Source organism: Salmo salar, chromosome ssa11 (genome assembly GCF_905237065.1).
Source record: "Salmo salar chromosome ssa11, Ssal_v3.1, whole genome shotgun sequence".
NCBI classification, from domain to species: Eukaryota; Metazoa; Chordata; class Actinopteri; order Salmoniformes; family Salmonidae; genus Salmo; species Salmo salar.
The window spans coordinates 100,367,901-100,439,989 of NC_059452.1; the positions used below are offsets into that span (position 1 = coordinate 100,367,901).

Genomic DNA, 72,089 nt, shown 5'->3' on the forward strand with positions numbered 1-72,089 from the left:
TAAATACAAATAATAAAGAGAATCAAACTATTACACTATTACCCTATTGCTAACTAAAAACACAAATAAAACTAAACAAATACACAAATAGATAACACACTTATAAAGAAGATTATTACACTATTGCACTTCAAACAAGAAACACCCAAACTAAATTGCACAACTAATTTCATTAGTACTGTATAAAGTTTGAGGTGCTCTATTTGATAGATTCCCCCGCACACCCTACCTCGGACTTCCAGTGGGGAGACCTGAGGTCATCCTACCCCCACCCACTCCCCATCTCATACTTCTGAGTGGGAGACCTTCTAGCTCACGAACTAGAATCAGGATTCCCACTCCGACAAGTTTAATTGACCGACAAGTTTAATTGACCCACAGTCCCACAAGGAGACATTATATCATCGACGTTACTTGAAAAAAACGATCGTGCATATATCACCATTCGGAATAGTATTTCTATATATAATTATTTTAAAAAATTGCACGGGCTTCCGAGCATGCAAGCTAGAAACAAAAGTGCTGACTGGCATTGACCTTGGTCTTTAGCCCTTTGACCCTAAAATGTCTTAACTCGTCCTAACTCTCCCCAGCCTAAGCTGTCTACCTGTAAACACTCTTCTCAGGTGTATCAACATTATAATTGTCTCTCTGATGACTGCCTACTTGTTCACTCTGTACAGAGTGACATCAGATCCTATGAGAAGATTGATATCACAGTGTTGAACATATTACCAACCCACTAACTGTTGGGTCCTTTAGGGACAATGTAGAGAGATGGATAAACAGTCTTTTGGCAAGATTCAGCAAATTTACATTTAGCAGTAATATTTAATCACCCATGGCTTTGGCCTGTTGCTTACACACGTCTCTCTGTGGATATAGATAGAAAAGTATCTATATCTGTCACGTTCGTCGTAAAGATGGGACCAAGGCGCAGCGTGAATGTGAATACTCATCTTCTTTATTAAGATGAAAAAACAAAACAAACACTTCAACAAAACAACGACGAGAAAATAGTCCTGTGAGACATACAACTACACATGGAACAACTACCCACAAAAACCCATGAAAAAACATCCCAAGTAAATAGGACCTTCAGTTAGAGGCAACGAGGAACAGCTGCCTCCAATTGAAGGTCAACCCAATAAACTAAACATAGAAATAGAAAGACTAGAACAAACATAGAAATATACTAACATAGAACATTAACCAAAAACCCGAAACACATAAAACAAACACCCCCTGCCACGTCCTGACCAAACTACAATAACAAATAACCCCTTTACTGGTCAGGACGTGACAATATCCACAGTAAAACGAGTCCTATATCGACATAACCTAAAAGGCCGCTCAGCAAGGAAGAAGCCACTGCTCCAAAACCTCCATATAAAAGCCAGACTACGGTTTGCAACTGCACATGGGAACAAAGATCGTACTTTTTGGAGAAATGTCCTCTGTTCTGATTAAACAAAAATACAACTGTTTGGCCATAATGACCATCGTTATGTTTGTAGGAAAAAGGGGGAGGCTTGCAAGCCGAAGAACATCATCCCAACCGTGAAGCACGGGGTGGCAGCATCAAGTTGTGGGGGTGCTTTGCTGCAGGAGGGACTGGTGCATGTCAAAAAATAGATGTCATCATGAAGAAGGAAAATTATGTGGATATATTGAAGTAACATCTCAAGACATCAAAGCGTCGGCGAGCAAGGAGGCCTACTAACCTGACTCTGTTACACCAGCTCTGTCAAGAGAAATGGGCCAAAATTCACTGAACTTATTGTGGGAAGCTAGTGGAAGGCTACCCAAAATGTTTGACACAAGTTAAACAATGTAAAGGCAATGCTACCAAATACTAATTGAGTATATGTAAACTTCTGACCTACTGGGAATGTGATGAAAGAAATAAAAGCTAAAGTGTACGTAAACTTGAGACCTCAACTGTATCTAGAGGAAGTCACAGTGATGCCGAAACGTTGGTAAAAACCCATTAAATTGCTCTGAGTTTATACATGGAGTGTGCGACGTTCTTTATTTTGATAGTTTATTCGCCGTTACTCAGCACCTCCACACATACAATTTTTTCTGGGTGTGCGCCAGCTCATGTTTTTTAATAGTATACAATTCAATGAGAAAGTGGTAATACTGCTCCCTGATGAGGTGGGGATTCAGGGAAACCATTAGTCTAATGATTAGACCTCTGGACCTGGGGACTGTAGGTGTTGAGCCCCAGAGAAAGCGTAGCGTAACGTAGCATAGCATAGTATAGTGTCTAATGATTAGACCTCTGGACCTCGGGACTGTCCAACTTTCTGTCCAAAAATGATGCAGAAAAATGTATCCATGCTTTTGTCACTTCTAGGTTAGACTACTGCAATGCTCTACCTTCCGGCTACCCGGATAAAGCACTAAATTAACTTAATTTAGCGCTAAATACGACTGCTAGAATCTTGACTAGAACCATAAATGTCATCATATTACTCCAGTGCTAGCCTCTCTACACTGGCTTCCTGTTAAGGCAAGGGCTGATTTCAAGGTTTTACTGCTAACCTACAAAGCATTACATGGGCTTGCTACTACCTATCTTTCCGATTTGGTCCTGCCGTACATACCTACACGTACGCTACGGTCACAAGACGCAGGCCTCCTTACTGTCTCTAGAATTTCTAAGCAAACAGCTGGAGGCAGGGCTTTCTCCTATAGAGCTCCATTTTTATGGAATGGTCTGCCTAACCATGTGAGAGACGCAGACTCAGTCTCAACCTTTAAATCTTTATTGAAGACTCATCTCTTCAGTAGGTCCTATGATTGAGTGTAGTCTGGCCCAGGAGTGTGAAGGTGAATAGAAAGGCACTGGAGCAACGAACCACCCTTGCTGTCTCTGCTTGGCCGGTTCCCCTCTCTCCCCTGGGATTCTCTGCCTCTAACCCTATTACAGGGGCTGGTCACTGGCTTACTGGTGCTCTTCCGTGCCGTCCCTAGGAGGGGTGCGTCACTTGAGTGGGTTGAGTTAATGACGTGATCTTCCTGTTCGGGTTGGCGCCCCCCCTTGGGTTGTGCCATGGCGGAGATCTTTGTGGGCAATGCTCGGCATTGTCTCAGGATGGTAAGTTGGTGGTTGAAGATATCCCTCTAGTGGTGTGGGGGCTGTGATTTGGCAAAGTGGGTGGGATTATATCCTGCCTGTTTGGCCCTGTCCGGCGCTATCGTCGGGTGAGGCCACAGCGTCTCCCGACCCCTCCTGTCTCGGCCTCTAGTATTTATGCTGCAGTAGTTTATGTGTCGGGGGCTGGGGTCAGTATGTTATATCTGGAGTATTTCTTCTGTCTTATCCGGTGTCCTCTGTGATTTTAAGTATGCTCTCTCCAATTCTTTCTCTCTCTCGCTTTCTTTCTTATTCTCTCTTTCTCTCTTCTTTCTTTCTTTCTCTCGGGGGACCTGAGCCCTAGGACCATGCCTCAGGACTACCTGACCTGATGACTCCTTGCTGTCCCCAGTCCACCTGGCCATGCTGCTGCTCCAATTTCAACTGTTCTGCCTGCGGCTATGGAACCCTGACCTGTGCACCGGACGTTCTACCTGTCCCAGACCTGCTATTTTCAACTCTCTAGAGACAGCAGGAGTGGTAGAGATACTCTGAATGATCGGCTATGAAAAGCCAACTGACATTTACTCCTGAGGTGCTGACCTTTTGCACCCTCGACAACCACTGGGATTATTATTATTTGACCCTGCTGGTCATCTATGAACATTTGAACATCTTGGCCATGTTCTGTTATAATCTCCACCCGGCACTTCCAGAAGAGGACTGGCCACCCCTCATAGCTTGGTGCCTCTCTAGGTTTCTTCCTAGGTTCTGGCCTTTCTAGGGAGTTTTTCCTAGCCACCGTGCTTCTACACCTGCATTGCTTGCTGTTTGGGGTTTTAGGCTGGGTTTCTGTACAGCACTTTGTGACATCAGCTGATGTAAGAAGGGCTTTATATATATATATTTGATTGATTGACTGTAGGTGTTTACACCCCAGAGAAAACATAGCTCCATAGCATAGCGTAGCATAGCATATCTGGGTTTCTGTTCAGCACTTTGAAATATCAGCTGATGTAAGGAGGGCTTTATAAATACATTTGGTATCGTCTAATGATTAAACCTGTGGTCTGTAGGTGTTTACTCCTCAGAGATACAATACCACTCACTTAAGGAGATGTTATATCCTGAGGGGTATTTAGATCCAGGCGTCTAGATCCACAGTACAGCTGGCCTTTTTTCTTAGTGGTAATTCACTAATGGGTTATAGACAGTCATTCCCTGATTAGAGAGGAGAGATGAAAGCCAGCAGTGTTGCAGTCTGTGATCTTATTGGCTGATGACTTCTGGATCTGAGCTTTGACTATAAAGTGTGATGGTTTTGTTAAAGTTTTCTTATGTCAAACTATATAGGTTTCCAAATAATGATATCCAAGACCAAATCTTAGGCCATGATTCAAAACCTATTGGTTGTCTCCTCCCAGTGGATCCTGACCAATTATTTGGGAAACACCTCCCCCTCCTTTTCACCACGTGGGTTGGTCACCTAATGTATAAGTGCTGACAGAGTCACAGTGTCACAGTATACAGCCTAGTGGTTTTACAGTTCTGTCTACTCAGCTAGCTTCAATGGAGGGCTTTGATTGTGCGACTTGTGTCACCACTTGTTAGTGTCTTAGTTTAACTATAGAGTTGTTGTCTTTATATATCATCTTTATGTCTTTCTAGGCTGATGCTTGTGTAGGATGTCTTCAGTGAATTTCACGGGGAAGAATGTGGAGGAGTTTACCATCACAGGCTTCGACCACCTCTCTCACCAGAAGCTCCTGGGCTTCCTCATCTTCATCACCTATTTCCTTGTGCTTCTGGGAAGCGGCACCAACATCTGCATCATCGTGACGGACAGACGGCTGCACACGCCCATGTACCTCCTTATCTGTAACCTGGCCGTGGTGGACATCATGTTCACCACCAGCAGCAGCCCCACCATGATCTCTGTCCTGCTGGCTGAGGTCAAAACCATCTCCTACTACTCCTGCATATCAAGCATGTACATCTACCACCTGGGTGACATCACAGGGTGTCTGGCCCTGTCCCTGATGGCTTTGGACCGAACCATCGCTATCAGCACCCCTCTTAGGTACCACAGCATCCTGACTAACACACGAATATTTGTGTTAATCATAGTTTCCTGGTTCATAGGTATAATGTGCTTAGGAATTGAGCTTGCTTGGACAGACTTTGACAGCCTTCCATACTGCCAGTCAATCATTAGGTACGTCTTTTGTGATTACCCAGCTTTAATCAGGGCTGCCTGTGTCAACCCTGAACCTTACTTCCTGATTCCCACCATTCTGGCTCTATGGCTCCTCGCGGGCCAGTTTCCCTTAATTCTACTGTCATACGTTAAAATCATCTACACACTCCTGAGACTGCCAAACAGTGAGAGCAGAGCGCAGGGGTTTAATACCTGTATTTGTCACATTATTGTGGTGTCCTGTTACTACGCTCCCAAGTTAGTCTCTGTGTTGTTGACGAGGATAGGGCTGAGGCTGAATCTGACAGAGCGTAATGCTTTACTGATTATAGCCACGCTGTTACCTTCTCTGATCAACCCTACAGTCTACTGTCTGAAGACCAAGGAGATTAGAAAGAGATGGGTTCAAATACTGTCTAGAAAAAAAAGAACTGTATCAATAAAATGTCAGAAAGGGTGAGTTATTTATTATTATACATTTTGGGATACACATAATAATATACAGATGTGACTTGAATGACATGTTTTATCAAATCTCAAATGCAAAACGAATGTATAGAGTCAGGTATGAACAGGCATGAACCCCTCACTAACATATATGAAAGTGCACTCTTCTTAAATATCAACTAATTAAAAAAACAAGAAAAAAGGTCAAACAGTTATCGCATGGTTTGATAATTGTGCATGAAATCAATTGCAACAATATTGTCAAATTAATTTTAAGGGATATTAATTATTAAAAGGTAAATTAGGGAGTGCTTACATTTGTCCTGTTTCACACATGTACAAGTGTGTAACTTGTGTTTGGTGAAATAGAAATGTGTTTTAAGCATATCCCACTCCCCCTGGGACAGAGTGGGGTCACGGCATGGGATCATTATGGTCGATCAAACATATCAAATCAGTGTTTAATGGTTGCGTACACAGTTTAGCAGACACTACAGTCTAGCAGACGCTACAGTCTAGCAGATGTTACAGTTTAGCAGACGTTACAGGTTAGCAGATGAACAATGCCTGTCCTTCAGCACATCTACAGCACCCGGTGTCAAAGGAAGGCCAAGAAGATCATCAAGGACCTCGGAGCCACCCGAGTCACAGCCTGTTCACCCTGTTACCATCTAGCAGGCGGAGACAATGCAGGTGTATCAAAGCTGGGACAGAGAGAATGAAAAACATCTCCATTCCATCAGACTGTTAAACAGTCATCACAAGCCTACCGCCGCCCAGTACCCTGCCCTGCACCTTAGACACTGTCACTAGCTGGCCTCCGCCCAGTACCCTGCACCTTAGACACTAACACTAGCAGGCTAACACAGGTCCCCTGCTCTGAACTTTTATCTGTAAATACATTTTAAAAAACAAGAAAATTGTGCTGTCTAGTGTGCTCAATATAAGGAATGTGCAATGATTTATACTTTTACTTTAAATACTTAAGTATATTTAAAACCAAATACTTTTATACTTTTACTCAAATAGTATTTTACTGGGTGACTTTCACTTTTACTTGGGTAATTTTCTATTAAGGTATCTTTACTTTTACTCAACTATAACAGTTGAGTACTTTTTCAACCACTGCATACACCATACAGTCTATGTACACCATTATATATACATACAGTACCAGTCAAAAGTTTGGACACGCCTACTCATTAACAAGGCACACCTGTTAATTGAAATGCATTCCTCATGAAGTTGGTTGAGAGATTGCCAAGACTGTGCAAAGCTGTCATCAAGGCAAAGGGTGGCTACTTTGAAGAATCTAAAAAATGAAATATATTTTGATTTGTTTACAGTTTTGGTAACTACAAGATTTCATATGTGTTATTTCATAGTTTGAAATGTCTTCACTATTAGTCTACAATGTAGAAAATAGTAAAAAATAAAGAAAACCCCTTGAATGAGTAGGTGTGTCAAAACTTTTGACTGGTGCTGTAGCTAGATGTAGCATGTTAATGTTAACTAGCTGGCCTGACGCATCGTTGCCCATGAAAGGAAGTTAGGCTTGCGAGCAAGTTTTTTTTAGCCAGGTATCCCAGAAAAACATAAATTGAAAGTGTGTACTCTATGATAGAGTCATAGACCGTTTAGGCAAAGGCAACATGAAAGAGGTAGATGGTATTGGCTTTTCTCTACAAGCCACATATTTTGCTTAACGTTGATTGGACTAAATCGTTTTTGGTATCTTTTAGTTGTCACTGTATTAGACTAAGGATAGGTGATTAGGTTATGTTGAAGTTGAAGGGTTGCTGGAATAGTGGAGTCAGCTCCTGTTTTCTTTGTGACTTGCGATAACTCTCTGTGGTTCTAAATCATTAGTTGTTTAGTAGTCCAGAAATGTCAGAAACATTACCTTGTTTGACCGTGCTGTAGGTCATGTAACTGTTTGTTACATGCAATATGTTTTGTGGACTTCACTGGACAGATGTTGCTCTGTGATGAAACCAAAGCGTGGTTGAATGTATTATGCCACTGTGTCTTCTTATTGTCTCGGTCTCAGGCCTATACATCAAGTCGCAAGGCATATGAAGCAAACAACGCAATTATCACAACACATAGGTGTCAATATGGCTTTTTTTCTGGATTGGCTTCCCCAGTGATTTTACACACACATCCCTACTGGAGATAACATTTACCTGTGTGTTAAAACAAACTTGCTTGCAACCAAAAACCCACAAGAATTACTCTACTCCTGCCCCCAATTAAATATCGACCTATCAGAAGTAATGGTAAGGCTGATGAATGAAAAAATAATTATTACAGTATAAGATTATAGAAGAACTAGGACTATATTTCATTCCAACATTTCACCTTCGATGGCAAGATAATATAATATGTACTATTTGAAATAACTTTATTAGACTACATTTGATTTAAAAATATATATATAGATTATATACAGTGCATTCGGAAACTATTCAGACCCCTTGACTTTTTCCACATTCTGTTACATCACAGCCTTATTCTAAAATGGATTACATAGTTTTTTTTCCTCCACTCATCAATCTACACACAATAGCCCATAATGACAAAGCAAAAACAGGATTGTACACTTTTTTTGCACATTTATAAAGAATAAAAACTGAAATGTCATATTTGCATAAGTATTCAGACCCTTTACTCAGTACTTTGTTGAAGCACTTTTGGCAGTGATTACAGCCTCGAGTTTCCTTGGGTATGACGCTACAATCTTGGCACACCTATATTTGGGGAGTTTCTCCCATTCTTCTCTGTAGATCCTCTCAAGCTCTGTCATGTTGGATGGGGAGCGTCGCTGCACAGCTATTTTCAAGATGTTCTATCGGGTTCAAGTCCGGCCTCTGGCTGGGCCACTCAAGGACATTCAGAGGCTTGTCCCGAAGCCACTCCTGCGTTGTCTTGGCTGTGTACTTAGGGTCGTTGTCATGTTGGAAGGTGAACCTTCGCCCCAGTCTGAGGTCCTGAGCACTCTGGAGCAGGTTTTCATCAAGGATCTCGCTGTATTTTGCTCCGTTCATCTTTCCTTCGATCCTGACTAGTCTCCCAGTCCCTGCCGCTGAAAAACATCCCAACAACATGATGCTCCCACCATCATGCATCACCATAGGGATGGTGCCAGGTTTCCTCCAGACGTGACGGTTGGCATTCAGGAAAATCTTGGTTTCATCAGACCAGAGAATCTTGTTTGTTCATAGTCAGAGTCCTTTAGGTGCCTTTTGACAAAATCCAAGCGGGCTGTCATGTGCCTTTTACTAAGGAGTGTCTTCCGTCTGGCCACTCTACCATAAAGGCCTGATTAATGGAGTGCTGCAGAGATGGTTGTCCTTCTAGGAGGTTCTCCCATCTCCACAGAGGAACACCAGAGCTCTGTCAGAGTGACCATCGAGTTCTTGGAAACCTCCCTGACCAAGGCCCTTCTCCCCCAATTGCTCAGTTTGGCCGGGTGGCCAGCTCTAGGAAAATTCTTGGTGGTTCCAAACTTCTTCCATTTAAACATGATGGAAGCCATTGTGTTCTTGGGGACCTTCAATGCTGCAGAAATCTGTTGGTACCTTTCCCCAGATCTGTGCCTCTACACAATCCTGTCTCGGTGCTCTACAGACAATTCCTTCGACCTCATGGCTTGGTTTTTGCTGACATGCACTGTCAACTGTGGGACCTTATATTGACAGGTGTGTGACTTTCCAAATCATATCCAATCAATTGAATTTACCATAAGTGGACTCAAGGATGATCAATGGAAACAGGATGCACCTGAGCTCAATTTTGAGTCTGAAATGGTCTGAATACTTATGTAAATAAGGTATTTAAGTTTTTTACTTTTAATACATTTGCAAACATTTCTAAAAAACATTTTTTTTCTTTGTCATTATGGGGTATTGTGTGTATATTGATGAGGGAAAACAATTTGTGAATCAATTTTAGAATAAGGCTGCAATGTAACAAATTGTGGAAAGGGGAAGGGGTCTGAATACTTTCCGAATGCTCTGTAACTCAATCCCGATGGACTTGAATTAGTTACACTTTTCAAATATGCGCAGTCCAGGGATATTTTCCCATTTCTTCATAAGAAATTACCATACTTTTTAAAGACAACTTTATTTCTAATGTCAAGTTGTAATAAATGGACATAAGTGTAAAGTAACTAATTAAAACTGCTCGCATTACTGTAATTGAGTAGCTTTTCCAAGTACTTGTACTTTCGGTATTTATCACAGTCAGTCATTATTCTTCTACTTGAGTAAAACAGTATTTCTAGTGTATGTATTGCAAAAGGAAATAGCATTATACTGGGAAAGATGGGTTAATCTGTGGACATCGGAGGGTTCGGGTTAAGATCAGAATGAATGGTGGATTCATTCTGTGGGTGAAAATCCAGCCCTTGAAGAAATAGGAAATTAGGGATATATGTATAATTATTTAACTACAGCTACCAAAGATGTAGAAGTATTGTTGTTTGTGTGCTTTTCTGCAGGAGGGACTGGTGCACTTCACAAAATAGATGGCCTCATGAGGAAGGAAAAGTATGTGGATATATTGAAGCAACATCTCAAGACATCAGTCAGGAAGTTAATGCTTGGTTGCAAATGGGTCTTCCAAATGGACAATGACCCCAAGCATACTTCCAAAGTTGTGGCAAAATGGCTTAAGGACAACAAAGTCAAGGTATTGGAGTGGCCATCACAAAGCCCTGACCTCAATACTATAGAAAATGTGTGGGCAGAACTGAAAAAGTGTGTGCGAGCAAGGAGGCCTACAAACCTGACTCAGTTACACCAGCTCTGTCAGGAGGAATGAGCCAATATTCACCCAATTTATTGTGGGAAGCTTGTGGAAGGCTACCCAAAATGTTTGACCCAAGTTAAACAATTTAAAGGCAATGCTACCAAATACTAATTTAATGTATGTAAACTTCTGAACCACTGGAAATGTGATGAAAGAAATAAAAGCTGAAATAAATAATTCTCTCTACTATTATTCTGAATTTTTACTAGGATTAAACGTCAGGAATTGTGAAAAACGTAGTTTAAAACCTCTCAAGGAAATGTGGGACCCGCCAACAGCCAGTGAAATAGCAGAGCGCCAAATTCAAAACAACAAAAATCTCATAATTCAAATTTCTCACACATACAAGTATTATACACCATTTTAAAGATAATCTTCTCATTAATCCAACCACAGTGTCCGATTTCAAAAAGGCTTTACGGCGAAAGCATAGCATTAGATTATGTTAGGACAGCACCTAGACAAGAAAAACCACACAGCCATTTTCCAAGCAAGGAGAGGCGTCACAAAAACCAGAAATACAGCTAAAATGAATCACTAACCTTTGATGATCTTCATCAGATGGCACTCATAGAACTTCATGTTACACAATACATGTATGTTTTGCTCGATAAAGTGCATATTTATATCCAAAAACCCCATTTTACATTGGCGTGTAGTGTTCAGAAATGTTTTGCCTCCAAAACCTCCGGTGAATGAGCACATCAATTTACAGAAATACTCATCATAAACTTTGATAAAAGATACAAGTGTTATGCACAGAATTATAGATAAACTTCTCCTTAATGCAACCGCCGTGTCAGATTTCAAAAATGCTTTACGGCGAAAGCAAACTTTGCAATAATCTGAGTACAGCGCTCAGAAATCAAAACAAGCCATACAGATAACCGCCATTTTGGAGTCAACAGAAGTCAAAAATAACATTATATATAATCACTTACCTTTGATGATCTTCATTGGAATGCACTCCCAGGAATCCCAGTTCCACAATAAATGTTAGTTTTGTTCGATAAAGTTAATCTTTATGTCCAAATACCTCTATTTTGTTTGTGCGTTTAGTCCAGAACTCCAAATTCACTAAGGGCGTGAGTTTAGTCCAGACGAAGTCAAAATAGTTCCATTACAGTTCGTAGAAACATGTCAAACGATGTATAGAATCAATCTTTAGGATGTTTTTATCATAAATCTGCAATAATATTCCAACCGGACAGTTCCATTGTCTTTAGAATTGAAAGGAAAGGCAGCTCGGTCTCACGGCCGTGCGCGTGTTTGAGCTCATGCCAATTTTCCAGACACATGACTGAATCAGCTCTTATTCTCTTCCCATTCACAGTAGAAGCCTGAAACAAGGTTCTAAAGACTGTTGACATCTACTGGAAGCCTTAGAAAGTGCAATATGACCCCGCAGACACTGTATACTGGATAGGCAATCACTTGAAAAACTACAAACCTCAGATTTCCCACTTCCTCGTAGGATTTTTTCTCAGATTTTTGCCTGCCATATGAGTTCTGTTATACTCACAGAAATCATTCAAACAGTTTTAGAAACTTCAGAGTGTTTTCTATCCAAATCTGCATATTCTAGCTTTTGTGCCTGAGTAGCAGGCATTTTACTTTGGGCATGTTTTTCATCCAAGCTACTCAATACAGCCCCCCTTTCCTAGAGAAGTTAAATGTATTTGGCTAAGGTGTATGTAAACTTGCGACTTCAACTGTATGTAGAGAAAGTCACAGTGGTGCCAAAACGTTGGTAAATACCCATTAAATTGCTCTGAGTTTATACATGGAGTGTGCGACGTTCTTTATTTTGATAGTTTATTCGGCCTTAGTCAGCACCTCCACAAACTATTTTTTCTGGGTGTGCGCCAGCTCATGTTTTTAAATAGTATATTTTTTGACAAATCCTTAACAAGTGCCTTGTTGCAACTCATACAATACATTTAACTTTTTTAGTTGTTCCTACTGTACATTCATTTTCCTCTCTATGGAAATGAGCCCTGGTCAAAGGCAGTGAGTCCTGGTCAAAGGTGAGCCCTGGTCAAAGGTAGTGAGACCTGGTCAAAGGCAGTGAGCCCTGGTCCAAGGCTGTGAGCCCTGGTCCAAGGCAGTGAGCCCTGGTCCAAGGCAGTGAGACCTGGTTAAAGGCAGTGAGGCCTAGTCAAAGGCAGTGCGCTATAAAAGGAACCGGGTGCCTTTTGGGAGACACCAGATTTTCATCCTCATTCGCTACATTGGCGGCAATTGTTTTACAGTCTCTTAGGCCTTTGTCAGAAATATCCCCTTATTGCATAAGGATTAGTGCTGAGACTGTCCCACAACTGTATATAGCCTCAGTGTCTGTAAACTCATTGAGCTGGAATCCTGGACACAGATTAAGTCTAGCCTTGGACTAAAAAGCACCTTCAACTGAGAATCTCCATCGGGTATACATTTTAGTCCATGACTACGCTTAATCTGTGTCCAGGAAACCACCCCACTGTGTTCTCTGAAAAGAGATCTGGAGCTTTATGGCACAGACTGTAGGTACAGTGTTTGCTCTGTATCCACAAAGTCGCTGGTTAAAACACAGGGGGTTCATTTACTAAATGTATCTGCTTCATTTTTATGCTATTGTCTATATCAGAGCGAGCAATATCCATTGCATTTAAAAAATATATTTAAAAAAACTGCAGAAAGCAATTAATCTACAAAACAAATGTCTAATTATTTCACAATTGTCTGTTGAGTAACCTGGATGGCAGTATGAGCCAACCTCCTTAAACCTCAAACCTTACAAGATCCAATGGATCACAAATAATAATGGATACCTGTTACTCTTCTGTTTTGTAATGCAAAAATACTAACAAAATGTATAGCTCACATCATATCAAGAGAGTGGGAAGAATTAGCATATTTTAACTAGAATGAGATGGTATGGAGCTATGGTAGGCTGACTTTGCATGGTCCCTGATCTGTTGGTGCTATTTTGTAAACTAATATGGTCATTGTCACAGCATGTGTTAGCAAGACAGCCCAAACGGATCTGGAAACAGGCTACAGATATGGTGTGTCTGGGGAGTGACACCTGTAGTCCCCCAGGAGTAAAGGTCTCTCTGCACCTCCTGGGAGTAACACCTGCAGTTCCCCAGGAGTAGTGGTCTCCTGCACTTCCTGGGAGTGACACCTGTGGTTCCCCAGGAGTAGTGGTCTCCTGCACTTCCTGGGAGTGACACCTGTAGTTCCCCAGGAGTAGTGGTCTCCTGCACTTCCTGGGAGTGACACCTGTAGTTCCCCAGGAGTAGTCTGGCTCACCACTGCTCTAACTAATACACATCATTAGGGAGCAGTATTAGCATTAGGGTCTTGTTCATTGAATTGATAACAAGCTACATTTTAGTCACCCACTGGGTCTGTAATACACTGGGCCACTTACAGGAAGTTAGGATTAGTCGCCTTTGACTGATGCAAATTAAACCCAGAGGAGGATAATCAGCAGGCTAAAGGCACATAGTCACAAAGCAACTCAGTAGGTTTTGCCTTTCAGATCATAATTAATAGGATTATATGGGCAGCAGGGACCTGATCATTGATCAGCACTCCTACTCTGAGACACTTCATGAATACAGGCCCAGGTGAACAGTGTCCAGTCTGGTACCAGTAATACAGAGCAGCATGTGACTGCCTGGTATGTTTGATCAAAGGGTAACAGTACGGAGCACTGTAGAGGCGAGAGGTTAAGCATGGTGATGTCATCACCCATCCGTTCATCTGTCAGAGTTACAGCACTACAGACACAATGACACCAGGCACAATAACAAATAAAGCATCTCTAAGTAGGAGCGCTGATCTAAGATCAGATCCCCCCCGTCCACATAATCTTACATTCATTGTGATCTAAAAGGTCATACTGACTTTAGATCAGCACTCTGAGACTCTTTGTGAATACGAGCCCTGAACTCAGCTGAACTCTCATCTCAACAACAAGCTGAGTCTGGGGAGGGAGAGCTCACCTGGGGACCTGTTAGTCTAGTTACCCTCCTCATCATAAACACTGTTCAAACTAACAAGATTCTAAAGCTGCCCATTGTGACATCATCGCTTCTTCCTCAACTGTTTCTCTCTCTCACTACCTGTCCTGTATTGTCCACCTGTAGTGTGTTATTCACACACACCTGTACACTCCATTCTTCCTCCTCCCTACGCTCCTCAGATACTCTGGGAATAGAGGCTAATTAGACAGCAGGTGCTCATTAGTCACTCAATTAGGAGCCTGTCACACCTGAGACCTGAGTCCCACTCCCCCTCCTCTCATTCACTCTCTTCTGGCAGGTTTCCTTTAGTTGGACATTGTTTGATTGACAGGGGATTAAAGTTAGAGAAAGAGAGAACAGGGGACAGATTCTTTCAAATACACTTTTCTATCATTCAAATAATATTTTTAACGAATTTCCATAATACTCCAGCACAGTGGACGCGTCATAATACCTATAAAACCTAGCGGTAAAACCCAGTAATGGTTCCAATCGTTTTTTTCCCCATTCATTTTTGCATCTGGGATTTTAAACTACTACATATAAGGTATGTGTTTCGTGTAGGCTTACCCTGGCGTGAAGTTTTGACAACAGTGTAATTCTCTCTAGGACAAGGTGAGTTTTCTCAATGTATTCGCCTCAATTTACTCCCCAATTTTTTTTGTAATGCTAATTAGCAACCAAGAATCAATCAACCAAATGTATTTATAAAGCCATTTTTACATCAGCAGATGTCAAAGTGCTATACAGAAACCCAACCTAAAACCCCAAACAGCAAGCAATGCAGGTGTACAGTAGAAGCACGGACACCTCCACTACAAGAGACTACAAATTCCTGCAGGAAGCCCTTGCATGTCATCTCTAGCCGACACCGTGGGCTACCGTTCACCAGCGCGATCAGAGACCTTTGTGCCGAGACCATCTGTGCCCAATCCATGAATTTACGTCCCCTTTCCACTGTCTTAGCTAGTCACTGACCACACTTTAGCTAGCTAGCTAGCTGGCTAGCTAGCTAGCAGAGCAGTAGATACAAATAATAGATAGTTTGAACAGTATGTCGACTTTGGTGTCTATTTCAGACCTTATTGCATTTTTCAAGGATGAGCATTAGAGCATTAAAAGGGGAGAAGACCACTAGAATTCTGGTCATGTGGAAAAGTGCAGCTATAGTGAGGGTAAACTTACTGGTTAAGTCAGCGCCAGCATGAGGGATAAAGTTTATCTTGTGTTGGTGTGTGTAGCAATTAAGTTAAGTTTGAGTATCTTAGCAATACAATGTGTTCTATACAGCTGTCAACATTATGCAATGAAAGAGACAATTATATAATCATTAACCAGATTACCTCGGATACCAGATTTCGATGAGTAATAATTCAGTTCTAGAATGTCATTGAGAATTCATCAAAATAATCTATTGACATCCACCCTGTATTGTAGTTTCATGACCAGCGACAAAACTTTAAAGGCACGGTATTTATTTATTTCGAGTGGTACATGGATTCACAGTCTTAATTTATAGGATCCTTCCACTAAATGATTGATAAGTCAAGTGATAAAATCCTACATTTTCAATTAAAAGTTATGTAAAAACTGAACTTGTCCTCGTGAAAATTACAGTTTATTAAATATTCTACAGCTGTAATGTCATCAACCATATAAAACTTTATTTATATAGCACATTTCTTACAATGAATGCATTTCAAGGTGTTCAAAGTCATGTATTGAAAGTCATGTGGCACTCCAATCAAGGTTTCTAACTAGCTAGCCAACCAGACAATATTTAGCTAGCTATCTAGTAAACATTACCTCATTTAACTTGTAATCAGATTTTTCTAAGTGGTGACATGCTAGCTAACCAACTATCCTTGCCACGGTGCCGGCCTAACGTTAGCTAGCAAGTCTGACTAGACAAATGGTTAACTAGCTGGCTAAATATTAACTAGCTAGCTAAATATCCATTCCCTGTTGAGCTAAAGGTAGCTAGCATGTCACCATGTGAAAAAGTAGCTGGCTAGCTCACTAAATACTAAAAGGTAACAACAGTCATTATGCTAGTCTATGCTGGTTTTCTTTTTAAGGAAGGTAACGTGTGTTGTACACGTAACTACAGTCGGTTGGTATCTAGCTAATTTTCATAAGCACCTAGCTAACCATAGATATTTGACCTAACCAAAATTGCTTGTTAGCAGTGGTAATTACAAGCTAATACATTGATAAAAGTTACCTTGTCCAAGAGAGATTTGCGGGTTATCAAAACGTCCCCCCAGGGTAAGCCTACATGAAACACAAACCTTATATGAAATAGTTCTAAAATCCCAGACGCAAAAAGTAATGGTGAAATAACGATTGGAACCATTTCTGGGTGTTACCGTTAGGTTTCTGGGTATTATGACTCATACTGTGGTACTCAATTAGGGGTTCATAGTGAAACCTTCTCTGACTTTTTTTTTTTTTACATGGGCAAATACTTAAAGCATAGATTTGTAACTTTTTTTCAAATTTGACACACAGAAACTAGAGGCCATGTGTAACTTGGTCAAAACGAATGGCACTGATTGGCCTATAGCTGATGCTGTTATAAGCAGTTCAATTTAAACCCTCATATCCGTCGCCCCATTTGATCTAGAGTCTTGAAACTCTGTATGTACTGTAGGTGTCTTTCCTCACGTTACACAAATTTGCCTCAAGTACCAATTATGTCCGTCAGGATCAATTTTCCTCCATCTTCAATTTTTTTTTAAATCTTTGAAAAACGTATTCTCATTAACCATTTCACTTGTCCATTTAAATCTTTTGTAAATCCACTCCACAATGGCCAATCAACTTGCAACTTTCTAGGGTCATCAAAGACATTACCATGATGAAACATGTTAAGTTTGAAATTGATATCTTCAAAAATAAAGAAACTATTATCAAATTCACATTTTTGACTATGTAACGCTTATGCTTAAAATAATCATAAAAAATCTTCTCATGGACTAAAAGTCAGATTCACTCCAAATTTGGTCTTTGGTTAGTCATTCCAAAAAAATTCCATGTAACATATTATGTGATTTGTTACGCCAAATTTTTATCCTGAAGTAATTTAGGCTTGCCTAAACAAAGAGGCTGAATACTTATGCAATGACTATATTTTAGTTATTATTTTATTTTATAAAAAAATATAAAAGAATCTTTCACTTTTACATTACAGAGTATTTTGTGTAGATTGTTGACAAACATTACAATTAAATCAATTTATGTCACACTTTGTAACACATTAAAATGTGAAGAAATCCAAGGTGTCTGAATACTTTGCAAGGCAGTATACTTTGGAATGCTAATGTGGAGTGTACCAACTGAGATTGAAATCATTTACACAAACAGATTTCAACAAAATAAAGTCCCAGAATTCAATGATGACCGCAATATACCAATACACTAACGCTGATACGTAAACCATTAGTCATATTTTCCCCAGAATTGTTATATAAACTCAATACATAAAGTAATGACACCTGCTGCATTCAAAGATAACCAACCTACGGCACTAGACTAAACTTCACTTGCATCATCCTTGTGGTATTGAGAGATAAACAGGGTAATGCTTTTACAGATTGCACATAAAGATAGATAGCTCCTACATGATAGAGTGCTTGCTTTCTTATCTGATCTTGTGTCCTTTTTGTCCTCCTGTGAACTCCGTTCATTGCTGCTCGCAGCTGTGTTTGAAATAGATTTCCTTAATTTTCCTCAAAGGACAGCGGTGACAGGGGAAAGGCCCTAAAAATGATCAAATACTCCAGCCACCCAAGTCATAGACTGTTCTCTCTGTTACTGTACGGCAAGCGTTACCGATGCACCAAGTCTGGAAACAACAGGACTCTGAACAGCTTCTATCCCTAAGCCATAAGACTGCTAAATAGTAAGTTAAATAGTTAACCAAATAGCTACCCGGACAATCTGCGTTGACCCTTTTTGCACTGACTCTTTTGACTCATCATATGCGCTGCTGCTACCGTTTATTATCTATCCTGTTGCTTAGTCACTTTATCCCTACCTATATGTACATACAGTGCCTTCTGAAAGAATTTAGATCCCTTCCCTTTTTCCACATTTTGTTACGTTACACCCTTATTCTAAAATTTTTTATTTTTTTCCTCAGCAATCTACACACAATACCCCATAATGACAAAGCGAACAAGTTTAGACATTTTTGCAAATTTATTAAATGAAAATCACATCTTATTTTCATAATTATTTAGACCATTTGCTATGAGACTCGAAATTGAGCTGAGGTGCATCCTGTTTCCATTGATCCTCCTTGAGATGTTTCTACAACTTCATTGGAGTCCACCTGTGGTAAATTCAATTGATTGGACATGATTTGTAAAGGCACACACCTGTCTATATCAGGTCCCACAGTTGACAGTGCATGTCAGAGCAAAAACCAAGCCAAGAGGTCAAAGGAATTGTCCGTAGAGTTCCGAGACAGGACTGTGTCGAGGCACAGATCTGGGGAATGGTACCAAAACATTTTTGCATTATTGGTACCCAAGAACACAGTGGTCTCCATCATTCTTAAATGGAAGAAGTTTGGAACCACTAAGACTCTTCCTAGAGCTGGCCGCCTGGCAAAACTGAGAAATCGGGGTAGAAGGGTCTTGGTCAGAAAGGTAACCAAGAACCTGATGGTCACTCTGACAGAGCTCCAGAATTGCTCTGTAGAGATGGGAGAACCTTCCAGAATGACAACAATCTCTGCAGCACTCCATCAATCAGGCCTTTATTGTTGAGTGGCCAGACGGAAGCCACTCCTCAGTAAAAGGCAAATGACAAACAGCTTTGAGTTTGCTAAAAGGCACCTAAAGGACTCTCAGACCATGATAAACAACATTCTCTGGTCTGCTGAAACCAAGATTCAACTCTTTGGCCTGAATGTCAATCGTCACATCTGGAGGAAACCTGGCAGCATCCCTACGGTGAAGCATGGTGGTGGCGGCATCATGATGTGGGGATGGTTTTCAGCGGCAGGGACTGGGGGACTAGTCAGGATCGAGGGAAAGATGAACAGAGAAAAGTACAGGGAGATCCTTGATAAAAAACCTGCTCCACAGCGCTCCAGACCACAAACTGGGGGTGAAGGTTCACCTTCCAACAGGACAACGATCCTATGTCCTTGAGTGGCCCAGCCAGAGCCCGGAATTGAACCCAATCGTACATCTCTGGAGAGACCTGAAAATAGCTCTGCAGCGACGCTCCCCATCCAATCTGACAGAGTTTGAGAGGATCTGCAGAGAAGAATGGGAGAAACTCCCCAAAAACAGGTGTGCCAAGCTTGTAGTGTCATACCCAATGACTCGATGCTGTAATCACTGCCATAGGTGCTTCAACAAAGTACTGAGTAAAGGGTCTGAATACTTGTGTAAATGCATTATTTGGGTTTTTTATTTTTAGTAAATTTCACAGAATTTTGGCTAAAATGGGGTTTTGTGTGTATGATTATATATATGGCTGTAAGGTAAGAAAATATGGAAAAAGTCAAGGGGTCTGAATACTTTCCGAATGCACTGTAAATATATACTGTACCAGTCAAAACTTTGGACACACCTACTCATTCATGTTTTTTTTGTATTTTTACTATTTTCTACATTGTATAATAATAGAGAAGACATCAATGAAATAACACATATGGAATCATGTAGTAACCAAAAAAAGTGTTAAACAAATGAAAATATATTTTATATTTGAGATTCTTCAAAGTAGCCACCATTTGCCTTGATGACAGCTTTGCACACACTTGGCATTTTCTCAACCAGCTTCACCTAGAATGCTTTTCCAATAACCTTGAATGAGTTTCCACATCTGCTGAGCACTTGTTGACTGCTTTTTCCTTCACTCTGCGGTCCAACTCATCCTAAACCATCGCAATTGTGTTGTGGTCGGGTGATTGTAGAGGCCAGGTCATCTGATGCAGCACTTCATCACTCTCCTTCTTTGTCAAATAGCCATTACATCGCCTGGAGGTGTGTTGGGTCAGAGTCCTGTTGAAAAACAAATGATAGTCCCACTAACCACAAACCAGATGGGATGGCGTATCACTGCAGAATGCTGTCACAACACACTGATTGGCTCAAACGCATTAAGAAGGAAAGACATTTCACAAATTAACTTTTAACAAGGCACACCTGTTAATTGAAATGCATTCCAGGGGACTACCTCATGAAGCTGGTTGAATGCCAAGAGAATGCCAAGAGTGTGCAAAGCTATCATCAAGGTGGCTACTTTGAAGAATCTTAAATATAAATACTGACTGGTACTGTCAAAAATATAAATGCAACATGCAACAATTTCAAAGATTTTACTGAGTTAAATTCATATAAGGAAATCAGTCAATTTAGGCCCTAATCTATGGATTTCACATGACTGGGAATGCAGTTATGCATCTGTTGGTCACAGATACCTTAAAAACAATTGGCGTCACAATGAGCCAGAATCTAGTCACGGTATCTCTATGCATTCAAATTGTCATCGATAAAATGCAATTGTGTTCATTGCTTATGCCTACCCATATCATAACCCCACCGCCACCATTGACATTTGACATTTTAGTCATTTAGCAGACAATCTTATCCAGAGCGACTTACAGTAGTGAATGCATACATTTCATACCATGCATTTTTTTATTTTTTGTGCTGGCCCCCTGTGGGAATCAAACTCACAACCCTGGCGTTGCACACACCATGCTGGCATTGCAAACACCATGCTCTACCAACTGAGCCACATGGGGCACTCTCTTCACAATGTTGACATCAGCCAACCGCTCGCCCACACACTGTACATGTGGTCTGCAGTTGTGAGGCCGATTGGACGTACTGTCAAATTCTCATATGGTAGAGAAATTAACATTAGATTGTCTGGCAAGAGCTCTGGTGGACATTCCTGCTCACTCAAAATTTGTGCACAACATTTGAGATAAATAAGCTTTTTGTGCGTATGGAGAATTAATATGATTTTTTTTATTTCAGCTCATGTTGCGTTTATATTTTTGTTCAGTATATTTGGGTTGCGACCTCGACTTTGAAAATGACTGTTTTACAGGGACTATTCATTCTAGCAGTATACAATACATATACATAATCTACACAGTCAAGGAATCAGATGATATTTACCAAACACACACACACAAACAAACCAACACACATACACACATGCATTTCTTGTAATGGGAGAGGAGGCATGGCCTGTAACTTCATAGAAGGCACATACGGTACCAGTCACAGAATCATCCCCATTACGTACAGTAAGAGTATCACGTGCAAACACACACACACACACACACACACACACACACACACACTCCCTCTTTAGGATGGAGCCCCTGTCGATAGTATTTAAATCAGAAGGTGTGTGAAGGCAACTCCATTCTCTGGCCACCATCAAAAAGAGAGGTATCATGTTGTCATTATACTGTTTGTTATGTTATGACTATGTACTTTTAGATTCTGCATGTTATTATACTGTAATGTTATATTATACATGTTATTATACTGTAAGGTCTTTGTTAACTGTTTTATCAAGCAAACATCATTCAGTAACTGCTACTAAATAATCCCCTTATTTAGGTACAATTTAAACTTGTGTCTGGTGTATTCTCTATCATAATAATGTTGTATTGTCTATCATAACAATGGTGTATTGTCTATCATAATTACATTTACATTTTAGCAGACACTCTTATCCAGAGCGACTTACCGGAGCAATTAGGGTTAAGTGCCTTGCTCAAGGGCACATCGACAGATTTTTCACCGAGTCAGCTCGAGGGTTCAACCCGATAAATCTTTACGGTTACTGGCACAACCTCTTAACCACTAGGCTACCTGCCGCTCCATGGCATGTTCTTTATCATAATGGGGTTGTATTGACAATCATTCTCTCCTCAGTACATTGGTGGCAGCAGTGGGATCAGAGGCACCATGCCCATAGGGGGCACAGGGGCACGTGCCCCCTCAAGATTTGTCCTGTAATAATAATTATAATTTTTGTTTTTATTAATTGTTGTTGTTTCTTTTTAATACTACGAGCCACCAACCAATGTTATGAAGTTGGCTTTAGCTGGCCCAGATTTTCCAACCTCATAACTAGCTACCAAGAAGCCATTTCAGGCTACCAATGAAGTTAGAGAAGCAATCTTAGCTAGCATTCCTGCTGCCAAGGTTGACAGACTTTAGAAAAGCAAGTAATAACTAAATGTACTGAATAAGAATATCATTCCTTTCAATCCTTAACATAGATTTTAGCAGCGATGGAGAGAAGCAAATTTGCTTCTTTAAAAATATAACCACCAGTCAGGACACAGACAGCTCAAGAGGTATGCTTAGATATGCAGAGAAATGATTATGGCTCTGGATTGTAGGAAAAAGCTGTTTCAGGTGTTTGAAAAATAAAGAAATCTAGCCCCCCTCCAGACCACCCTCAAGTACTTTGTGCCCCCTCAGATATTTAGAGTGCATGACGCCCCTGGGATCGCTCCATACTATTCTCTCCTCAGTATATTGGTGGCAGAGGTGGGATCGCTCAATACTATTCTCTCCTCAGTACATTTGTGGCAGAGGTGGGATCGCCCCATACTATTCTCTCCCCATACAGTATGCTCCCAAGGAACTACACACGTGTGTCAGAGTTTGTGATCGTGGGCTTCCCGGGACTCCATCCATCCTTATACCAGCTGGTGGCCTGGTTCTTCTTCTTCATCTATGTGATCACGGTGGTGGGGAACTTCCTGCTGGTGGTGCTGTTTGCCCTGGAGCGCAGCCTGCAGAAACCCATGTACATCATCATGCTCAGCCTGGCTCTGTCAGATATAGGTAAGATACTCAGCCTGGTTCTGTCAGATATAGGTAAGATACTCAGCCTGGTTCTGTCAGATATAGGTAAGATACTCAGCCTGGTTCTGTCAGATATAGGTAAGATACTCAGCCTGGTTCTGTCAGATAAAGGTAAGATACTCAGCCTGGTTCTGTCAGATATAGGTAAGATACTCAGCCTGGTTCTGTCAGATAAAGGTAAGATACTCAGCCTGGCTCTGTCAGATATAGGTAAGATACTCAGCCTGGTTCTGTCAGATATAGGTAAGAGACAGAAGTCTTCATGACAGAAAGGTTATCCTGTTAGAATGTGTGTCTGTAAGGACATGTGACCATGAACTTCCTGTTCAAATGTGTGGTCTGTTCTCCAATCTACATTGCACCAAAAAAATGTACTAATCAATTGATTAATATGTATTTACATTTTGATATGTTGCGGTGCTTGTACTTTCTCAGGCTTCTGCACGGTGGCCCTTCCCAAAGTGATAGCTCGGTACTGGTGGGACGACGCTGGCATCTCTTTCTATATGTGTCTGATACAGAAACAATTCATCCACTACTTTGGAGCGCTCACCTCTCTCATCATGTTGACCATGGCTATGGACAAATACCTGGCTATCTGCTACCCTCTCAGGTGACATAGATCTACCCAACCCTAACCCTTACCCTAACTCTCTCATCATGTTGACCATGGCTATGGACCGATACCTGGGTATCTGCTACCCTCTCAGGTAACATAGATCTACCTAACCCTAACCCTTACCCTAACTCTCTCATCATGTTGACCATGGCTATGGACCGATACCTGGCTATCTGCTACCCTCTCAGGTGACATAGATCTACCTAACCCTAACCCTTACCCTAACTCTCTCATCATGTTGACCATGGCTATGGACCGATACCTGGCTATATGCTACCCTCTCAGGTGACATAGATCTACCCAACCCTAACCTTAACTCATAAGAGTCTAAGCCCTGTCTAAGCTATATTGAATTGTTTTCAGAAGGTCATACCAAGGATCAATTTTAACCTCTCTACGTAACAGCCAGTGGAATCCTGTGGCGCGTTATTCAAATACCTTAGAAATGCTATTACTTCAATTTCTCAAACATATGACTATTTTACATTATTTTAAAGACAAGACTCTCGTTAATCTAACCACACTGTCCGATTTCAAAAAGGCTTTACAACGAAAGCAAAACATTAGATTATGTCAGCAGAGTACCCAGCCAGAAATAATCAGACACCCATTTTTCAAGCTAACATATAATGTCACATAAACCCAAACCACAGCTAAATGCAGCACTAACCTTTGATGATCTTCATCAGATGACACACCTAGGACATTATGTTATACAATACATGCATGTTTTGTTCAATCAAGTTCATATTTATATCAAAAACCAGCTTTTTACATTAGCATGTGACGTTCAGAACTAGCATACTTCCGGTGAATTTACTAAATTACTCACGATAAACGTTCACAAAAAACATAACAATTATTTTAAGAATTATAGATACAGAACTCCTGTATGCACTCGCTATGTCCGATTTTAAAATAGCTTTTCGGTGAAAGCACATTTTGCAATATTCTAAGTAGATAGCCCGGCATCACAGGGCTAGCTATTTAGACACCCACCAAGTTTAGCCCTCACCAAAGTCAGATTTACTATAAGAAAAATGTTATTACCTTTGCTGTTCTTCGTCAGAATGCACTCCCAGGACTTCTACTTCAATAACAAATGTTGGTTTGGTTCAAAATAATCCATAGTTATGTTCAAATATCCTCTGTTTTGTTTGTGCGTACAAGACACTATCCAAAGTGTAAAGAAGGGTGACGTGCACGATGCGTTTCGTGACAAAAAATGTCTAAATATTCCATTACCGTACTTCGAAGCATGTCAACCGCTGTTTAAAATCAATTTTTATGCAATTTTTCTCGTAAAAAAGCGATAATATTCTGACCGGGAAAGCGTGTTTACGTTCAAAGAGAGAGAAAATAAAAACATGGGGTCGCCTCGTGCACGCGCCTCAGTCTGATTGTCCTCTGATAGACCACTTACCAAAGGCGCTAATGTTTTTCAGCCAGGGGCTGGAATTACATCATTCAGCTTTTTCCCGGGTTCTGAGAGCCTATGGGAGCCGTAGGAAGTGTCACGTTACAGCAAAGATCCTCAGTTTTCAATAAAGAGAGTCAAGAAGAACAAGAACTTGTCAGACAGGCCACTTCCTGTTTGAATCTTCTCAGGTTTTTGCCTGCCATATGAGTTCTGTTATACTCACAGACACCATTCAAACAGTTTTAGAAACTTTAGGGTGTTTTCTATCCAAAGCCAATAATTATATGCATATTCTACGGTACATTTTTGATTCGGCCGTGTAAATACTGCCCCCTAGCCCTAATTAAGACCCCTTGAAACATCAGTTTTCTTTCATTTTATGTGATGAAAAACATAGTTTTGGCCTTACTGTTATTAGCCCATACAAACGCATTGAATAACAGATTCATTGCATGGAACAACAAAGCCCCCCCCCCCTACAAGTGTCTTAGAGATTAAAGAAAGATCAGGAAACATTTCTATATAATTTTTTTTACATGTATTTAACCCCTTTATTTTTGTCACTAAAAGGTTTCCATATATAATTCCATACATTTTTTGGGCTGGTACCAGGGGACCTTCAGACAAGTCTTGTGAGGCCTGTGGGTGTCCTAGAGAAAACAACTGAATTGTACATGTTTCTGAGAGTCTCACCTTTACACAGATTAGTGTGTAGCCCAAACTGTTCACCCCCTAAAGACAGAAGTTGGCAGATCGGCTGTACTGACTTCAGACTTGTCCCAAGACAGAGAACACCATCTTGTTCGTGAGAGTCTCATCTTTCAAATCAAATCAAATTTTATTTGTCACATGCGCCGAATACAACAGGTATAGATCTTACAGTGAAATTATTACTTACAAGCCCTTAACCAACAATGCAGTTAGAAAAATAATAATTGAAACTAAAACAAATAAGAACAAGAAATAAAAGTAATAAATAATTAAAGAGCAGCAGTAAAATAACAATAGTGAGGCTATATACAGGGGGTACCGGTACAGAGTCAGTGAGCGGGGGCACCGTTTAGTCAAGGTAATTGAGGTAATATATACATTTAAGGAGAGTTATTAAAGTGACTATGCATAGATAATGACAACGAGTAGTAGCAGTGTAAAGGGGGGGGGGGCAGTGCAAATAGTCTATGTTGTCATTTGATTAGATGTTCAGCAGTCTTATGGCTTGGGGGTAGAAGCTGTTAAGGAGTCTTTTGGAACTAGACTTGGCGCTCCGGTACCATTTGCTGTGTGGTAGCAAAGAAAACAGTCTATGACTAAGTGGCTGGAGTATTTGACAATATTAGGGCTTGCTCTGACACCGCCTGGTATAGAGGTCCTGGATGGCAGGAAGCTTGGCCCCAGTGATGTACTGGGCCGTACACACTAACCTCTCTAGCACCTTACGGGTGGATGCCGAGCATTTGCCATACCAAGTGGTGATGCAACCAGTCAGGATGCTCTCAATGGTGCAGCTGTAGAACTTCTTGAGGATCTGGGGACCCATGCCAAATCTTTTCAGTCTCCTGAAGGGGAAAAGGTGTTGGCGTGCCCTCTTCATGACTGTCTTGGTGTGTTTGGACCATGATAGTTTGTTGGTGATGTGTATATCACGGATCTTGAAACTCTCAACCTGCTCCACTACAGCCCCGTCGATGTTAATGGGGGCCTGTTCAGCCCTCTGTTTTCTGTAGTCCACGATCCGCTCCTTTGCTTGCTCACATTGAGGGATAGGTTGTTGTCTTGGCACAACTAGGTCTCTGACCTCCTCCCTATAGGCTGTCTCATCGTTGTTGGTGATCAGACCTACCTTTGTTGTGTCGTCAGCAAACTTAATGATGGTGTTGGAGTTGTGCTTGGCCATGCAGTCGTGGGTGAACAGGAGGGGACTAAGCACGCACCCCTGAGGGGCCCCAGTCTTGAGGATCAGAATAGCAGATGTGTTGTTGCTACCCTTACCACCTGGGGGCGGCAGTCAAGGACCCAGTTGCAGAGCGAGGTATTTAGTCCCAGGGTCCTTAGCTTAGTGATGAGCTTTGTGAGCACTATGGTGTTGAACGCAGAGTTGTAGTCAAAGAACAACCTTCTCACGTAGATGTTCCTTTGTCCAGGTGTGAAAGGGCAGTGTGGAGTGTGATTGAGATTGTGTAATCTGTGGATCTGTTGGGGCAGTATGTGAATTGGAGTAGGTCTAGAGTTTCTTTGATGATGGAGTTGATGTGAGTCATGACCAGCCTTTCAAAGCACTTCATGGCTACCGACGTGTGTGCTACGGTGTGGTAGTCATTTAGGAAGGATCCATTCGCTTTCTTGATCACAGGGACTAAAGTGATCTGCTTGAAACATGTAGGTATTGCAGACTCGGTCAGGGAGAGGTTGAAAACGTCAGTGTAGACACTTTCCATTTGGTCCGTTAATGCTCTGAGCACACGTCCTGGTAATCCGTCTGGCCCCGCAGCCTTATGAATGTTGATCTGTTTAAAGGTCTTGCTCACATCGGCTATGGAGAGCGTGCACAAAAAGCTTATTTCTCTCAGATTGTGTGCACAAATGTGTTTACATCCCTTTTTGCAAATATAGTCCATCCACCTGACAGGTGTGGCATATCAGGAAGCTGATTAAACAGCATGATTGTTACACAGGTGCATATTGTGCTGGGGACAATATAAGGCCACTCTAAGATGTGCAGCTTTGTCATATAGCACAATGCCACACGTCTCAAGTTTTGAGGGAGTGTGCAATTGGCATGCTTACTGCAGGAATTTCCACCAGAGCTGTTGCCAGAAAATTGATTGTTAATTTCTCTACCATAAGCCACCTCCAAAGATGTTTTAGAGAATTTGGCAATGCGTCCAACCGTCCTCACAACCGCAGACCAGGTGTAACCACACCAGCCCATGACCTCCACATCCGGCTTCTTCACCTGCGAGATCGCCTGAGACCAGCCACACAGACAACGGATGAAACTGAGGAGTATTTCTGTCTGTAATAAAGCCATTTTCTGGCGAAAAACATACTCTGATTGGCTGGGCCTGCCTCCCAAGTGGGTGGACCTGGCTCCCACGGGGGTGGGCCCATGCCCTCCCATGCACACCCAAGGCTGCGCTCCTACCCAGTCATGTGAAAAGCAGGGATTAGGGCCTCATGAATTTATTTCCTTATATGAGCTGAAACTCAGTAACATTTTTGAAATTGTTGTATTTAGCTTTTATATTGTTGTTCAGTATACTGTCAATATATCTACCTGTAACTACCTGTATTTCCCTCTCAGGTATTCAAAGATAACGACCTTTTACAGAAGGCAACTCTCTTTCTCTTTCTCTCTTTCTTACCCCCTATCCCACCCATCTCTCCCCCTTCTACCCCCTCTTCCACCCCTCTCTCCCCCCTCACACCTTCCCCCTCACTCCCTCCCTCACTCCCTCCCTCTCTACCAGGTACAATGAGCTAATGACCAACAGGACCATGTCTCTCCTAACTGCCCTGTCCTGGATGTCAGCCATGATATCTCCAGCCATCACCACCATCCAGTCATCCCAGATGCCTTTCTGTGGGCCCAACCGCATCATCCACTGCTACTGCGACACCACGTCTCTCAACCAGTCAGTTTCCGAATCCCAATTTGCTCCCTATTCACTTTAAAGTGCACTACTTTTGACTCCTAGTGACTTTACTGTATTATACTTGATGTACATACAGTATATGTATTTTTTTAAATGATCAAATACATTCAGTCAACCAATCAACCAACCAACCACTCACTCACTCAACAGGCTGTCGTGTGCTGACATCTCGTCTCAGAGCAGACTATCCTTCTCACTAGCCATGGTCGTCCTCTTCCTCCCCTTTGGCTTCATCGTCTTCTCCTACGTCAACATCATCGTCACCGTGATGCGCATGGCTAACGCACAGGTCAGAATTCTGGAGGTGTGGAGTGTGGGGGTAGGGGTGTGCATGGAGGGGTAAGGAGGTGTGTGTGAGGAGGAGGGGTGTGTGGGAGGAGGGGGGGGGGGGTGTGTGACCACACCACTAAATGTTTACGAGCATGGCCTTATTTCTGTTACAAGTTCAACGTAACATCAATAGGTTTAGGATACTACACATGATACTCTAATTTTCCCTATACCCAACATGAGGTTGCTACAACATAGCCTATGAATGAAAGTTTACACTGGTCGAGAGAAAAATTGGAGTAATCAAGCTGACAGTAACATTCAATACTACGATGAACACGCTTGCCTGGGTCTAGTTGATCTAGGGTGTAATCATTAGTCCAACAGTTGTAAACGAGAGTTTCTATTGGACAAATTCAGGTGTGTGTGTTTTTCCCCATTTCGTTCCATTTACTTCCGTTTAATAAATGTTTTTCAACAAAATCGGCGGAATGAATTCATTCCTGATCACACGCAAACAGATCACTTTCACAGCAGCCACATACAAACAGCATGATCACTTTGCTCGTTGCACAATTCCTTCTCGCATCTACGTGCTCTCCTCCTCTCACCTTTTCCCTTCACTTGTGAACTTCAGTGCACAACACATCAGCTGTCTGTGACCAGGTGAAAAAACCTTTCAAGCCACACTTCATATCATAACCGCTACACACCACCTACATAATTGTCACCATATTAGCTAATGTCATAGTCAACATAGCTACTAGATTTTACGCGTTAGTAAACCCGCTACAATCATGCACAAAAGTGTACAGTCAGCAAGCAGGTTAGCAGTTACATTGGTGAACCCCGGTAGCAATAAATTAATAAGACCAAAAGGTTACATTGACTTGGAAGAGTTCCAGTGTTGGATAGCCATAGCCAGCTAGCTAACATAGCATCTCTCTTTGTTTGAGCTGGGTGTTTGAGTAGGCTAAAGCAGCTAGCTTCATTTGCTAGCTAAGTAAATGAAAGTGAAAAAAATACAATGAAATATAGCTAGCTCTCTCTCTCTATTTCTTTCTTCTCCTTAATATGTTCAAAACTGCTCAAGTATTGTCTTTCTTTCTCTTTGAGTCAACTACTCACCACATTTTATGCACTGCAGTGCTAGCTAGCTGTAGCTTATGCTTTCAGTACTAGATTCATTCTCTGATCCTTTGATTTGGTGGACAATGTCAGTTCATGCTTCTAGAGGACGTCCTCCAGGAGTTGTCATAATTAATGTTTAAGTATATGGTAGGAGTTGAGAACCATGAGCCTCCTAGATTTTGTATTGAAGTCAATGTACCCGAAGGAGGACGGAAACTAGCTGTCCTCCGGCTACACCCTGGTGCTACCCTACAAAGTGATGTTGAGGCTACTGTAGACCTTCATTACAAAACAGTATGTTGTAATCAAATATTTGCTGACGTGAATATATTTACTAAGGTTTTATCTAAAAATTAAAACTTTGTTTCACTATTTTTTTTAATGAAATTAACTGAGGAGTATGTTCCTCCACATCCTCTTCTGAGGAGCCTCCTAAGCACTAAACCTGGACTGCCAGGTTCACCATTTCAACTTTACATCACACATTTCTTGTCCTGTCCTGTCTCTGACCTTAATTTTAACTACTCTCTCCTAACCCTAACCCAGAACATTTCTCCATCTCTCCCCTCTCTAACCCAGGGCAGGCTGAAGACCTTCTCTACCTGCTACTCAGAGCTGTGTCGTTCTTATCTAAACTAAACCTTTCCTCTAACCCACTACTCTCCCCTCTCTAACCCAGGGCAGGCTGAAGACCTTCTCTACCTGTGCTACTCAGGGCTGTATCATCCTTATTTACTACGTCCCCCGCTTCATAGTGAACGCTACACCCTACATCCCCAACCTGACCACGACCCCTGACCTCCGCATCAGCCTCGCCATTTTCTCCAGGTAGGTAGACCACAGGTTAAAGAGGTGGGCTGGGAACCCATAGGTTGCTAGATCAAGTCCCTGGCCGGGCGATGCAAAACTGGAATGATCTGGCTACTTTTGTCAGATCATTACTACCACTGCCATTATGCCCTTGAGAAAGGCACTTATCCCCAAAACAGCTATCCATCCAGGGACTCCCCCGTCTGAACTAAACCCCTCCTGTCCCTGTCTCCCTTCTGTCCCTCTCTCCCCCTCCTCCTGTCTTTTTCTCCCCCTCCCCTTCATTCCTTTCCCTTTCTCCCTCCCCTCCTGTCCCTGTCTCCCCTCCTGTCCTGTCCCTTTCTTGCCCTCTCCCTTCTCCCCCCTGCCATCCAGAGTCAGTGGAAGACCTTCTCCACCTGTAGTTCCCAGCTGTGTATCATCTCTCTGTACTACGTCCCCCGGTGCTGTGTCTACACCAGCAGCGTCATCAACTTCTCCATCAGCCAGGACTTTGTTATCGGCCTAACCCTCCTCAAAAGGCAGGTAGCTTAGAGAAGCAGGCCAACAACCAGATGGTTGTCAGTTTGAATCCCATGTTTGCCAGGGAAAAAGGTGTTTGGGAGTGGTGGGTTGCTGGCGTCTGTGTCCTAGATGCCATCACCTGCTGTTGTGCCCTTGAGCAAGGCAATTAACCCCTAAACTCCTCCCTGGGCACTACACAAGTAGCTGCCCATTGCTCCAGCCTCTCCGTGTGTGTGTGTCTTAATAAAGTATTCTTCTTATTCTGCAGTCTGCTGCCACCCCTCCTCAACCCCTTCATCTACTGCATCCGTACCAAAGAGATCAAGGCTTCCCTGGCCAAGTGGGCCTACCAAGGGCAGTCCAATGCACATCACAAACCCTCCGTCCACCCCGTAACCTGCTGACAGGAACTCAGGCAGCCTGCCGCTTATAAAATCACACAGGAGGCATTATGACTGCACACTTCTCCTGTTCTCTCCCCTATGAAGGAAGCCATTGGCCGAAACGTCATCTGGTCATGCAGATGTTGAGCCCCAGATTTTTAACATTTCATTATTCAATATGGAAAACAATAAACATTTACACTTGTTTTTGCTGTCTGGTAGTTTTTGTTCCCATATACTGAATGTGCTGTGAAAGAAGAGGCCACAGCACATTCAGACAGCAACAATCATATCTTCATTGGAAATGTCACATCACTCAAATAAGACTGATGTCATCAAATCACATTTGATACGTTTTCATACCTGCAGTATAACCCTTAAAGGGGCTATCCAGAATTGGTACATCATTATTTTTACTTTAAAATGAATCATATATTAGCCATTGATTCTTGAAGAATATAATTTATAAATGCCTCAATGAGCTTAGTTCAACGGCCGTGGCCAATCAGAACCCAAACTAAAATGTTTACTTTGTTTACACATGTGGAATAAAACAATGTAAATGAACACTGCATAGTTTCAAAACGTGGTTAAAACTAGACTTTTGATCTCATGGATGCACTGTAAAGGGGTTGCTGTGAATTTGACAGTAACTTACAAGCAGCTCATTACTGTATATCATATTGCAGGTAACCTACTGTCATCTAAATGCTGTATCAAAGCAAGTACTGTGTAATGACCGGTGTTGGGGATACCCTTTAATGTGTTACAGTAATACATTACTTTTATGCTTAATTCTATAGCTAGAGGACTCCTGATATCTCCAGGAGTGATAAGTATAATTTTTGTCTTTATCTGTTGTCTAGTACTGTCTTATTTCTAACTAGGGCCATCTACATTAAGTGCTGCCTGTCTTGGTGTGTAAACTGCTGATTGCTCATAACTTGCAGATAGTTGTTGACACATCAATCAGGATTAAGAGGCAGGGCAATTTGTGACTTGTTTTGGTAAGACAGTTCCGCCGAGTTGTTCTGTAATGTATCTTATCTAGCTTTTTTCTGATTATCACATTTTTGCTCCTATTTGTAGCTCTGGCAACTATGTGAGTGTTTTCCATGTTCTCTCGTCTCCCTGTAGGCTTTACAGATGCGCCCCACCCCCTGGCTGCAACCCTTCTAATTTAGTGTACCCTGCACACACAACCCATGTGAAATTCTGGGTCTCTGGTAACGTTTGGAACTGCCGATCTGCAGTCAGGAACGCTGAGTTCATTTCAGCCTATGCTGCTCTTCAGTCCCTTGATTTTTGGTCCTGAGGGAGACATGGATCACCCCAGACAACACTGCTACTCCAGCTGCTCTCGTTATCTGACTAGGTTTACTCTCATAGTCCGAGAGCATCTGGTCGTCACAGTGGTGGCACAGGGCTACCCATTACTTATATCTGGAGATTTTATGTGTCCTCCATCCCTCACCTGTCCATTTCCTCATTTCAATTCCATGCTGTCACTGTCACTTGTCCGCTCAAGCTTATTATCGTTGTCATCTATCACCCACTAGGTGCCCTTGGAGAGTTCCTCAATGAGCTGAAGGGTTATATTAGGAAAATTAATTAACTTTGTAATCTGAAGATTTTCCTTGGTGCCCCGACTTCCTAGTTAAATAAATAAATGTACATGATTAGTTTAATCACGTAATAATAATTACAGGGAATTGATTTGATAAAACAAGTCTTTACTTTTAATGATGCCAAAAGACACAACATTTATGGTGCCCCGTGTGAGGAATCTAAGATAGAATTGGACTTTGCTGTTGAACTATGTATTTATCAATTGTGCAAACAGAATTGTGCAAACAGACTGTTGTATGCGAATAGAGAAAGATATTGGTTGTGTGTGTTTCCATTTGAACAAGCTACGGGAAGCACCTCCGGTCGTGTGTCGATAGCGTCAGAGCAATGAGTTATAAATTCCAGATTTAGTCCGTTAGGCCAAACGTTACTATTTCTGTTGGTCAATATTCATTTATAGAGCAAGGGCATAGAGCCAGTCTTTTCAATAATATCTAAATTGATTGGTTTTCCACAATGAGACAATTTAAACTTTCCACATTAACCTAGATGAAGCAATGCTCTCAGGTTAATTTAAAGTTTAATTCCCAAATGGCTATACAGGTTTGATTTATCATTTAAATGGATCAAACAGTAAAATTGCTTTTGCAAAGCACATTCAGTAAAACCCTCTCCAAAATCAACCATCGGGCTCAGGCCTCGTAAAGGTTCTCTCCAGTCTAGCCCTGATGTCTTGTTATCCGAGATCGGCATCGGTTCAATACCGCAGTACACAGCTGAAGCATGAGCAGGTAACGGTAGACATAAACTGACAGATGGAGAGAACCGGGAAACCAATGACAAATGCAGAAAAGGGAAAAATTATGTGAGCTATGGATCTGCGTTTGAAAACAGAACAATTAAATGTAATTGCAAAAACTTTTGACGATGAACGAGCACAAACTCTTCAACAAAATTGTCTTCTCAGGAACAATATCGCCTTCTAAAGGAACAACTAAATTTATCCAAAACCAAATACGATTCCGTCCACGCCAAACTAGATAAATCTGACAAGTTATCTACAAACAAGAGCGCTCAACTTGATAACATGCATGGAGCTTTGTTCAACGTTACTCAAAGTAACACGGTTCAACTCAAAATGCTGCAGACCAAAGACGATCAATTGATGAACACAATGACTAAGTTGGATGACAAATCAGCAGAACTCATTGAAGTCACTGACCAAATGAATGATGAGAGAACTCAGGTGATGAAGATGGAAATATTTATTTCTAAGCAACTGGAGGAAATCTCATCACAGAATCTCTTGCTCCGTACTCAAGATCTCTATCTGCAAACCATGACAGATAAGTTCGAGACCGAAAGGAGCAAGTGCAACACTCACGTGTCCCAAATCAGTACTCTAAGGGCTCAAGTGGACTCTGCAATGCAGCAGAATACCACCCTTAGGTACCATCTGGAGGAAGTCCAGAATGGTCATGCTCTACAGTGTAACTACCCATCCAAGCAACTCAAAGGAGTAAAGACTTTGCCTCCCTCATGTGTCCCTCAGTCTTCTCCTCTTGGCCATTCGGCGCTGAGTGATATGGTGCCTCTTGGCCAACAAAGCTTGGCTTCTCACCTTGGCCTTTCGACCCCAATTTCCCCACAGGATGAAGCCAACCCTCTCCATCCATTTGGCGCAGAATACCTTGACAAACCCATCAAGAACTTCCGCACCTTTGACCCCGTTCCAGGTCAGCCAAACGATACTGAGACGTTCCTAGCTGACATAGAGGACGCATTGGATGGCTACCCGAACGCTATAGGTTCTGACCGGGTTTACCTGTTGAAGCAAAGGTCTTATAGACACGTGACGAGGTTCATTCATCTACAACAATAGCACGTGCTAGATGACTATGCTAAACTTGCCACAGCTTTGAAATTAGAGTTCAGTGGTTCTGCAACTCGCAAACACGATAGCTCACTGGCTAACACTGTCAAACAAGCTCGGAACGAACACCCACAAGCCTACTATCATAGGCTTCGTTCATCTTACTTTGGCCTACTCACTGAAACAGGAATGGAAGCGCCGTTACCAATCAAACAAATGTTTCTGTCGAACATGTATCACACCTTCATAACCTACTTGGGCCCTGCAGCCCACGTTAGCTTGCCTATCTTACAACTCAGAGAGCTTGCAAGCACAGCTTTTGAGGCATCAAAAGTTCACAACACTGACCACTCGGTTTTGAAGTTTGACCAGGAGCACTCACTCCAGTTAGAGGGTGCATTATCAGGTATTGGAGCGTTGAGAGATGATGCACAACAACGGTTTCTACCAAAAAAAACACGATTCCAATAACCTCCGCGGTCGAAATAACTGTAAAGTACGTCGCCATCGAAACGACTACCGCTACAATCAACCTGTTCGCTACGTTCTTGCATCCAACCCATACAAAGTGTCAGAGCACAAGGTTAACAAAGGGTTAAAGGACAATCAAAATGTAGACCAATGTTCTCCAGAAGGTCCACTACGTGAAGAACTAAAGGACTAAACGGGGAAGGACTAGACGAGGAATTACCGGACACCAGGTCCGCAGGAATTAATAGCCATCACAAGGACGTTAAAATTCAAATTTCCCCCGCTCTCACTCGAGGCCCTATCCAGGGCCCACTTGATCAAAAAACAAGTCCACAGGCTTTGTCTATAGACTCTGATACAAAGGTTGCGAAGAAAAAGTTCAAAAGCTTCGGTAAAGCCAAGCCCACTCAAAATCCGAAAAGTCGATCTACTTCCTCCTTGAACAGAAATGGCACATCACTTCGTTGCGAACAAACACTACACTTCGTGGGGAACATGTCCACTAAACACGAATCTAAACCCCCATACCTGGAAACAGTCTTGGTGGGCTAATTGATTCGGGTGCGACAATGTCGTTCATCTCTCAAACTTTGGTTGATGATCTCAAAAGGGCTTTGAAGCCAACTAAACGTTGGTTAAAAGTGGAACGATGCGATACTACACTTTAAGGGGTCACTCAGACTTCCTCGCCTCTCACATTGAGAGTCATGCTGAAACTACACTTCCAGGACGTATCGCTCGTTCACCCTGTGTATGTTACCAGCCTCAAATCTGTACCCCTGCTACTCGGAGCAGACTTGATGGATCGGCTACTTCCACTGATGGATTGGAAAACCAACCATGTATGGTCACAGGCCACAGTGCCTACTCCACTGACCACACTGTCTTCCCCTAACGTTAGCTGCAACACAGTCATTCACGAGGGGTATCTGTCGAAAGCACCCCTTGGGAAAAAGACGTTTCGAAACCTCTTGGTGCAGAATCATATCCAAGGAGATATTACGATATCTCGACACATTCCTTCAGCATACCTGATTGACCATTCTTTTCAAGCCAGCCATCTCTGTGAATGAGCAACTTTCCTCCTCCTTGCAGTCATGCAATACGGTAGTTGAGAGGAACTTCTCTTGCCCTGTGGACACTTCCGGAAAGAACTGTGGCCGTCTCAACAAGAAAGGCATTGACCTGAAAATTACCTGATTACATCAGACTCATTCTGAACAAATTGTAATCTGCCAGGATACTTGATTTTCTTCCCTTGACATGCGCTTTTGTGTAAGCATAAACGCACATGTACAACGTAACATCCAATTAGGATTTATACTAGGATCACTTAAGGTTCCGAGCAAAATACCAGCCTTAGTAAAGTTGAACATTTACTCTGAGGCCTTTGACTATACAGCTACAGTACTCACCAGTTTTCTTCCCAGAAGTTCATAGGTCATCCCTGTAGACGACCCAAAACTAGTGCCTTACAGCTGTAGACTTATCATATAGTTATCAACTTAGTGCTTAAGCAACAAACACCAAGTAGGAAAACCCGAGACATGACATTAAAGACAATGCCATGATAGTCATTTTGCCAGGACCTTGGATGTATATAGAATTCAGTCCAATTAGATGATTTTGGTGTGAGAACTATATTTTTTATATCTCTTGTTTATGCTTTCATTCCTTTTCAGTTCTGTTCCTTTGACACTTAGGAAGTGATAGAGCCATAAACAAAGTCCACATACAACCATCACTTAGTGCCACAATGCCACTTCTTTGGGGAATGAATGTAATTATATATATTCCGTTAGTGTGTGTGCGTGCGTTGTTAACATCTGCCTAAGTTACTGCCCAGATCTTCCAGTCTGGACGACCAGGCGACGGGTCCGGAACAGCGATCCCAAATCCGGACACCCACTGCCCATCCTTGTGGCGGCCTGCCCCGCTGTCAGAGAACCTACCAAGGTAAACACCAGAGGGGGAGACCGCAACAGCGATCACTAACAAGGACATCCCCTGGCCATTCCTGTGGTACTTTACAACTTCCAGGATACCTACCAAAGCAAACCACTAGAGGGGGACCGCAACGGCGATCACCAAATGGACAACTACTGCCCATCCTTGTGGTCGACCACTCCGCTTTCAGAGAGCCTACCAAGTTCAACCACCAGTGGGGGACTTCAACGATGATCTAGAAACAGGACATCACATGGTCATTATTTTTATGTTGATTTGTAACTTGCAGGATAATCACAAGATCCAAACCACCAGATGGGAGTGTCATGACGTGGCCCTTCCTGGGTATAGATAATGGCGTCCCTCTCTCTCACTCGCTCCTACATCCAGGTTCTGTTATCTCAGGTAGTAAATTCCTGGCGGAGACTCTCTTCTCCTGGCAATGCAGTATAGAGAGAGAGAGTTTCACAGTAGAACAAAGGAACTTCTTCTACATCACAGAATTTGAGAACTGAACAATATCCATATTCTGGAGGATGTGTAAATGGTCGGTGGAGAAGCCAGCTACGACCCGGCCCGTTTTGTTTCATTTGGTGACCTCACGAAGGATAGGAACCACACATAAATATATCTCTGAATGAGCACATTTCTCAATTATGGTGTTTGCATCTAATTCTTGTATTCTTGTATAAAATGAATGAGTAAAGATGAAACTATTTGTGAAATGATGTAATGTGATGATAATCTTTAATTTTGAGAGAATTGTATTCCCTGTAAAGTTTAACTAGTCACCGGCTGCGCCCCCGTGAGCACAGACATGATCTTGCGTCTGATGTAATCAGGCCTTTTCTATTGTTACGAATAAAACCTCTTCCTGAGGAAATCCTCTTCAGACTACGCATACCTTGGTGTCCGCCGAGGTGGCACAGGTTGAGTACAGAGACGAAGCAAACCCACAGCTGGAGCTGTGATTGTGAATAATTGAGTACCAAGACTAGAAAACCATACCACGTGAAGCATTGGCTACACGACTGGCAATGGTTACACTCTGAGACTATCAATCCCTACAGAACAAGAGCAATCTTAGATACTAATTATTAGTCTGCAGCTAGAAATTATGTAAACCTGGGATTGAGAATACAGACAACCGAAGAAACATCTAGTCTATGAGAACATTGCTGAATAGTACTCTGAAGTATCCATTCTGACCACGAAAGACTTCGGGGAAACAGAAAGAAAGAGAGGGAGACTAGGATGAACTATCTCGCAGATGGACCGGATTCCAACAGAGAAGACAACCATGACATACACCGTAAATATATATATTGATTGCAGTTATTCCCAAATGAGTGAGTGTTCATGTGCAAAGGCTTAGCATTTCAATTAATATAATTATCAACAGTGTGTAGTAATCCCTTTTGCCTTTCCCGCTCTCGCTCAGTCCACAGCCACTTTCCTTTGTCCCACTAGGGAATCTTCCCTGTAATTTCCTTGTAACCATATCTACTGTTGTTCGTTATGCATTTCTGTGATTATTTAGTTAGTTAGTAAATAAATTATTAAGTCAATTGGTGTATGGATGATTCATGTCTTTACTTTTAATGATGCCAAAGACACGACATGGTGGTTCCAAACTTCTTCAATTTAAGAATGATGGAGGCCATTGTGTGTCTTGGAGACCTTATATAGACAGGTGGGTGTCTTTACAAATCATGTTTACCACAGCTGAACTGCAATCAAGATGTAGAAACATCACAAGGATGATCAATGGAAACAGGATGCACCTGAGCTCAATTCCGGGTCTCATAGCAAAGGGTCTGAATACTTATGTAAATAAGGTACTACTGTTTTTTATTTGTAATACTTTAGCAAAAATGTCAGAAAACCTGTTTTCCCTTTGTCATTATGGGTTATTGTGTGTAGATTGCTGCAGATTTGTTTTCATTAAATCAATTTTAAAATAAGTCTGTAATGTAACAAAATGTGGAAAAAGTCAAGGGGTCTGAATACTTTCTGAAGGCAGTGTATGTAGTCATATAACGGGTGTTCAAATATTGTGGTATTAGTCCAGTTACTTATTCAAGTAAGGCATCGTTACATTCAGATTTATATCTCTACCGGTGTGTTAGATTCTTCTAAATCCTTGTCTCCTGCTAACAGAATTCATGCTGTAACTGCCTAAGCTGCAGTAATGAAATGTTAACTAGCTGCCTGTTCCACTCCCCTGTGTTTTTTACCTCTACTTACCGCAACATTTTTATGCTCACATTTATCACTGTCAACTGTAAACGATAGGCAAATTCTTCCATTTTTACCAGTGAAATGTCCATGCAGAATCTGCATGGCAACCATTTGATCTCAATCAGTTTCAAAAGAATATAGACATTTTTTGAATTAGGCTATATAACTTACAGTGGTGATGTGAATTATGTAAGCCTACAGTGAGCGAATTTTAGAGCAATTCGTGTTAACAAACTGTTGCCTACCTGTTTTTGTTTTTTTATCTACCCAGCTAGTCTACCCAGAACCATCCCACTGAGAACACTACGTCATTTCAATGTGGATGATTGGGTAATATTTAGTTGAGATGTTGATCAATGAGATTTCAAACTTTATTCACCCCCAAAATTGGCAGAATTGAATTTTAAAAGCTCAATAATGTTCAAATGGGAATACAAAGTCAGATATTTTGTATTTATACAACTTAGGGCTCTATTCATTCTGTAAAACTGAAGTGTTACAGATTCCACTATAGAAATATGAAGGTCATTTCAGATTGACTTCTGCCATTGTGAAGTAATTGGTGCTTGGTAAACTATATTTTCAGAGAAGCATCGCCAACACTGTGTGCTCTATTGGAAATGCTCGCATTGATTACTTAAGAAGACAATAATAGTTAGGGAAAAGGGATACCTGGTCATTTGCACCACTGAATGCATTCAACCGAAATGTGTCTTCCGCATTTAACCTAACCCCTCTGAATCAGAGAGGTGCAGGGGGGGGCTGATTTAACCGACATCCACATCATCAGCACCCGGGAGCAGTTGTTGTTGGGGGTTAACTGCCTTGCTCAAGGGCAGACTGGCAGAGTTTTCTACCTTGCCGCGCTTGGGCATTCAAACCATCAAGCTTTTAGTTACTGGCCCAATGCTGTTAACTCTAGGCGACCTACCGCCCTGTAACAGTTACCTCAGAATGTGGCCATAGATGCATTGCTCATTTTAAGGTTGAATAAATACTGTTACATTATTTTGTAAAAATAGCCTAGACTTTAGATTATTTATTGTATAAAAATAGTAATATTGAATTGTGTTTTAGTTGAACATATCAACATTTGAACTATATCTAATGCTTGGATAGTTTCATCTGAGCCACTGGCTTAATCATATTCTTTAACTTTTAGTTTTGGTTTAGTTGGAGACGTGAATCCAATATATCATTTGTTAACTTGTCAACACGTTAATAGGCTATTTACTGTTTTGCAAAAGTGATATTGAGTTGTGTTTGGTTGTCAACACAACCAAATATAAACAATTGAAGGAAATGTATATTTTGTGCCACTGATTTAGTCTGGTTTTAATTCCTTTATGTCGACAAATTAATCATGTATATGTTGGATTCACATCTCCATCTCAACCAACAATCAAAGTTAAACAATAGGACAAAAATAAATCTAACTTAATAAATCAAATTAATAATTTATATGTAGGTTTCTACTAACAAATCACTACAGAGCTTTTGAGTTATTGGAAAACAATAACAACATGTGATCTGTTTCTTAAATTCTAGGTTGATCTGGGCTTTGGCGTTCAGGTGTCCAAGGAGAAGATGTCACTGATCAATAAAACAAGCTTCAAAAGGATGATGCAAGACCTGATGGAGGTGCTCTTCACCAAGGAGGAGATGGCGGTGTCCTCCGTGTCGGGAAGGAAATCAAAACATCGTTCAAGATTCTGTGGCAAAGGCAGCTTTGTCAAGCAACAAAGTGCTCGCTCTTTTTGATATGATTATAATAAGCTATGTCTTAAATTCAATACATCGTTTTTTATTCCAGTTTTGACCTCTCTCATAACATTGCTTTCATAGATTAGGAATGTGTGAGTGTGAATGTAAATTATTCAAATGATATGTCATTATTATTGTTTGTTTTATTTTACTTTCAGCTAATGTTCAGAGATGTTTTGAGGGGGTGGACAAGGCCTCATTAAGGGCTGCCATGGCCTACAAGCTAAAGGACGTCGTCGCCCAACTGAAGCCAAAAGCAGAATAAAATACATTTTAAAAAATGTATTAATAAAGAAGTTTTTTTGGTCAAAATTAAGTCATTTTTATGCTAGATTATCTTTTCTAATCCAATGTCAATGTTAAATAAATCCCATGAAGTATCCACAGAAAATTAAATGAACAACCCATTAAGATCCAATCTGAATATGAGATAATCCTATGAAACCCAATGGTATTCTTGTCAATTTCCAATGGGGAACTATGGGATTGTTGCCACAAAGTTGGAAGCACAGAATCATCTAGAATGTCATTGTATGCTGTAGCATTAAGATTTCCCTTCACTGGAACTAAAGGGCCTAGCCCGAACCACGAAAAACAGCCCCAGACCATTATTCGTCCTCCTCCAAGCTTTACAGTTGGCACTATGCATTTGGGAAGGTAGCGTTCTCCTGGTATCCACCAAACCCAGATTCGTCCATCGGACTGCCAGAGGGTGAAGCGGATTCATAACTCCAGAAAATGTGTTTCCACTGCTCCAGAGTCCAATGGCAGCGAGCTTTACACCACTCCAGCCAATGCTTGGGAATGCACATGGTGATCTTAGGCTTGTGTGCGGCTGCCCGGCCATTACAACGTATTTCATGAAGCTCCCGACAAACAGTTCTTGTGCTATTTGCTTCCAGGGGCAGTTTTGAACTCGGTAGTGAGTGTTGCAACCAAGGACAGTCTATTTTAATGCGCATCAGCACCCGGCGGTCCCCTTCTGTGAGTTTGTATGGCCTACCACTTCGTGGCTGAGCCGTTGTTGCTCCTAGATATTTCCACTTCACAATAACAGCACTTACAAGTCACTGGGGCAGCTCGAGCAGGGCAGACAGTTGACGAACTGACTTGTTGGAAAGGTGACATCCTATGACGGTGTCCCGTTGAAAGTCACTGAGCTCTTCAGTCAGGCCATTCTACTGTTTGTCTGTGGAGATTGCATGGTTGTGCTCGATTTTATACTCCTGTCAGAAACGGGTGTGGCTGAAATAGCCGAATCCACTAACTTGAAAGGGTGTCCACATACTTTTTTTTGTACACAAAAAAAGATAGAGAGAACTTGCATAGCACTAGAGAGGGGTGGCCAGGGATGAAAACGTTCTGTAATCGACATCATGAGTAATGTGACAATGATGACATCACCAGGGTGGAGGTCTCTGATTGGCTGTTGGCTGGCTTGTCAGAGGGCATGTTGGGTATAAAGTTGGGAGGTACAGAGCGGCTAACACCACACACCTCTGGGGCCGCTGGTTGGAAAGGAGGTAAGGATGTAGAGAGGGAGAGAGCGAGAGGGAGAGAGAGATCATCAAGGGTCTTCATCTCTGTCTTCTATGTAACTCTCTCTGACTGTCTCTCTATTACTCTCTCCATCTTAGGAGTCAAGGATGGAGAGAGAGTTCATCCAGGGTCTTCAACATCTCTCTCTTTTATGTAACTCTCTCTAACTATCTCTCTATTACTCCCTCCATCTTAGGTGGAGGTAATGATGGAGAGATGGATGGACACCAGATTCTCTCTCTTTTATGTATATTTCTCTCTCTCTCTTACTCTCTCCATCTTAGGTGGAGATAAGGGTGGAGGATGTAGGGTCTCTTTATATAGTATGATGGAGAGATGGATCTCTCTCTTTATATATATGTCACTTTATATGTCACTCACTTTCTCTCTCTAACCTGGGAGGTAAGGATGAAGAGGGATCCTCCAGGGTCTTCAGCATATCTCTCTCTCTCTCTCTCACTCATTATCTCTCTCTCTAACTTAGGATGCATTATTCAATGACAGTCATAGAACATTTGGCTGCATGTAGGTTAATTTAATCATTGACCAGACATGAGTTACTGTAAATTGTTATTTCCTATAAGCCCTGTCTATGTACAACTGACTGCCAGGATCATTTAAGAAAAACACCAGTAATTGCAACAAAAAAAAGGGTCTTAAAAAACCTTAGATTATCTTCTGTACCTGTCTGGAACAGAGGCTTTATCTCTCCTCCACCATCCATCCCCCCACCTTCCCCAGTACAGTATGTTTGAGGTGAATGAGAACTACACGCGCGTGTCAGAGTTTGTGATCGTGGGCTTCCCGGGGCTCCATCCATCCTTCAACCAGCTGGTGGCCTGGATCTTCTTCTTCATCTATGTGATCACGGTGGTGGGGAACATCCTGCTGGTGGTGCTGTTTGCCCTGGAGCGCAGCCTGCAGAAACCCATGTACATCATCATGCTCAGCCTGGCTCTGTCAGATATAGGTAAGATAATCAGCCTGGTTCTGTCAGATACAGGTAAGACACTCAGCCTGGTTGTGTCAGATATAGGTAAGATACTCAGCCTGGTTCTGTCAGATATAGGTAAGATACTCAGCCTGGTTGTGTCAGATAGAGGTAAGATACTCAGCCTGGTTCTGTCAGATACAGGTAAGATACTCAGCCTGGTTGTGTCAGATATAGGTAAGATACTCAGCCTGGTTGTGTCAGATATAGGTAAGATACTCAGCCTGGTTCTGTCAGATATAGGTAAGATACTCAGCCTGGCTCTGTCAGATATAGGTAAGATACTCAGCCTGGCTCTGTCAGATATAGGTAAGATACTCAGCCTGGCTCTGTCAGATATAGGTAAGATACTCAGCCTGGTTGTGTCAGATATAGGTAAGATACTCAGCCTGGTTCTGTCAGATATAGGTAAGACACTCAGCCGGGTTGTGTCAGATATAGGTAAGATACTCAGCCTGGTTCTGTCAGATATAGGTAAGAGACAGAAGTCATCATTACAGAAAGGTTATCATGTTAAAATGTGTGTCTGTAATGACATGTTACCATGAACTTCCTGTTCAAATGTGTGGCCTGTTCTCCAATCTGCATAGCACCAGAAAATTCACTAATCAATTGATTTATATTTCTTTAAAAATGTTGATATGTTGTGGTACTTGTCCATGTCCCAGGCGTATGCACGGTGTCCCTACCCAAAGTGATAGCTCGGTACTGGTGGGACGACGCTGGCATCTCTTTCTATACGTGTCTGATACAGAAACAACTCATCCACTACTTTGGAACGCTCACCTCTCTCATCATGATGACCATGGCTATGGACCGATACCTGGCTATCTGCTACCCTCTCAGGTAACATAGATCTACCCAACCCTAACCTTAACTCATAAGAGTATAAGCCCTGTCTAAGCTATATTTAATTGTTTTCAGAAGGTCATACCAAGGTTCAATTTACTATTTGATTTTGAATTTTAACCTCTCTTGGGTAGGGGGCAGTATTTTGACATCCGGATGAATAGCGTGCCCATAGTAAACTCCCTGTTACTCAGGCCCAGAAGCTAGGACATGCATATAATTAGTGGATTTGGATAGAAAACACTCTAAAGTATCTAAAACTGTTAAAATAATGTCTGTGAGTATAACAGGACTGATTTGGCAGGCAAAACCCCGAGGACAAACCATCCCGGGGGGAAAAAATTGAGGTCATAGGATTTTCCAATGGGTTTCTATGGGATGGCCTTATTATTAGTAACCTGGTTGCGGTTCTTATGGCTTCAACTAGATGTCAACAGTCTTTAGAAATTGTTTGATGTTTTTCTTTTGAAAAACGAAGAAGTAGTCCTATTCATTGTAAATGTCACTCCAGGTGGACTCTACTGTTTTGGTGCACGTGAACAGGATCTCGCTTTTATCCGGTATTAGAAACAGTTTATTCCGTCTTAAATTTGATAAATTATTTATATTTGAGGGTACCTGAGGTTGGATTAGGAATGTTGTTTGAAATGTTTGGACCAAGTTTACGGGTAACTTATTAGATACTTTGTAGGCATGTTGGGCGAGTTGAAACCGGTGTATTTTTTAATCAAACTCGCCAAATAAATTGACATTTTTGGGACATAAAGAAGGACATTATCGAACAAAAGGACCATTTGTGATGTTTCTGGGACATTTTGGAGTGCCAACAGAAGAAGATCTTCAAAGGTAAGGCATTAATTATATTGCTATTTCTGACTTTTGTGGCACACCTGCCTGGTTGAAATATATTTTTCATGGTTTTGTATGCGGGGCGCTGTCATCAGATAATTGCATGGTTTGCTTTCGGCGTAAAGCCTTTTTGAAATCTGACACAGCGGCTGGATTAAAAAGAAGTTAAGCTTTATTTTGATGTATAACACAAATATTTTCAAGAATGTTAAATATTTGAATGAGTATTTTTGAATGTCGCGCTCTGCAATTTCACCGGATGTTGGCCAGGTGGGACGCTACCGTCCCACGTACTCTAGAGAGGTTTTAAGACCCCTTGAAACATTGTAAGATATATTAAAAAAATTATGTGATGAAAAAATAGTTTGGGCCTTACTGTTATTAGCCCATACAAACACATTGAATAACAGATTCACTACATGGAACAACAGATAGTCCTTAATGCTATCAGCCCATACAAACGCATTGAATAACAGATTCACTGTATGGAACAACAGCTATTCCTTACTGTTATTTGTCTGTACTTTGACCATTTTCAGGGCCTTCCTCTGACACCGCCTGGTATAGAGGTCCTGGATGGCAGGAAGCTTGGCCCCAGTGATGTACTGGGCCGTACGCAGTACCTTCTCTAGCGCCTTATTGTCGGATGCCGAGCAGTTAACATACCAGGTAGTGATGCAACCAGTCAGGATGCTCTCAATGGTGCAGCTGTAGAACTTCTTGAGGATCTGGAGACCCATGCCAAATCTTTTCAGTCTCCTGAGGGGTAAAGGTGTTGTCATGCCCTCTTCAAGACTGTCTTGGTGTGTTTGGACCATGATCGTTTATTGGTGATGTTAATGGGGGCCTGTTCGGCCCTCCTTTTACTACAGTCTACGATTAGCTCATTTGTCTTGCTCACATTGAGGGAGAGGTTGTTGTCTTGGAACGGCACTGCCAGGTGTCTGACCTCCTCCCTATAGGCTGTCTCATTGTTGTCGGGGATCAGACCTACCACTGTTGTGTTGTCAGCTAACTTAATGATGGTGTTGGAGTCGTGCATGGCCACGCAGTCATGGGTGAACAGGGAGTACAGGAGGGGACTGAGCATGCACCCCTGAGTGTTGAGGATCAGCATGGCAGATCTGTTGTTGCCTACCATGACCACCTGGGGGCGGCCCGTCAGGAAGTCCAGGATCCAGTTTCAGTGCATTGTATTTAGTCCCAGGGTCCTTAGCTTAGTGATGAGCTTTGTGGGCACTATGATGTTGAACGCTTAGCTGTAGTAAATGAACAGCATTCTCACAAAATGTCGGTGTTCCTTTTGTCCAGGTGGGAAAGGGCAGTGTGGAGTGCGATTGAGATTGCGTAATCTGTGGATCTGTTGGGCAGTATGCGAATTGGAGTGGGTCTAGGGTTTCTTTGATGATGGAGTTGATGTGAGTCATGACCAGCCTTTCAAAGCACTTCATGGCTACCGATGTGTGTGCTACGGGGTGGTAGTCATTTAGGCTTGTTACCTTCGCTATCTTGGGCACAGGGATTATGGTGGTCTGCTTGAAACATGTAGGTATTACAGACTCGGTCAGGAAGAGGTTGAAAATGTCATTGAAGACACTTGCCAGTTGGTCCGCGCATTGTCTGAGTACACGTCCTGGTAATACGTCTGGCCTCGCAGCCTTATGAATGTTGACCTGTTTAAAGGTCTTGCTCACATCGGCTATGGAGAGTGTGCACAAAAAGCTTATTTCTCTCAGATTGTGTGCACAAATGTGTTTATATTCCTTTTGGTGAGCATTTATTCTTTGCCAAGATAATCCTTCCACCTGACAGGTGTGGCATATCAGGAAGCTGATTAAACAGCATGATCATTACACAGGTGCACATTGTGCTGGGGACAATATAAGGCCACTCTAAGATGTGCAGCTTTGTCACATAGCACAATGCCACAGATGTCTCAAGATTTGAGGGAGTGTGCAATTGGCATGCTTACTGCAGGAATTTCCACCAGAGCTGTTGCCAGAGAATTGATTGTTAAGTTCTCTACCATAAGGCATCTCCAAAGTTGTTTTAGAGAATTTGGCAATACGTCTAACCTTCCTCACAAACACAGACCAGGTATAACCACGCCAACCCAGGACCTCCACACCCGGCTTCTTCACCTGCGTGTCACCTTCTGACCAGTAAAGGGGTTATTTGTTATTGTAGTTTGGTCAGGACGTGGCAGGGGGGTATTTGTTTTATATGGTTCGGGGTGTGTGTGTATGTAGAGGGGTGTTGGATTTATGTGTTCCGGGGTTTAAGGTTTATGTTCTTGTTTTGTATTCTAGGGTTTCTATGTTGTGTATTTCTTTGTTGGCCTGGTGTGGCTCTCAATCAGGAACAGCTGTACATCGTTGTTTCTGATTGAGAGTCATACTTAGGGAGCCTGTTTTCCACCTGTCCCTTTGTGGGAGATTGTTTTTGCACTGCTGTGTATAGCCTGCAAGACTGTTTAGCTTCATGTGTTTTTTCCTTGTTTTTTGTGTTATATTCAAATGAAAAGTAAATATGAGCACTCAATCCGCTGCGTATTGGTCTGATACTGATTTCTCCTTATCAGAAGACGAAGCTTATGACAGAATCTCCCACCAAACACGGACCATGCAGCGGAGGAAGGAGCAGAAACAGAGCTCCGTGGAACCTGGACTTGAGAGGAAATTCTGGAGGGAAAAGGCTCCTACACATGGGAGGAGATCCTGGCTGGAAGGGATAGCCTCCCATGGAGACAGGTGGAAACAGAGAGGAAGGAACGGCTAAAGTGGAGCGAAGAATGGGACAGTTACAGGGGAACACGATTGGCATTTAAACCCGAGAAGCAGCCCCAATAAAAAAAAAAAGGGGGGGCACACGGGTAGTTTGGCTGGGCGAGGATTAAGCCCCAAGCCAAATCCCGTGCTTTTTTTAGGCAACATATGACTGGACAGGTCCTGTGCTTAGGGGTAATGCGTACTGTGGCAAGGCCAAGTATTTTCAGGCCGGTGTGCGCAGTGCCAGCGCTCCGCATTTGCCAGGGGGAAGTGGACACCCAGCCAGTACGGGCGGTGCCAGTCCTGCGCTCGAGACCGCCAGTGCACCTCTACGGTCCAGTGTTTCCCGCTCCTCGCACTAGCCTTGAAGTGTGTCTCCAGTCTATACCTCCAGTACCAGCACCATGCACTAGGCTTCCAGTGCATCAGCCCAGTCCAGGATGTCCTGTTCCCGCTCCTCGCACTAGCCTTGAAGTGCGTGTCTCCAGTCTGGTACCTCCACTACCAGCCCCACGCACCAGGCTTCCAGTGCGTCAACCCAGTCCCAGTCCAGAGTGTCCGGCAACAGTACCTCGTCCAGAGTGTCCGGCAACAGTACCTCGTCCAGAGTGTCCGGCAACAGTACCTCGTCCAGAGTGTCCGGCAACAGTACCTCGTCCAGAGTGTCCGGCAACAGTGCCTAGTCCGGCACCGAGTGAGACGGCCTACAGTCCGGCACCGAGTGAGACGGCCTACAGTCCGGCACCGAGTGAGACGGCCTACAGTCCGGCACCGAGTGAGGTGGCCTACAGTCCAGGGTCCACAGTGACAGGCCTCAGGCAGAGGTATTCAGTGGGGGTGGAAGGGTTAGGTAGGGGACTAAGGCCTGAGCCGGAGCCACCTCCACTGTAGGAGGTTTGGGGAGGGGGGGTGTAGCATGGGAGCCGTCGGTGTCGGCAGCCACCCTCCCTTCCCTCCCTTTAGTAAGGGGTTTATTTTTGTATATATTTTTTTGTGAGGTGCATCCGGGGTCTGCAGCTTTGGGGGGGGTACTGTCACGTTTTGACCAGTAAAGGGGTTATTTGTTATTGTAGTTTGGTCAGGACGTGGCAGGGGGGTATTTGTTTTATATGGTTCGGGGTGTGTGTGTATGTAGAGGGGTGTTGGATTTATGTGTTCTGGGGTTTAAGGTTTATGTTCTTGTTTTGTATTCTAGGGTTTCTATGTTGTGTATTTCTTTATTGGTCTGCTGTGGCTCTCAATCAGGAACAGCTGTACATCGTTGTTTCTGATTGAGAGTCATACTTAGGGACCTTGTTTTCCACCTATCCCTTTGTGGGAGATTGTTTTTGCACTGCTGTGTATAGCCTGTTTTTTGTGTTCTATTCAAATTAAAAGTAAATATGAGCACTCAATCCGCTGCGTATTGGTCCGATACTGATTTCTCCTTATCAGAAGACGAAGCTTATGACACTGCGGGATCGTCTGAGACCAGCCACCCAGACAACTGATGAAACTGAGGAGTATTTCTGTCTGTAATAAAGCCGTTTCATGGGGAAAAACATATTCTGATTGGCTGGGCCTGCCTCCCCAGTGGGTGGACTTGGCTCCCAAGTTGGTGGGCCTATGCCCTCATTTGCCCACTCGTGGCTGCGCCCCTGCCCAGTCATGTGAAAAGCATAGATTAGGGCCTAATGAATTTATTTAAATTGACTCATTTCCTTATATGAACTGTAACATTTTTGAAATTGTTGCATTTTGCGTTTATATTCCTGTTCAGTATACTATAGATATACTTACCTGTAACTACCGGTATTTCCCTCTCACGTGTTAATACGATAAGGACCAACCTTTTACAGCAGGCAACTCACAGATCACTCTCTGTCTCTTTCTCTCTTTCTCACTCCCTATCCCACCCATCTCTCCCCCCTATCCCACCCCTCCCTCCCTCCCTCTCTACCAGGTACACAGAGCTGATGACCAACAGGACCATGTCTCTCCTAACAGCCCTGTCCTGGGTGTCAGCCATGATAGTTCCAGGCATCACCACCATCCAGACATCCCAGATGCCTTTCTGTGGGCCCAACCGCATCATCCACTGCTACTGCAACACCGTGTCAATGAACCAGTCAGTGCCCTCATCCCAAATTGCTCCCTATTCTCTTTAAAGTGCACTACTTTTGACCCCTAGTGACTTTATTGGCTTATACTTGATGTACATACAGTATATGTATTTTTTTTTATTATTCAGTCAACCAATCAACCAACCACTCACTCACTCACTCAACAGGCTGTCGTGTGCTGACATCTCGTCCCAGAGCAGAGTATCCGTCTCACTATCCATGTTCGTCCTCTTCCTCCCCTTTGGCTTCATCGTCTTCTCCTATGTCAACATCATCGTCAGCGTGATGCGCATGGCTAACGCACAGGTCAGAATTCTGGAGGTGTGGGGGGTCCAGGGGGACTGGGTGCTAGGAGGGGTGGGGAGTGCAGGGGGGCTGGGTGGGAGAAGGGGTGGGGAGTGCTGGGTGGGAGGAGGGGGTGCAGGGGGCTGGGTGGGAGGAGGGGTGGGGGTGCAAGGGGGCTGGGTGGGAGGAGGGGCAAGGGGTGGTGGGTGTGTGACCCCACCACTAAATGTTTATGAGCATGGCCTTATTTCTATTACAAGCTCAATGTAACATCAATAGGTTTAGGCTACTACACATGATACTCTAATTTTCCCTATACCCAACATGAGGTTGCTACAACATAGCCTATGAATGAAAGTTTAGACAGGTCGAGAGAACAATTGGAGTAATCAAGCTGACAGTGACATTCAATACTACGATGAACACGCTTGCCTGGGTCTAGTTGATCTAGGGTGTAATCATTGGTCCAACAGTTGTAAACGAGAGTTTCCATTGGACAAATTCAGGCATGTTTATCCCCATTTCGTTCTGTTTGCTTCCGTTTAATAAATGGTTTTCAACAGAATCGGCTAAATGAATTCATCCCTGATCACACTCAAACACAGTTCACTTTCATAGCAGCCACATACAAACAGCATGATCACTTTGCTTGTTGCACAATTCCTTCTCGCATTTACGTGCTCTCCTCCTCTCACCTTTTCCCTTCACTTGTGAACTTCAGTGCACAACACATCAGCTGTCTGTGACCAGACGAAAAAACCTTTCCAAGCCACCCTTCATTTCATAACCACTAACTGCTACACACCGCCTACATCATTGTCACCATATTAGCTAATGTCTTAGTCAACATAGCTACTAGATTTCGCACGCTAGTAAACCCGCTACAATCATGCACTACAGTTTACAGTCAGCAAGCAGTTTAGCAGTTACATCGGTGGGCCCCTGTGGCAATAAATTAATAAGACCAAAAGGTTAGCTTGACTTGGAAGAGTTCCAGTGTTGGATAGCCATAGCCAGCCAGCTAACATAGCATCTCTCTTTGTTTGAGCCGGGTGTTTGAGTAGGTTAAACTAGCTAGCTGCATTTGCTAGCTAAGTACGTGAAAGTGAAAAAAATACAATGAAATATAGCTTGCTCTCTCTCTCTTGCTTCCCCTTCATTTGTTCAAAACTGCTCAACTATTTTCTTTCTCTCTCTTTGAGTCAATTACTCACCACATTTTGTGCACTGCAGTGCTCGCTAGCTGTAGCTTATGCTTTCAGTACTAGATTCATTCTCTGATCCTTTGATTTGGTGGACAATGTCAGTTCATGCTGCAAGAGGACGTCCTCCAGGAGTTGTCATAATTACTGTGTAACTCCATGGAAGGAGGTGAGAACCATGAGCCTCCTAGATTTTGTATTGAAGTCAATGTACCCGAAGGAGGACGGAAACTAGCCGTCCTCCGGCTACACCCTGGTGCTACCCTACAAAGTGATGTTGAGGCTACTGTAGACCTTCATTACAAAACAGTATGTTGTAGTAAATATATTCACGTCAGCAAATATTTGATTAAGGTTTTATCTAAAAATTATAACGTTTTTTATGTTTCACTATTTTATTTTTATGAAATTCACTGAGGAGTATGTTCCTCCACATCCTCATCTGCGAAGCCTCCTCTGCACTAAACCTGGACTGCCAGGTTCACCATTTCAACTTTACATCACACATTGCTTGGCCTGTCTCTGTCCTTAATTTTAACTACTCTCTCCTAACCCTAACCCACTGAGAACATTTCTCCATCTCTCCCCTCTCTAACCCAGGGCAGGCTGAAGACCTTCTCTACCTGCTACTCAGGGCTGTATCGTTCTTATCTAAACTAAACCTTTCCTCTAACCCACTACTCTCCCCTCTCTAACCCAGGGCAGGCTGAAGACCTTCTCTACCTGTGCTACTCAGGGCTGTATCATCCTTATTTACTACATCCCCCGCTTCATAGTGAACGCTACACCCATCAACCCCAACCTGACCATGACCCCTGACCTCCGCATCGGCCTCACCCTTTTACACAGGTAGGTAGACCACAGGTTAGAGAGGTGGGCTGGGAACCCAAAGGTTGCTAGTTCAAGTCCCGGGCCGGGCGACGCAAAAGTGTGGAATGATCTGGCTATTTTGTCAGAACATTACCATCACTGCCATTGTGCCCTTGATAAAGGCACTTATCCCAAAAACAGCTATCCATACAGGGGCTCCCCTGTCTGAATTGAACCCCTCCTGTCCCTGTCTCCCTTCTGTCCCTCTCTCCCCCTCCCCTCCTGTCTGTTTCTCCCCCTCCCCTTCATTTCTGTCCCTCTCTCCCTCCCCTCCTGTCCCTGTCTCCCCTCCCGTCCTGTCCCTTTCTTGCCCTCTCCCTTCTCCCCCCTACCATCCAGAGTCGGTGGAAGACCTTCTCCACCTGTAGTTCCCAGCTGTGTATCATCTCTCTGTACTATGTCCCCCGGTGCTGTGTCTACACCAGCAGCGTCATCAACTTCTCCATCAGCCAGGACTTTGTTATCGGCCTAACCCCTAGTAGCTGCCCATTGCTCCAGCCTCTCTCCCTCTCTGTGTGTGTGTGTGTGTGTGTGTGTGTGTGTGTGTGTGTGTGTGTGTGTGTGTGTGTGTGTGTGTGAAGTATTCTTCTTATTCTACAGTCTGCTGCCACCCCTCCTCAACCCCTTCATCTACTGCCTCCGTACCAAGGAGATCAAGGCTTTCCTGGCCAAGTGGGTCTACCGAGGGCAGTCCAACGCACATCACAAACCCTCCATCCACCCCATAGCCTGCTGACAGGATCTCAGGCAGCCTGCCGCTTATAAAATCACACACGAGGCATTCTGACTGCACACTTCTCCTGTTCTCTCACCTATGAAGGAAGCCATTGGCTGAAATGTCATCTGGTCATGCAGGTGTTGAGCCCCAGACCTGAATCATTTGAAACAAATCTGATATGTTTTTTACATTTCATTATTCAATATGGTAAACAATAAACTTTCACATGTGTTTTTGCTGTCTGGTTGTTTTTGTTCCCATATACTGAATGTGCTGTGAAAGAGGCCACAGCACATTCAGACAGCAACAATCATATCTTCATTTGAAATGTCACATCACTCAAGACTGATGTCATCAAATCACATTTGATACGTTTTCATACCTGCAGTATAACCCTTAAATTTTTTTTACTTTAAAATGAATCATATATTAGCCATTGATTCTTGAAGAATATAATTTATAAATGCCTCATGAGCTTAGTTCAACGGCCGTGCTCCATCAGAACTGCCGTTCCCCATCAGAACCCAAAATATAAAATTGTTTACTCCATGTGTAAACAAGGTCAATGTAAATGAACACTGTATAGTTTCAAAACATGGTTCAAACTAGACTTTTGATCTCATGGATGCACTGTAAAGGGGTTGCTGTGAATATGACAGTAACTTACAAGCAGCTCATTGGTAAGTAAGTTACTGTATATCATATTGCAGGAAACCTACTGTCATCTAAATGCAGTATCAAAGCAAGTAGTGTGTAATGACCGGTGTTGGGGGTAACCTTTAATGTGTTACTGTAATGGACACGATGAGAGACAGAGAGCTGGTTTCAAGCGCAGGGTGCAGCAGGTGTTTATTGGTAAAGGACCACAGGAGGAGGCAGGTAGCTGGGTCCAGGGGCAGGCAGAAGGTCATAAACAGGGGGTCCAAAAAGGCAACAGTACAGGCAGGGAATAGGCAAAAGGCGTCGTTAGTGAGGCAGGCCAAAACTATCATACACGGGAGGAATAGACTACGGGAAAAATACCTCACAAAGATGGGGTGCAAAGAACTGAACTAAATAGTGTGTGATAATGACATGCAGGTGGGTGAACAGTGAGCTTCGTTCAGGGGATCTACGTGTTTGCGAGTGTGAGTTGAAAGCAGATGTTACGATATCCCCCCCTCCCCCCTCCACGGACTGCTCTTGACGTCCTAGGAAGCTGAGCAGGGGACCTTCAAAGGGACGTGGAGCTGGGCGGTCAGGACGGTTACGGTGGAAAGCCAGGATCATGGCTGGGTTGAGGATGTCCTGGGCGGAGACCCAGGACAGTTCTTCGGGTCCGTACCCCTACCAATCAACCAGGTAGTGGATGCGACCACCCAGGTGCTTGGAGTCAATGAGGGCTTGGATGGAATAAGCCGTTGCACCGCCGACGTCAAACGGAGGGGGTGTGCCGAAGTGCACCACTGGAGGATGGAGAGGGCTGTACCTCACAGGCTTCAGAAGGGACACATGGAATGATGAGGAGATCCGGTAATGGCGGTGCAACTGGAGACGGTAGATGACAGGATTGATGCGGTGTGTTATTTTGAAGGGACCAATGAACCGGGAACGGAACTTTTTGCAGGGGTCACAAAGCCGGATGTCCCGGGTAGAGAGCCACACACGTTGCCCAGGGTGGAAGAGTGGAGTGGGTCGGCGATGCCAGTCAGCGAACCGTTTCTGGGAGAGGGAAGATTGATGCAGGTGTCAATATGCGGTCTCCCGAACCTGCTCAGTCTGTCGAAACCACTCATCAACGGCAGGCACAGTTCTGTCTCCCATGGGAACAAAGGGGGTTGGTATCCGAGGACACACTGAAAAGGAGTGAGATGGAGTGAGGAATGCACCAGGGAGTATTTGGCCCAGGGTAGATAGCGACTCCACTCATGTGCCCAGGGTAGATAGCGACTCCACTCATGTGGTTGGCAGGTGCAGTGTTGGAGAAGGTACTTCCCTTCCCATTTCCTTATTCAGGTGTTCCATCTTCCCGTTGGTTTGGGGATGGTATCTGAAGGATAGGCTGATGGAGACCCCCAGTCGGTTGCAAAAGGCTCACCACACTCTGAAGACGAACTGAGGTCCCCGATCCGAAATGATGTCTTCCGCAATACCATACAGACGAAACACCTGTTGCAACATGTACTCGGCCATTTCCATGGCATCAGGTAGATGAGGAAGGGGGATGAGTCAACACATCTTGGAGAACCGGTCCACTACAACTAAAATAGTAGTGAAGCCCGAAGAGTCTGGCAGATCAGTGAGGAAATCCATGGCGATCTGGGACCATGGTCTGTGTGGTGTAGGTAAAGGCTCGGGACAGGACAGGACAGGAAAGAACATAATCTCGGATGTCTGCTGTTAGGGATGACCACCAGAACTTGCGTGTCAGTAGCTCCGTGGTCGGGGGGATCACAGGTTGGCCAGAACTCAGCGAGGTATGGCACCACAGCATTAGTTGGGGTCTGACGGAAGCCGGAACGTAGGTCTTGCCTGCAGTGGTGTCAGGAGGTGCTGGGCCGTGGCGTAGGGACTCTTGGATGGCTGATTGGCTTTCCCACTGTATAGGTCCCACGACACAAGACGGAAGCAGGATGGGCTCGGGAACTGGGTTAGAGGAAGGGGAGTGAATTGACGGGTTAAGGAATCAGCCTTCACATTTTTCTTGCAAGGCAGATATGTGACGAAGTTGCTATGAGGTGGCACGACAGGGTAGACCCAAAGTTGAATTGGGTGAAGAAGAGTGCCCAGCGAGCATGTCTGGGGTTGAGCCTCTTAGCACTTCTTAAGTACTCTAAATTGCGGTGGTTGGCAAGGACAAGGAATGGGTGATGAGTTCCCTCTAATCAGTGCCACCAGTCTACGATAGCCAGCTTAACCTGTTAGGGCTAGGGGGCAGCATTTGCACGTCTGGATAAAAAAAATGTACCCGATTTAATCTGGTTACTAATCCTACCCAGTAACTAGAATATGCATATACTTATTATATATGGATAGAAAACACTCTAAAGTTTCTAAAACTGTTTGAATGGTGTCTGTGAGTATAACAGAACTCATTTGGCAGGCAAAACCCTGAGACATTTTCTGACAGGAAGTGGATACCTGATGTGTTGTATTGACTTTAAACCTATCCCATTGAAAAACACAGGGGCTGAGGAATATTTTGGCACTTCCTATTGCTTCCACTAGATGTCACCAGCCTTTACAAAGTGTTTTGAGTCTTCTGGAGGGAGATCTGACCGAACAAGAGCCATGGAACGATGATGTCCCATTAGACACCTGGCGCGCGAGTTCATGTTGGGTACCCTCGTTCCAATACGTTATAAAAGAGTATGCATTCGTCCACCTTGAATATTATTCATGTTCTGGTTAAAAAAGGCCCTAATGATTTATGCTATACAACGTTTGACATGTTTGAACGAACGTAAATATATTTTTTCCCCTCGTTCATGACGAGAAGTCCGGCTGGCTTAGATCATGTGCTAACAAGACGGAGATTTTTGGACATAAATGATGAGCTTTTTTGAACAAAACTACATTCGTTATGGACCTGTGATACCTGGAAGTGACATCTGATGAAGAGAATCAAAGGTAATGGATTATTTACATAGTATTTTCGATTTTAGATCTCCCCAACATGACGTCTAGTCTGTATCGCAACGCGTATTTTTCTGGGCGCAGTGCTCAGATTATTGCAAAGTGTGATTTCCCAGTAAGGTTATTTTTAAATCTGGCAAGTTGATTGCGTTCAAGAGATGTAAATCTATAATTCTTTAAATGACAATATAATATTTTACCAATGTTTTCTAATTTTAATTATTTAATTTGTGACGCTGACTTGACTGCCGGTTATTGGAGGGAAACGATTTCCTCAACATCAATGCCATAGTAAAACGCTGTTTTTGGATATAAATATGAACTTGATAGAACTAAAAATGCATGCATTGTCTAACATAATGTCCTAGGAGTGTCATCTGATGGAGATTGTAAAAGGTTAGTGCATCATTTTAGCTGGTTTTATGGTTTTGGTGACCCTGTCTTTGACTTGACAAAACATTACACACAACTCTTGTAAATGTACTGTCCTAACATACTCTAAATTTATGCTTTCGCCGTAAAACCTTTTTGAAATCGTAAAACGTGGTTAGATTAAGGAGATGTTTATCTTTCAAATGGTGTAAAATAGTTGTATTTTTGAAAAATTTGAATTTTGACATTTATTTGGATTCAAATTTGCCGCTCTTGAAATGAACCTGCTGTTGATGGAGTGCACCACGGGTGGCACGCTAGCGTCCCACCTAGCCCATAGAGGTTAAGTCAAACGACACCGCTGGTCCTGCTCACACTGCCCTACCCTGTGCTTTGACCTCTTTCTCCACTCTCTCTCCAGATGAAATCTCGCGTCTTGTGACGGCCGGCCGCCCAACAACCTGCCCACTTGACCCTATCCCCTCCTCTCTTCTCCAGACCATTTCCGGAGACCTTCTCCCCTACCTCACCTCGCTCATCAACTCATCCTTGACCGCTGGCTACGTCCCTTCCGTCTTCAAGAGAGCAAGAGTTGCACCCCTTCTGAAAAAACCTACACTCGATCCCTCCGATGTCAACAACTACAGACCAGTATCCCTTCTTTCCTTTCTCTCCAAAACTCTTGAACGTGCCGTCCTTGGCCAGCTCTCTTGCTATCTCTCTCAGAATGACCTTCTTGATCCTAATCAGTCAGGTTTCAAGACTGGGCATTCAACTGAGACTGCTCTTCTCTGTGTCACGGAGTCTCTCCGCACTGCTAAAGCTAACTCTCTCTCCTCTACTCTCATCCTTCTAGACCTATCTGCTGCCTTTGATACTGTGAACCATCAGATCCTCCTCTCCACCCTCTCCGAGCTGGGCATCTCCGGCGCGGCCCACGCTTGGATTGCGTCCTACCTGACAGGTCGCTCCTACCAGGTGGCATGGCGAGAATCTGTCTCCGCACCACGTGCTCTCACCACTGGTGTCCCCCAGGGCTCTGTTCTAGGCCCTTTCCTATTCTCGCTATACACCAATTCACTTGGCTCTGTCATATCCTCACATGGTCTCTCATATCATTGCTATGCAGATGACACACAATTAATCTTCTCCTTTCCCCCTTCTGACAACCAGGTGGCGAATCGCATCTTCTGCATGTCTGGCAGACATATCAGTGTGGATGACGGATCACCACCTCAAGCTGAACCTCGGCAAGACGGAGCTGCTCTTCCTCCCGGGGAAGGACTGCCCGTTCCATAATCTCGTCATCACGGTTAACAACTCCCTTGTGTCCTCCTCCCAGAGTGCTAAGAGCCTCGGCGTGACCCTGGACAACACCCTGTTGTTCTCCACTAACATCAAGGCGGTGACCCGATCCTGTAGGTTCATGCTCTACAACGTTCGCAGAGTACGACCCTGCCTCACACAGGAAGCGGCGCAGGTCCTAATCCAGGCACTTGTCATCTCCCGTTTGGATTACTGCAACTCGTTGTTGGCTGGGCTCCCTGCCTGTGCCATTAAACCCCTACAACTCATCCAGAACGCCGCAGCCCGTCTGGTGTTAAACCTTCCCAAGTTCTCTCACGTCACCCCGCTCCTCCGCTCTCTCCACTGGCTTCCAGTCGAAGCTCGCATCCGCTACAAGACCATGGTGCTTGCCTATGGAGCTGTGAGGGGAACGGCACCTCCGTACCTTCAGGCTCTGATCAGGCCCTACACCCAAACAAGGGCACTGCGTTCATCCACCTCTGTCCTGCTCGCCTCCCTACCTCTGAGGAAGCACAGTTCCCGCTCAGCCCAGTCAAAACTGTTCGCTGCTCTGGCACCCCAATGGTGGAACAAGCTCCCTCACGACGCCAGGACAGCGGAGTCAATCACCACCTTCCGGAGACACCTGAAACCCCACCTCTTTAAGGAATACCTGGGATAGGATAAAGTAATCCTTCTAACCCCCCCTTAAAAGATTTAGATGCACTATTGTAAAGCGGTTGTTCCACTGGATATTATAAGGTGAATGCACCAATTTGTAAGTCGCTCTGGATAAGAGCGTCTGCTAAATGACTTAAATGTAAATGTAAATGTAAAATAAAGCACGGGGTCGACTCGTGCACGCGCCTAAGCCCATTGTCCTCTGATCGGCCACTTGCCAAAAGCGTAAATGTGTTTCAGCCAGAGGCTGCCTCGATATCATTCAGCTTTTTCCCGGGCTCTGAGAGCCTATGGGAGCCGTAGGAAGTGTCACGTTACAGCAAAGATCCTCAGTCTTCAATAAAAAGTGCCAAGATGAACAACAACTTGTCAGACAGGCCACTTCCTGTAAGGAATCTTCTCAGGTTTTTGCCTGACATATGAGTTCTGTTTTACTCACAGACACCATTCAAACAGTTTTAGAAACTTTAGGGTGTTTTCTATCCAAAGCCAATAATTATATGCATATTCTAGTTACTGGGCAGGAGTAGTAGCCAGATTAAATCGGGTATGTTTTTTATCTGGCCGTGTCAATACTGCCCCCTACCCCCAACAGGTTAAGAGTCAAACTCATCCCTGTTAATCCTAGGATTATTGAGCTAGACGGACAAACTCTCGGAACTGGTCTTGTGACTCGCATGACTGAAAGTATCACCCTTCAAATTGGCCTCCTTCACTCTGAGGTCATTCAGTTAACCTTACTACGGTAGGGGGCACTATTTTCACCTCTGGATGAAAAGCATGCCCAAAGTAAACTGCCTGTTTCTCAGGCCCAGAAGCTAGGATATGCATATAATGGTAGATTTGGATAGAAAACACTCGAAAGTTTCCAAAACTGTTCAAATAATGTCTGTGAGTATAACAGAACTGATATGGCAGGCGAAAACCTGAGGAAAATCCATCCAGGAAGGGGGATTTTTTTTATGTTTGTAGTTTTCCATTGACTGCCTATACAGTATCCCATGATTTAGGACTCAAATTGCACTTCCTATGGCTTCCGCTAGATGCCAACAGTCTTTAGAAATTGTTTCAGGATTGTATTCTGAAAAATGAGGGAGTAAGACCACGTTGAGTGAGTGGACGCTGGGAAGTCGCCAGACCTGTTTGCTGCCTGCGACCGAGAGCGCACCTTTCTTGTTTTTCTTTTATATTGATGACGCTATTGTCTGGTTGAAATATTATCAATTATTTAGGCCAAAAACAACCTGAGGATTGATTGTAAACATCGTTTGACATGATTCTACGAATTGTACGGATACTATTTGGATTTTTCGTCTGCCTGTTGTGACTGCCTTTGAGCCATTGGATTACTGAACAAAACGCTTCAACAAAACGGAGGTTTTTGGATATAAAGAGGGACTTTATCGAACAAAACAAACATTTATTGTGAAACTGGGAGGCTTGTGAGTGCAACCATATGAAGATCATCAAAGGTAAGTGATTAATTTTATCGCTATTTCTGACTTTTGTAACTCCAATACTTGGCTGGTAACTGTTTGTAATGTTTTGTGTGCTGGGCGCTGTCCTCAGATAATCGCATGGTATGCTTTCGCCGTAAAGCCTTTTTGAAATCTGACACCGCGGTTGGATTAACAAGAAGTACATCTTTAATCCGTTGTATAACACTTGTATGTTTTATGAATTTTTATTATGAGTATTTCTGTTTTTGAATTTGGCGCTCTGAAATTTCACCGGATGTTGGCCAAGTGGGACGGTAGCGTCCCACATACCCATAAGAAGTTAATGGTGTTATCTTCGCCTAAAGAACCCCTCATCCTTGGTCACCCTGGCTAAGCCTTCATGGCCCTGCCATCTCCTGGCGGCAAGGGGAACTGCTGTCATGGTCTCCCGCCTGTTTTGAGAGCTGCTTCAATCTACACTGTCGAGCCACCTCTATAGAAGGATTGGAGTCTGCCATTCCAACCCACATCCCACCTGTATATGCCCAGTTCAGTTTCTTCAGTCAGAAAAAGGCGTCCATTCTGCCCCCTCATCGCCCAGAGGACAGCGCGATCGACCTCCTTCCTGGATCATCGCCCCCTAAGTGTCGGATCTACCCCTTGTCCATCCCAGAGAATGAGTATATGGACACCTATATAGAAGAGGCCCTCGACATTGGATTCATCCATCCATCCACGTCTCCGGCTGCATTCAGCTTCTATTTTGTGAAAAAAGGATGGTAGTCTCCGTCCCTGAATAGATTACCGACCTCTCAATGACCTTACCATCAAGAATAGCTTTCCTCTTCCTCTGATTCTGGTCGCACTAGAAAAAGTTGGACAGGCTACCATCTGCTCCAACCTGACATACGTAGTGCTTACAACCTGGTCCGTATCTGAAGTGGGGATGAGTGGAATACGGCGTTCATTACCACTAGGGGTCACTACGAATGCCTGGTTATGCCATAAGGTCTCCTGCAGTCTTCCAGTCCTTCATGAATTAAGTTTTCCAGGACATAATCAACCAGTTTCTCATCATGTACATTGACGATATCTTGATCTACTCTCACTCCATTGCAGAACACATACAGCATGTGCAACAGGTCCTCCAATGGCTACAGGACCACCAGAGTGCCTTTCACGTTACTACGGTAACATTCCTACGTTTCGTGTTGACACCAGGAGGGGTCAACATGGACAAAGGCGAAGACACGGCCGTGCTTAACTGGCCCAAACCTACCACTGTAAAGGAACAACAACGTTTCCTAGGATTTTCCAACTACTACCGCGGGTTCATCCGAAACTGCAGCTGCACAACCACTCCTCTCTCAGCTCTCACCAGTCAAAAAACCCTTACCCTCCAATGGACCGACAGCGCCCTTACTGCATTTGAGAGCTTGAAATGCCTCTTCACCTCTGCACCCATCCTTAGGCAGCCAGATCCTACCCTTCCTTTTGTTCTGGAGGTTGATGCATCTGAGGTCGGCGTAGGAGCGGTTCTCTCTCAGCGGGTAGGGACACCTCCCAAATTACACCCCTGTGGCTTCTTTCCAAGAAACTGTCACCCGCTGAGAGGAACTGTGATGTCGGGAACCGAGAGCTCCTCGCCATTAACCTCTATGGGCTAGGTGGGACGCTAGCGTCCCCCCCGTGGTGCACTCCATCAACAGCAGGTGCATTTCAAGAGCGGCAAATTTGAAACCAAATAAATGTCAAAATTCAAATTTTTCAAACATACAACTATCTTACACCCTTTGAAAGATAAACATCTCCTTAATCTAACCACGTTGTCCGATTTCAAAAAGGTTTTACGGCGAAAGCATAAAGTTAGATTATGTTAGGAGAGTACATTGACAATAGCTGTGTGTAATGTTTTGTCAATTCAAAGACAGGGTCACCAAAACCATAAAACCAGCTAAAATGATGCACTAACCTTTTACAATCTCCATCAGATGACACTCCTAGGACATTATGTTAGACAATGCATGCATTTTTAGTTCTATCAAGTTCATATTTATATCCAAAAACAGCGTTTTACTATGGCATTGATGTTGAGGAAATCGTTTCCCTCCAATAACCGGCAGTCAAGTCAGCACCACAAATTAAATAATTAAAATTAGAAAACATTGGTAAAATATTATATTGTCATGTAAAGAATTATAGATTTACATCTCTTGAACGCAATCAACTTGCCAGATTTAAAAATAACCTTACTGGGAAATCACACTTTGCAATAATCTGAGCACTGCGCCCAGAAAAATACGCGTTGCGATACAGACTAGCCGCCATGTTGGGGAGATCTAAAATCGAAAATACTATGTAAATAATCCATTACCTTTGATTCTCTTCATCAGATGTCACTTCCAGGTATCACAGGTCCATAACGAATGTAGTTTTGTTCAAAAAAGCTCATCATTTATGTCCAAAAATCTCCGTCTTGTTAGCACATGATCTAAGCCCGCCGGACTTCACTTCATGAACGAGGGGAAAAAATATATTTACGTTCGTTCAAACATGTCAAACGTTGTATAGCATAAATCATTAGGGCCTTTTTAACCAGAACATGAATAATATTCAAGGTGGACGAATGCATTCTCTTTTATAACGTATTGGAACGAGGGTACCCAACATGAACTCGCGCGCCAGAGTCTAATCGGCCATCACCGTTCCATGGCTCTTGTTCGGTCAGATCTCACAGTAAAAGACTCAAAACACTTTGTAAAGGCTGGTGACATCTAGTGGAAGCAATAGGAAGTGCCAAAACATTAATCAACCCCTGTGTGTTTCAATGGCATAGGCTTAAAGGTAATTCAACACATCAGGTATCCACTTCCTGTCAGAAAATGTCTCAGGGTTTTGCCTGCCAAATGAGTTCTGTTATACTCACAGACACCATTCAAACAGTTTTTAGAAACTTTAGGGTGTTTTCTATCCATATATAATAAGTATATGCATATTCTCGTTACTGGGTAGGATTAGTAACCAGATTAAATCGGGTACGTTTTTTTATCCAGCCGTGAAAATACTGCCCCCTAGCCCCAACAGGTTAAGCTTGAAATGGCTGGTAACTGTGACAGCATGGAATTCAAATGAGGAGATAGACAGATGGGTCAGGGGACAAAGAGAGAATGTCCACTTGGGAGAGATGAGGATTCCAGTGCCACCATTCCGCTGGCTCGATGCTCTAGGGGTATGCGAGAACACGTAGGCAGACGAGGAGAGAGCAGTAGGAGTAGCAGTGTTATCTGTGGTAATCCATGTTTTCGTCAGCGCCAGGAAGTCTAGGGACTGGAGGGTAGCATAGACTGAGATGAACTCAGCCTTGTTGGCCACAGACCGGCAGTTCCAGAGGCTGCCGGAGACCTGGAACTCCACGTGGGTCGTGCGCGCTGGGACCACCAGGTTACAGTGGCAGCGGCCACGCGGTGTGGAGCGTTTGTATGGCTTGTGCAGAGGGGAGAGAACAGGGATAGACAGACACATAGTAGACAAGCTACAGAAGAGGCTACGCTAATGCAAAGGAGATTGGAATGACAAGTGGACTACACGTCTCGAATGTTCAGAAAGTTAAGCTTACGTTGCAAAAATCTTATTGACTAAAATGACGAAAATGATACAGTACTGCTGGCTGGTGGAGTAGGCTAGCTAGCAGTGGCTGCGTTGTTGACTTTGAACGTGTAGCTGGCTAGGTAACCTCGATAGTTTCAGTACTACACCTTGTCATGATACAAAGCAACTTTGTAGCTAGCTAGCTAACATAACACTAATCAAGACGTTCCTTGTAATGTATTTAGTTTCTACAATCCTGCTCGTCAGTAATAGTTGGCTGGGTTAGGAAAAATGGCGTCGCGGGGGACGGAAATAGCTGGCTAGCTAACCTCGATGGCTGGCTAGCTAGCCTCGGTAATTACTAAACTACACAATTATCAAGCTATGACAAAGACAACTAAGTAGCTAGCTAGCTAACACTGCACTAGTCAAATCGTTCCGTTGTAAAGTATTAGTATCTACAGCGCTGCTAGTCAGTAACGGTTGGCTAGCTAGCAGTGGGTTAGTGATGACTAGGTGTGTTGACTAAGTCTGGCGCCGCGTCGCGGCTGGCTAGCTCACCTCGATAATTACTCAAACTACACAATTATCTTAGATACAGAGACAGCAAAGACAACTATGTAGCTGGCTAACTAACACTAACACCACACTAATCAAGTCATTACGTTGTAATGTAATAGTTTCTACAGTGCTGCTAGTCGGTAGAAGTTGGCTAGCTAGCAGTGATGACTAGCTAGCTAGCAGCTAGCAGTGTTGACTACGTTAGGAGGACGAAGATAGCTAGCCTCGATATTTACTCTAATTACTCTAAACTACACAATTATCTTTGATACAAAGACGGCTATGTAGCTAGCTAAGAAGAATTGCTCAGATCAAACAAATCAAGCCGTTGTAATGTAGTGAAGTGTAATATTACCGGTGGAGCGAAGCGTAGTGCAACTGCTCGCTCCAAACCGGAAATACCCCCTATTTTCTTTCCTCTTTTTACCTAAACGCAGATTCCCGGTCGGAATATTATCGCTTTTTTACGAGAAAAAAGGCATAAAAATGGATTTTAAACAGCGGTTGACATGCTTCGAAGTACGGTAATGGAATATTTAGATTTTTTTTGTCACGAAATGCACCATGCTCGTCACCCTTCTTTACCCTTTCGGATAGTGTCTTGAACGCACGAACAAAACGCCGCTGTTTGGATATAACAATGGATTATTTGGGACCAAACCAACATTTGTTATTGAAGTAGAAGTCCTGGGAGTGCACTCTGACGAAGAACACCAAAGGTAATAACATTTTTCTTATAGTAAATCTGACTTTGGTGAGTGCTAAACTTGCTGGGTGTCTAAATAGCTAGCCCTGTGATGCCGGGCTATCTACTGAGAATATTGCAAAATGTGCTTTCACCGAAAAGCTATTTTAAAATCGGACATATCGAGTGCATAGAGGAGTTCTGTATCTAGAATTCTTAAAATAATTGTTATGCTTTTTGTGAACGTTTATCGTGAGTAATTTAGTAAATTCACCGGAAGTTTGCGGGGGGTATGCTAGTTCTGAACGTCACATGCTAATGTAAAATGCTGGTTTTTGATATAAATATGAACTTGATTGAACAAAACATGCATGTATTGTATAACATAATGTCCTAGGTGTGTCATCTGATGAAGATCATCAAAGGTTAGTGCTGCATTTAGCTGTCTTCTGGGTTTTTGTGACATTATATGCTAGCTTGAAAAATGGGTGTCTGATTATTTCTGGCTGGGTACTCTGCTGACATAATCTAATGTTTTGCTTTCGTTGTAAAGCCTTTTTGAAATCGGACAGTGTGGTTAGATTAACGAGAGTCTTGTCTTTAAAATGCTGTAAAATAGTAATATGTTTGAGAAATTGAAGTAATAGCATTTCTAAGGTATTTGAATAACGCGCCACAGGATTCCACTGGCTGTTACGTAGGTGGGACGATTTCGTCCCGCCGGCCCTAGAGAAGTTAACTGTTGTGCCAATTGTTCGTCAATGAAATTACCTGTGGCCCCCTAGTCCACTAGTCCCTCCACAAACTGAGTGACCCCATTAGCAGAAAGAAGAGCCGGGATACCAAACTGCCTTTTGGTAATATTCAAAAATGTAGAAGTGCTTACTCGGGCAGAAGTGGAGGGGTTGTGGTCACCACTTTGTGGGGGGCAAATCGTACAGCTATTGAGCAGGTGGTTACTCTCTCCACAATAGAGGCACAGGTTTTCACGTAACCTCCGATGTCTCTCGGCAGGCGTGAGAGGGGCGTGGCCAAGTTGCGTGGGTTTCGGGACTATTAGACCGCAGTGGACGAGAGAAGGGCGTGGGAAAACTCGCAGGCCATGGGCGACTGTATAGGTCTGGAGTCCACCAGTAAGTTGCCAAAGGATATGGACATCCGGATGTAGTGGTTTAGGTCCGTTAAATCTACAGGCCAGTTCAGTCTGTAACTCTGCTATTTTCTATACTTTAGAACCGGAATCCCCAACAGAAGCTAGCCAGCTAACTAGCTACTAGCTAGTAGTCAGTTAGCCACTGCTAGCGGTCATCAGCTAACCTCAGCCCGGACAACTCCTGCCAGTCTGCAGAGCGCGATTCAACCCAGAGCATATCGGACTGCTTTTTCTCTACCACATCTCCACATCTCCGGATTCCTACCGCAAGCTCTGAACCTGTACAACGGATCATTGCAGCTAACTAGCTGCTATCCGAGTGGCTACTCCTGGCTAATGTTTCTGTCCCTAAGGAAGCAGCAGTTAGCCTGGCGCTAGCCCCGAGCCAGGCCCACCTCCCGGCTAGCTGAAGAGGTCCATCAGAAAATTTCTTGGGCTACAATAACTATTTTGCCAATTGGCCTGGACCCTTTTACTGCCAACACGGAGCCCTGCCGATCCATCACGACTGGTCTACCAACGTAACCGTCCGAGGGGGCTTCAACAGACTCTTCCGTTGTGATGTCCCTAAATGCCCTTCTGCTAGCCTGCTAGCTCCGGCCCGCTAGCTGTCTGAATCGCCGTGTCTCCAGCTCGCCTAGCTACTCACTGGACCCTATGATCACTCGGCTACTCATGCCTCTCCGTAATGTCAATATGCCTTGTCCATTGCTGTTTTGGTTAGTCATTATTGTCTTATTTCACTGTAGAGCCTCTAGCCCTGCTCAAAATGCCTCAGCAAGCCTTTTTGTTCCACCTCCCACACATGCGGTGACCTCACCTGGTTTAAATGGTGTCTCTAGAGACAAAATCTCTCTCATCGTCACTCAATGCCTAGGTTTACCTCCACTGTATTCACATCCTACCATACCCTTGTTTGTACAATAGGCCTTGAATCTATTCTTCCACTCCCAGAAACCTGCTCCTTTTACTTTCTGTTCCGAACGCACTAGATGACCAGTTCTTATTGCGTTTAGCCGTACCCTTATCCTACTCCTCCTCTCTTCCTCTGGTGATGTAGAGGTTAATCCAGGCCCTGCAGCGCCTAGCTCCCCTCCCATTCCCCAGGCGTTGTCATTTGATTAACTTCATTTGTTGACTTCTGTAACCGTGAAAGTCTTGGTTTCATGCATGTTAACATTAGAAGCCTCCTCCCTAAGTTTGTTTCATTCACTGCTTTAACACACTCTGCCAACCGTATGTCCAAGCCGTGTCTGAATCCTGGCTTAGGAAGGCCACCAAAAATCCTGACATTTCCATCCCTAACTATAACATTTTCCGTCAAGATAGAACTGCCAAAGGGGGCGGAGTTGCAATCTACTGCAGAGATAGCCTGCAGAGTTCTGTCATACTATGAAGGTCTGTGCCCAAACAATTTGAGCTTCTACTTTTAAAAATCCACCTTTCCAGAAACAAGTCTCTCACCATTGTCGCTAGTTATAGACCACCTTCAGCTGTGCCCTGGACACCATATGTGAATTGATTGCCCCCCATCTATCTTCAGAACTCGTACTGTTAGGTGACCTAAATTGGGACATGCTTAACTTGTTATGGATAAGGGGCAGTATTTTCACGGCCGGATAAAAAACGTACCCGATTTAATCTGATTATTACTCCTGCCCAGAAACTAGAATATGCATATAATATAATTAGCTTTGGATAGAAAACACTCCAAAGTTTCTAAAACTGTTTGAATGGTGTCTGTGAGTATAACAGAACTCATTTGGCAGGCCAAAACCTGAGAAGATTCCTTACAGGAAGTGCCCTCTCTGACCATTTCTTGGCCTTCTACACTCTCTTTATTGAAAACTGAGGATCTCTGCTGTAACGTGACACTTACTACGGCTCCCATAGGCTCTCAGAAGGCGGCAGAACGGTGAATGATGACTTTGCAGGCCATGGCTGAAAAACAGTAGCGCATTTGGAGAGTGGTCGATCTGAGAACAATGAGACTGGGGGCGCGTGCACGAGAAGACTCCATGTTTTTATTTTCAGTCTTTGAACGAAAACAACGACTCCCGGTCGGAATATTATCACTTTTTTACGAGAAAAATCACATCAAAATTGATTTTAAACAGCGTTTGACATGCTTCGAAGTACGGTAATGGAATATTTTGAAATTTTTTGTCACGAAACGCCCTTCGGATAGTGTCTTGAACGCACAACAAAACGCCGCTATTTGGATATAACTATGGATTATTTGGAACCAAACCAACATTTGTTATTGAAGTAGAAGTCCTGGGAGTGCATTCTGACAAAGAACAGCAAAGGTAATCCAATTTTTCTTATAGTAAATCTGAGTTTGGTGAGGGCCAAACTTGGTGGGTGTCAAAATAGCTAGCCCGTGATGGCGAGCTATCTACTCAGAATTTTGCAAAATGTGCTTTCACCGAAAAGCTATTTTAAAATCGGACATAGCGATTGCATAAAGGAGTTCTGTATCTATAATTCTTAAAATAATTGTTATGTTTTTTGTGAACGTTTATCATGAGTAATTTAGTAAATTCACCGGAAGTTTCGGTGGGTATGCTAGTTCTGAACGTCACATGCTAATGTAAAAAGCTGTTTTTTGATCTAAATATGAACTTGATTGAACAAAACATGCATGTATTGTATAACATAATGTCCTAGGAGTGTCATCTGATGAAGATCATCAAAGGTTAGTGCTGCATTTAGCTGTGGTTTTGTTTTTTGTGACATTATATGCTAGCTTGAAAAATGGGTGTCTGATTATTTCTGGCTGGGTACTCTGCTGACATAATCTAATGTTTTGCTTTCGCTGTAAAGCCTTTTTGAAATCGGACAGTGTGGTTAGATAAAGGAGAGTCTTGTCTTTAAAATGGTGTAAAATAGTCATGTTTGAAAAATTGAAGTTTTCGGATTTTCGAGGACTTTGTATTTCGCGCCACGCCCATCATTGGATATTGGAGCAGGTGTTCCGCTAGCGGAACGTCTAGATGTATTAACACCCCGGCCGTCCTACAATCTTAGCTAGATGCCCTCAATCTCACACAAATTATCAATGAACCTACCAGGTACAACCCCAAATCCGTAAACACGGGCCGATGGTAGACATCATCCTGACCAACCTGCCCTCTAAATACACCTCTGCTTTCTTCAACTAGGATCTCAGCGATCACTGCCTCATTGCCTTTGTCCGTAATGGGTCTGCGGTCAAACAAACACCCTCATCACTGTCAAAAGCTCCCTAAAACACTTCAGCGAGCAGGCCTTTCTAATCGACCTGGCCCGGGTATCCTGGAAAGATATTGACCTCATTCTGTCGGTAGAGGATGCCTGGTTATTCTGTAAAAGTGCTTTCCTCACCATTGTAAATAAGCATGCCCCATTTAAAAAATTTGAACCAGTAACAGATATAGCCCTTGGTTCACTCCAAACCTTACTGCCCTTGACCAGCACAAAAACATCCTGTGGCGTACTGCATTTGCATTGAATAGTCCCCACGATATGCAACTTTTCAGGGAAGTTAGGAACTAATACACACAGGCAGTTAGGAAAGCAAAGGCTAGATTTTTCAAACAGAAATTTGCATCCTGTAGCATAAACTCCCAAAAGTTCTGGAACTGTAAAGTCCATGGAAAATAAGAGCACCTCCTCCCAGCTGCCAACTGCACTGAGGCTAGGAAACACTGTCACCACCGATAAATCCACGATAAATGACAATTTCAATAAGCATTTTTCAACGGCTGGCCATGCTTTCCACTTGGCTACAACTACTCAGGTCAACAGCTCTGCACTCCCCACAGCAACTTGCCCAAGCCTTCACCATTTCTCCAGATAGCTAATGTTCTGAAAGAGCTATAAAATCTGGACCCCTACAAATCAGCTGGACTAGACAATCTGGACCCTCTCTTTCTAAAAGTATCCGCCGCAATTGTTGCAGCCCCTATTACTAGCCTGTTCAACCTCTATTTCGTATCGTCTGAGATCCACAAAGATTGGAAAGCTGCCGTGGTCATCCCCTTCTTCAAAGGGGGAGACAGTCTAGACCCAAACTGTTACAAACCTATATCTATCCTACCCTGCTTTTCTAAGGTCTTCGAAAGCCAAGTTAACAAACAGATCACCGACCATTTCGAATCCCACCATACCTTCTCCACTATGCAATCTGGTTTCCGAGCTGGTCATGGGTGCACCTCAGCCACGCTCAAGGTCCTAAACAATATCATAACTGCCATCGATAAAAGACAATACTGTGCAGCCGTATTCATCAACCTGGCCAAGGCTTTCGACTCTGTCAATCACCACATTTTTATCGGCAGACTCAATAGCCTTGGCTTCTCAAATGACTGCCTCGCCTGGTCCACCAATTACTTCTCAGACAGAGTTCAGTGTGTCAAATCGGAGGGCCTGTTGTCTATGGGGGTGCCAGAGGGTTCAATTCTCGGGCAGACTCTTT

General features: G+C 43.3%; 3 protein-coding genes across 4 annotated transcripts; all 3 read left to right on the plus strand.

Annotated features, from left to right (window-relative positions):
• The first annotated feature begins 4,648 nt into the window (after nucleotides 1–4,648).
• Nucleotides 4,649–6,474, plus strand: LOC106563806 (olfactory receptor 10G4-like). The gene has a single exon (XM_014129668.2). The coding sequence runs from the start codon at nucleotides 4,771–4,773 to the stop codon at nucleotides 5,740–5,742; it is 972 nt and encodes a 323-aa protein (XP_013985143.1). The 5' UTR covers nucleotides 4,649–4,770; the 3' UTR covers nucleotides 5,743–6,474.
• Nucleotides 6,475–23,183: 16,709 nt separating this feature from the next.
• On the plus strand, nucleotides 23,184–32,359 carry LOC106563807 (olfactory receptor 10A4-like). The gene is made up of 6 exons (XM_014129669.1): nucleotides 23,184–23,400; nucleotides 23,857–24,034; nucleotides 28,928–29,092; nucleotides 29,264–29,402; nucleotides 31,194–31,342; nucleotides 32,097–32,359. Exons 1-6 carry the CDS (start codon nucleotides 23,184–23,186, stop codon nucleotides 32,230–32,232), a joined length of 984 nt encoding a protein of 327 aa, XP_013985144.1. The 3' UTR covers nucleotides 32,233–32,359.
• A 12,003-nt stretch (nucleotides 32,360–44,362) lies between these two features.
• Nucleotides 44,363–54,396, plus strand: LOC106563808 (olfactory receptor 10A4-like). 2 transcript variants are annotated; one of them, XM_014129671.2, is made up of 6 exons: nucleotides 44,363–44,585; nucleotides 45,275–45,452; nucleotides 51,015–51,179; nucleotides 51,342–51,480; nucleotides 53,362–53,510; nucleotides 54,113–54,396. In XM_014129671.2, exons 1-6 carry the CDS (start codon nucleotides 44,363–44,365, stop codon nucleotides 54,294–54,296), a joined length of 1,038 nt encoding a protein of 345 aa, XP_013985146.1. In that variant the 3' UTR covers nucleotides 54,297–54,396. The 2 variants fall into 2 exon arrangements, with proteins under 2 accessions (XP_013985146.1, XP_013985147.1); XM_014129672.2 differs by having other exon boundaries at nucleotides 54,132–54,396.
• Nucleotides 54,397–72,089: the final 17,693 nt, after the last annotated feature.

What these genes read in the sequence shown, in the direction of transcription:
- LOC106563806 (XM_014129668.2), top strand. Translation starts at nt 4,771, where the DNA reads ATGTCTTCAGTGAATTTCACGGGGAAGAATGTGGAGGAGTTTACCATC.
- LOC106563808 (XM_014129671.2), top strand. Translation starts at nt 44,363, where the DNA reads ATGTTTGAGGTGAATGAGAACTACACGCGCGTGTCAGAGTTTGTGATC. An exon ending in CCTGGCTCTGTCAGATATAG is followed by an intron (nt 44,586 to 45,274) that starts GTAAGATAATCA and finishes TCCATGTCCCAG; the next exon opens with GCGTATGCACGGTGTCCCTA. An exon ending in GCTATCTGCTACCCTCTCAG is followed by an intron (nt 45,453 to 51,014) that starts GTAACATAGATC and finishes CCTCTCTACCAG; the next exon opens with GTACACAGAGCTGATGACCA.
- LOC106563807 (XM_014129669.1), top strand. Translation starts at nt 23,184, where the DNA reads ATGCTCCCAAGGAACTACACACGTGTGTCAGAGTTTGTGATCGTGGGC. An exon ending in CCTGGCTCTGTCAGATATAG is followed by an intron (nt 23,401 to 23,856) that starts GTAAGATACTCA and finishes GTACTTTCTCAG; the next exon opens with GCTTCTGCACGGTGGCCCTT. An exon ending in GACACCACGTCTCTCAACCA is followed by an intron (nt 29,093 to 29,263) that starts GTCAGTTTCCGA and finishes CTCACTCAACAG; the next exon opens with GCTGTCGTGTGCTGACATCT.